The sequence below is a fragment of the Carassius auratus genome, chromosome 40 (assembly GCF_003368295.1).
Source record: "Carassius auratus strain Wakin chromosome 40, ASM336829v1, whole genome shotgun sequence".
Taxonomy (NCBI): Eukaryota; Metazoa; Chordata; class Actinopteri; order Cypriniformes; family Cyprinidae; genus Carassius; species Carassius auratus.
In genome coordinates this window covers 88,970-143,851 of record NC_039282.1, presented here as the reverse complement: position 1 = coordinate 143,851, position 54,882 = coordinate 88,970, and the positions used below count along the sequence as shown (strand labels likewise).

The window sequence follows — 54,882 nt, the reverse complement described above, 5'->3', positions numbered from 1 at the left end:
TGATGTCACTCAACGATCAGTCTGATGGTGATGATCCGCTTCAAGTCGATCAAACCTAATGAATCGATGAACCATTTACTTCACTCCTGAATGAATCAGCCATTTGAACAAATCAAACGAATGAATAAATGACTCGATGAAATAATGATTAAGCCATTTACCACCACCTACTGGTAGTTTTCGTTTATTAGAGTATAATTTTATTAAATAAATAATTTAATATTTTCATAGTAATAATAATACAATTAAGAAAATAAATTACTAAAGTTATAGTTCACCCAAACAAAAATTACAATTCTGTCATCATGTACTCACATGGTCCAAAAGAGTATATGTAATAAAAATGAATAATTAAACTGCATTGTAATTTAATTTTTCATGTGTGGCATGAGGTCTAGACAACACTAAAAATCTGACTAAACACCGTAAAGAAGCTCAGATAAATACAATTATTATTACGTAATACTGTAACGAGGAGCCAGAGACGTTCAGATCCATGTGCAGAACTTTATTCAGAGAATGGTCGGACAGGCAGAAATCAGGAATGGCGTCAGGTATGTTAGGGGTACCAGAATCGAAAACAGAACCAAGCAGAGATCGGGGCAGGCAGCAGAGAAAAAGAGTCTAAATACACAATCCAAGATGGGACATGGGACGATCAAACACAAACAAAAATGCTCAGAGATGCTAGACAGGCTAAACAAGACTTTGCAGTGAGTGAAAGTGATTGTGTCGCTTATATGTGTGTGTAAATGAGGTGCAGGTGTGGCAAGGAAATTGGCTTATGAATGAGGTGCAGGTGTGGCAAGGTGATTGTGATGCAGTGACTCAAGGGAGATGTAGTTCGGGTGTGGTGCAACAGTATGAGAGGTGCTAGTGTCCAAATGATATGGTGACATCTGGTGGTTGAAGGGTGGAATGGTCCTGAGTGGAGTGCCCTCTACTGAATTTCATGGGCACTCCAGCTAATGATAGTGACAAATACATTGTTAGTTATTAAATGAAACTTTTTCATGGTAAAGATTATAATACACCAGTGACCTCTAAACAGTTCAGGAACAAATCTCACACATTTGGATCTAATTTCAACTATATACAAAAAAACAACATACTGTTCCGTTTTAGTACCTTTTGAAATTGTACTGTACCACCCAGTGATAGTAAGGCTTTTTTTTTAAATGTTTTTGAGAGTTCACTTTTTCCTTTATTTCCTTAATCAAACCGAACATGTTTCAGCAGTAACAAAGTGAATGTTTTGAAAATAAAGCAAGTTGAAATGTTGTTTTTATAATATATATCCTTTATTTCATGTTCATTGACAGCTCTCTAAATTGACTGTTGTTCTACACGCTGGGCAGAGCATTTTCCCATCAACTAATATTTCAGGGAATGTCTCATAAAAAAAGAAAAAAAAAGAAAAAGAAAATGAAAAGAAAAACACAACTCTAAGACCTCTCAAACATCAATGCCAGCAGTACAAAAGAGAGATGACAACATACTACAGTCGATTAAATGGTGACCGTACACTATAAAATAAATAAGGCAACATTTTCATAATGATGACAGACTATTTCAGTATTTAACAGTGAGAGGGTGGACAATATCACCCTGTACAGCCCCATATTAATGAATGGAATGTGTTGTGTGGCACATTAAACGACATTATGGTTAAATTATGATTCATATCTACCATTTCTTTAAGTCAAACTTCTTCGAAACACTGAAAGAGCAGTGTGAATGTCAGATTATGATAGATACCTCCATTCCATTCAAGCCAAACCTCAATAAATGGCTTTCATCCAGCAAAAACATGAAGATATCGGAATCATAGAATCATAATAAATCAGGTATCAGTATTAATCAGAGTCAAAACTATCTTTCAGGGATCATAAGGAAATTCTAAATTGACAAATTGCTATTTGAGACTGAAGTTGGAAAGCAGATATATAACACACTTAAATGGTATTCACTGGCTATTTAAAGGCTTTAAAACATTTCAAGTTTACATTAGTTCTTTTAACTTGAAATGTGTTTAATATATATGTACATCTTATTATGTACATCTTATTCCATAAGTCTACAGTTAATAATTAAGGCCAAAACCAAATGCCTTTTCATGGCATGGTCAGACTGGCATCTGCCCCATAATCCTCATGGTAACGCCAGCGAAAAGTATTCATGGTGTTTGATAAATACACAAAAGAGAAGCCAAGAGGCGTTCAGTCCGATGTGAATCATTCAAGCAAACAAACATTAAACACCACACGGAGTAAAACTTGTGATGATGGACAACACGAAGAAAAACTAAGGAGTTAAAGCAATATTTCACCCAAAAATTTAATTTACCTCATCTCAGTCCCAACTTATACCACAAAATAGAAATATAACTTGACTGTGACTTCTCCCAAAATATAGATGTAAACTCATAATTCAGAGAAGAATATCCTCAGTTGTGATTTTTTTATTTTGTGGCCGAAATAAGCTTTCATACAAACCCGTATGACTTTCTTAAAAAACAAAAACGAAAGATATTTCAAGAAATATTCATGCTGCTCTTTTCCATTCAACTACAGCACATAAAATGTTAAAATTTCTTTGAAAACCTTTACCAAATGTGTATGTCCCAATATATACAGTGATTGTTAATCGTTAGAATTTTTAGGGGCATTACATTTAGCAGTTCACCTCAACCTCAGATGATTAGCGGTCTCAGCCTCGAGCCATGCAGAAATGTGGATGTTTAAATGCCAGCTGAGGGAATAAGATGCCAAACACTTACAGATTGAGCTTTTAAAATGGTGCAATTCAACTCTGGTTTAAAAAAAACAAAAGCAATAAACCAACAAAATGTGAATTTAGCAGCATTCAAAAAACATCAAATGACAAAACCGGCCTGCTTTATGGAAGCAGAAACCTGATTCAGAAGAAAAACTGGCCAACAGCATAAACATTCAGATTCATAACACATACTTGCAACTGAAAACAACGGAGAAGGAATCACACACGACAACTATCCAACCTGAAACAGGTGATTTAAATGATCGAGCATACAATGATGTCTGACGCAACTCCCTGAAACACAGAAGGCATGCTGGGAAGTTTAGCAGACGATAACAAAATGCTTTTGGGTGAATCTCAAGATATTCCAAGAATGTGACACATTTCAGTCCAACATCAGAGCCTGTTTTAATGATTTTTTAAAACGTCAAGAAACATTTCTGATTATTATGAAAGATCGAAATAGTTGTGCTGCTTAATATTTTTGTGGCAATTGTGAAATTGGATAATTGACAAAAATTATATATATATATATATATATATATATATATATATATATATATACTGTATATATTCATTTCATTTAATATATTTTTTCATTATTATTTTAGATTTTTGATCTCATTACAATCTAATGAAATGTAATGAATCTGGTGGAATAATGTGCTATTTTTTCATGGAAATCGAGTGGGAAAATTCTTTATAGTTCTACAAACTGACATTTTTATGCAAATAATAATAATCTATTAACTTTGGAGTGAAATATGACTCAAACATAGGTGAGATTCACCTTTTTAGTGGTTTTCAGAACGTAACATGACAGCACTTCAGCAAAACTGACAAAGATCAGCACGACATGGAGACGGAAAAATACATCCTTCACACACTCAACTCAACGTCGCAAAACACAGTGGAATTATGGAGTAACTGAAGACGAAGCGTTCACTTACACAAGGAACAAACCTACAATTGTTCTTTGGCAAAAAGCAGTTTAAAATGAACATCTCATTTCAACTTTGTCAAGACCAAATCATGACACACAGGACGGATGAACAAACAGTGGCTCTCCCTGTCATTTGATAGTGTTTCTTTGAAATCACAATTGGGAAATAGGCTCTCATCCTTGAAAGGTCTTCCTTCCTGTGGGGGTCACAGATGTAGTTCAGCACTTCCTGTGAGGTCACTGGGAGAACATGAAGTTTCCTGTGAAGTCATCACAGATGGATCCAAACATTTCCTGTGGGGTTCCACGGAGAGGGGTTCCAGCGGCATCACAGTGCTCACATCTTCCCGATCAGAAGACGAGATCAGAATCAGGCCTGTTTTAAATCAAGGTATGAAGCACACAAACACACATGTAAGCGTGGGACCCTTAATGTCTCCCAAGGTCAGTGAACAAATAAATAAAGAGAGTCTGATGTGGCGTTGGAGAAGAGCGGTGGCAGGTGCTCGCTTCATCCTCCTGCTTTAAGCCTGACTTCTCAAATAACTCTGAGCACATAAATAAAATCAGTGCTTGAGAAAGAGCCAGAAAGGCTGGTCTGTGCACGCGGGCTGGTGTCTGGGGGGCGGGAGACGGTCCTACCACACCTCGCAGCGGTGGCCTGAGTTCATGGGGGTGCCCAGAGGACACTGGAAGTGCTCCGTGAATTCGGGTGAGTTGGATAGAGTGCCGATTACACGGTATTTGGGAGGGCTGTGAGGGTCCGTCATCAGGCCCTCGTGAGCGCTTTCTGGAGTTCGGACTGAACACCACACCTACGAAGAAGAGCCATAGGAATGCATGTTTGAGGGTTTCATATGCTTTCACAGACATAGCTCTGATTAGCATTGCGTCTATAAAAAACTTATATATATATTAAGTCTGTAAACTTTTTTTTTAGAAATATTGGTAACATCACAAAATGTACAATTAGCAGACACCGTTTTTTTTTTTACCAGTATGTGGTTTCCCTGGGAATTTAACCCACAACCTTTTGCACCGCAAATGCAATGCTGTACCCCTGAGCCACAGGAACATATGATTTTAAATTAGTGATATGACTTAAAATAATTGTATATTAGTGTACACAAATATAAGATTACATTAATAAAATGAAATTATATTTAAAACAATTCAATGTAAATGCATTTAAATTTAATAAAATGTTATACTAATATATTAAATTAAATAACCCCATTTGAACATTAAACTAAATGTATTTTCTTGATTAAAATTAACCAAGACAATTGTTTATCATTAAGTACTAATACTTAGTATAAATTATAATATCTTAATATATTAACATATTTTATATGTTATATAACATTAATATATTAACACAACTCTTATAAGTTATAGACATTATTTATAATATACTCCACAATTACTGTATATTAACTATTTTTTTATGATTTATCTATCTCTTTTGCTCACTTTATTTGATAAAGAATACAGTAAAAAGGCCAATATTGTGAAATATTATTGCAATTAAAGCAGAAACTTTTTCCATTTTAAATATGGAACTTAAATTTGGAATTTAAATAATTAATTTCTGTAATGCTAAGCAGAAATAATTTTAATATGCTCATTTTCTGCTTAACAATGTTACTGTTTTTACTTTATTTTTCATAAGAAAATGTTCAGCCCTGGTGCAAAAAAAAAGATAATTATTTCAAAAACAGTCCAAAAAAATCTGAATTATCCCAAGCTTTTTAACTGTAGTGTACACACACACACACACACACACACACACACACACACACACACACACACACACACACATACACAAACTATACTTATTTTATAATTTAATACATATTTATATGACATAGTAAAAACATGTCCTCAGTTCATAATACCTACAACCATTTTAATCTATGTTGCTGTATCAAACCGTGTTGTAGAAAGTGTTATTTTATTATTTAAAAAATGATATTTTTTATTTTTAAGTAAATGCATTTCTGATTCTGTTACCATATCACACAGTGACTGACAGGTTAATACTTGGTCTCACAGCATCTTTTTTATTTTTATTTATTTTTACAGTCGATGTTTCATGTCATACATGTAACTACTAAGCAAACATGTTTCTTTATTGTGTGTGTCTTTTCATACCTGAGCAAAACCTACGAAGAAGAGCTGGTCGTTTGTCAGATTGACAGCTGGGAGCCTCTTCTCTTCACCGTTCTTCTGCACCCATGAGCGATACGCCTGCAAAACAAACAGAAATCTCCAAATCAGTCTGTATTAAAAAGAATTTAAAAAAATAATGATTTATATGAATGACCACTAGAGGGAGGTTCTTCTAAGAATATTCAAGAAGAAATTTCCAGTGGGATGCTTTTATGAAATGTAACGTGCTTCTCTAATGGCTTTGAATACACATCCACTCTGAAGGTGGACATCCACTCTCAGGCCTGTCATTTCAATTATTGAATATGAGTGCCCGTACAAACCTCTAAAAAGATTTTTTTAAAGCTGGCATACAGTCAAGTGTAGGAAATGTTTGGGGGCTTAATGTCTGCATCATTTCCACACCTTTCGTTGCATATGAACAAAAACAGCTAAAACCCAAAAGCTGAAATGCAACCTACATGATAGGCAGCTTTCAAGCCGCCGTTATCTGCGATGTTTTCTCCCAGGGTCTGTTTGCCGTTGATGTGCTCTCCGTTGATGGTGTACTGAGTGTACTGATCGATCATGCACTCGGTGCGGTTCTTAAACGCGTCCACCGAGGAGTTCTGCCACCACGGCCGAAGGTTTCCATCTTTGTCATACTCTCTGCCTGTGAAACAGAATTAAAGGGGTTATATAATGAAATACTGAATTCTTCTCAACCGGTCACAATACAACAGCCTATAAACTTTCAGGACTCAAAAAAGACTGAACTGAAATCAAGCAACTAGTGTACTATCAAGTATAACTGGACATCATGGGAGGACTTCTAACCTTGGTCATCGAAGGCATGTGTTAACTCATGTCCCATCACCACTCCAATGCCACCAAAGTTTAAAGCTCTGTGAGACAAACCAAAACATCTCAGTTATGGAAGAAAAACGATTTTCTTTATAACTCTTTTAGCCGTGTCTGCTCACTTGGGGTGATTCTGGGCGTAGAAGGGGGCCTGTAAGATGCCGGCGGGGAAGACGATTCCGTTCTTGGTGGGCATGTAGTATGCGTTCACCGTGGGTGGAGTCATGCTCCATCTACAGCACACAGAAATCAGCCGTCAGCTCACAGTACGTCTCACATGCTTCTCTCTTAACACACACTCTTACACTCACTGGTCTCTGTTGGGCGGCTTGCGCAGCTGGTCTGCCATCACTCGTGCTGAGAAGTTATAGAAGTTGATCATATTCTGGAAGAAGTTGTCTTCTGTTACCTCGTACTACAAGAAAATCACATCACATTGTCTGTTAGCTGGGATATTTTGAATTATTAATCAAGTAAATAAAAGTATTTAACAAATCAATCAATCGATTTGCTAATTCGTTCCCTCGATTCGTTCCCTCTATTCGCGAATTTGTTCCCTCGATTCGCTAATTCGTTCCCTCGATTCGCTAATCCGTTTAATCCGTTCCCTCGATTCGCTAATCCATTTAATCCGGTCCCTCGATTCGCTAATTCGTTCCCTCGATTCGCTAATCCGTTTAATCCGTTCCCTCGATTCGCTAATCCATTTAATCCGGTCCCTCGATTCGCTAATTCGTTCCCTCGACTTGTTAATCCGTTCCCTCGATTCGCTAATCCATTTAATCCATTCCCTCGATTCGCAAATCCGTTCCCTCGATTCGCTAATTCATTCCCTCGATTTGCTAATCCGTTCCCTTGATACACTAATCCGTTTCCTCGATTCGCCAATCTCTTCCCTCGATTTGCTAATTCGTTCCCTCGATTTGATAATCCGTTCCCTTGATACGCTAATCCGTTCCCTCGATTCGTTCCCTCGATTCGTTCCCTTGATACGCTAATCCGTTCCCTCGATTCGTTCCCTCGATCCGTTCCCTCGATTCACTCATTTGTTCCTTCAATTCGTAAATTGATTCCCTCGATTTGTTAATTTGTTCCTTCGATTTGCTAATTCATTCCCTTGATTTCCCTAAAACAATACTTATTGACTCAGAACTTTTAGATGGTCCTGTAAATATATATATATATATATATATATATATATATATATATATATATATATATATATATATATATATATAAATTACTAATTTACTGCAGAATTCTTATTATTTTAAATATTTAGATAGTTTGAACTTCATTCAGTCACACTGAAAATCATTTAAGCCTGGAGATAAAGTTTTAGGAATCTAACATGTAAAACAAAAGATATTTCCAAACTCACCCCATCATATACATCATCAAGCTCTTTGGGGTCCAGAATGAAGTCTGGAAATCCGATCATGTCATAGATGGCATCCGCCTAGAGCCAGAAAAGACACATTATCCAGATTCTTTTTTTTCGGCAAGCTCTGCAAAGTGTTTACAGTTAAGCTGTTTTTGCAGTCTTGAATCCAAGACAAATCCACAATTGTGGGTTATCCAGTCATGCTGCTTTCTCTGTCATTCTCCCTCTCCCTCACCTTGTCCTTGGCAGCTTGTCGGGTCTGTTCATCCATCCATTTCAAATCATCCAGCGCGTCTTTGAAAGCTGTGCGGATTTCATTGATCATCCCCTCCGCCTGCGTTATGACAGAAAGATGGATTGAGAACTGTGTCATTGACTCTGCTGCCACATGGGGGCAAACACACGCCAGCAACGAGAGTATGAAGAAAACACTAGGACATGAGCTTGTTTACTTTAAACATGACATTTGGCTTTACGTGACTCACTATTTCTTTGCTCTGTTTGTCGAAAGTGGCTTTGACGAAAAGAGCACCCAATGCAAAACCGAGAGTGTCATCTGTGTTCCCAATGCACGTCTGCCAGCGTGGAGTGCAGGACTGAATATGAAACAGACATATTGACAAATTACATGCAGATGAACTTAGTTGGCAACCTGAAACAAGCATAAAAACACAGAATGGGTGCCAGATTTTTTATGTGATTATGTCAATTAAAAACATGTTCAACACATCACTAATTGTTCTGCATGTACTCTGATTGAATACACAAATTGTGCAAAACAAAAAGCAGTCTGGACTCTCTCTTTAATGGAAATAATCACATCATTTTGAACATCTGAATCTTTTTTTTTATTCTATCAAAATGTACTCACACTCATGTCCCTTATTAAAATGCCTAATTTTCCACTTGTAGTGTACTTGAAATCTTAAAAGTACATTTTAAACGCTGTACTTTCAGATTATATAATATTGATGAAAAAGGGCCACTTTAAGTGCACTTAGAGACAGACACTTTCATGACCATGTTTTTTTTTTACATTTAAAGTACAGTTTAGCTGACTAAGATACTAAAGCACATGTAAAGTATTTGATTGTAATTTAACTCTACCGTGTTATTTGATATTACATTTACATTTAATATGCAGTGTAAAATGTACTAAATTGCAACAACCATATTTAAATAGATCACTACGGAAATTCATCTAAAAGATCTTTCTTAAGTGGGTCATCAATTTGAATATGCATTAACGCAAATGAGAATTGGAGAGGTGAGGAAAAAAAGATTTTTAGGTGAATAATTAATGACTGAAATGTCTGTTCATCACACAAAGCATGTGATGTAATATTGTGTGTGGAACTGTTTTTGGTGATGTAAGGAGCTTTTTCAGTCCCCATTCACCATTATATTTCCATTACATTATATTGTTCCATTAAACAGTCAATAGGGTTTGGAACAACATGAAGGGGAGTAAATAAATGACAACAGAATTATCACTTTGGTGTGAACCATTTCTTCAACACACACCTTCTTGGTGCCGTAGAGGCTCTCCAGCAGTTTGTCCTGAGCGTTCTCAAAGCGCTGGTCCAGACTGGACGCTCCTTTCTGAACCAGATTCCAGATCATGTAATTATTCAAAAGACTGGGGAAGAAAGAGAGAGAATGCATTCACATATCTAAATAAAGGTCCCATGTCTTCATTTCTATTCATTTATTTCTACAGGTAAAGAGAGAGACAGTAACAATATTCAGAGACAGATTCGTTTAGATTCGTAAACAGACACTCTCAGAGGGGACGTCCTCTTCCTGAACTCTGGTTCGCTGTAACCCCTGAGACAGTCGTACCTGTGGTCCGTCTTGTTGATGAGATCCGACACCTGTTGCAGGTATTCTTTAGCGTAGACCACCACAGGCTCCGTGTCGTTCAGCTCCAGCGGTGACAGGACGAAGTTCAGATAATCCAACCATTCAACTGCTGGAGACAACGTCTATGACCAAAAACAAATGGCATACTGAATATTTCCATCTTAATGTACTGATTAATTGTAAAACATTGGGCTGTTAAGTGAGAACCGCCCCCAACAACTACTGACACCTACTGGTGTGGATGCAGCATTACACAATGGCGAACATTTTCGGTTACAATAATGAGCCAAAATACATACATATCTAATTAAAACTTTACATCTTACAATTAAAACTTTATATGTCGCAATGCTACTTTATTTCTCAAAATATGACTATGACTAAAATATATCTTAATGTGCAATTGTGACTATATTTTGTCTTTTTTTTGTCACTTTATATCTCGCAATGTGACTTTATTTCTTGTAAATGTGGCTTTATAAAAGACAGTGTAACTTTGTAGCTCACAATATGACTTTAAATCTCATAACTGGGACTTTATTTCTCACAGTGTGAGTTTATTTCTTGCAGTGTCGCTTTAAATATCACAATTTTGACTTTATATACGGTAAAGTGACTATTTCTTCACTGAAAAAAAATGTATGTAGAAACAAATTTCACAAATAATTACAAACAAATGGCAAATAACTTTGAATTAAACATGACATTTTTGAAGTAGAAAGACTTAAACAGTATTTTCTTGTAAAACATACTACAGTAAAAAACTTTGTCACTTTATATCTCACAATTGTATAGTTTTTTATTTTGCAATGTGTGATAGTTCGCAGTATGACCTTATTTTTGTTTATAACTCACAATGTGACTATCTTCTATCACAAGGTGAGTTTATATCTTGCAGTGTAGCAAATTATCACAGAATGAGTTCACATTTTTTGCTACACTTTGTGACTTGCATTTTATATTTTATCTTACAATTGAAACTTTATATCTCAAAAGATGCTTTTAAATCAATCATTTTTATTTGACTCTACAGTAAAACCTTCTATGACTGGGGTCCGATAATCAAGTGAATAGCATTAGTAAAGGGGCGATGCACTTTGATAAATCTTTTAGTAGGGAGTGTTCCTTTTTAATTCTAATCAATTTAGATTTTTCCATAACCTTGGCTGTGAGAGCTCAGCCTGTCTCGATACTTTCCCTTAATGATTTCTCTTTCAGCCTTGAAAAGGACACAGAGTGCGCGTTCAGATTCGCTCTCACATAAAATGCTCAACTAATCAGCAGACTAAAGCCAAGAAGTTGCATGTTTTCATTCCTGAATCCTGGATGCAGTTCTAGCCGCTCTGCCCTTGGGTGTAATAGAGCACAGACCTCCATCATACACAGCTGAACGCCTCTCAGCACACAGCCCTCATCTCCTCTGTGGATTTCTAGTTGATGGAAACAGATTAGCTGACTGAACTGGACTGTTTTCTCTCTCTTATGGATATGAGAAGCTGTGTTGTTTTTTAATAAACCTGAACCCCTGCATGAAGATGGGCAAAATAAGAAATGACTGATGCAGGTTAAAAAAAAAATCAATAATAATTAAATTCAGGCAGACAAACACCCTTAAAGCTAATGTATGTATTTTTTTTTCTGTTAAGTTAAGGGCAGTCAGACTCAATAGCAGTCACTGTATAATGAAGGATATCGCAGATATATGTACATAATCAGTTGCATGACTGTGCCAAAGCAATCTCCACTTGTTCAAAAGAATGAGAAACTGCTTTTATGATGTGTATAAATGGCTAGATGATGTGCAGGTTGCACATAGTTTTGAGAATTTCATTTCTGATTTGAGAAATGCACCAAAGCGACTGTGAAAAGCTGTAAATGTTTCGTGCAGCTAAATTAACATCATCAATCATTCTGCAAGTTTACCACAAGCTGTTTCGGATCTTACTGGAACTGATCGCAGACACATCTTAGGACAATCTAGTTTGTTGAAAAGCAACCATTTATCAGTAAATGATGGAAACAATTTCACATGAATCTTTGTGTGAAGGGATCTTTTCACATATGAGATAAAGTGTGGGGAAAGTTGTTTATTACAGAATGTGTGTTCCAGCACACTGTGTTGCAGTTAAAGAACTGAAATCTGTGTTTTTTGTGTGAGCGAGGGGAGTAAAGAGCCCTGTTATAAATGCATGTTACCCACATAGATCATAGAACCTAAAAATGACACGTGATATTTTGTTTTCTTTTAATAAAAAAGAACTCAGCGTGTTAAGTCAAGTGTAAGAATTGTCACGGGAGTCACCACACATCTGAGCTGCACGGCTGCCAGAGAAACACAAGTATAGTCATATGAATGTATAATGTGTTGTGATTCAGCATCAAGGCACTGGAACCTCCACCTTAACAACTCACTGTACAGTTGCTCAGCAACTGTTGCCATGGAAATCACAGGAGCCTTCACAAAACAATCGTTTCCTGAACACTGGTGCGCATAGAAATTAAATGATGGAAAAATGGCAGGAGACAGAAGAATGAATACCAATCTGGAGAGAAAGATGAAAGAGAAAAAGAGAATTGGATGTGTCTGAGCCAAGATGAGGAGGAGACAAACACAGATGGATGGATGGATGGATATATTAATGCAAGGACCAAAATACACAGAATTGATTTATTTATTTATTTATTGATGTCTGATTGGTTGATTGATTGATGTCTGATTGATTGATTGATTGATTGGTTGATTAATTTGTTGATTCGTTGATTGGTTGATTGATGTCTGTTTGGTTGGTTGGTTGGTTGGTTGGTTGATTGATTGAGTGAGTGAGTGATTGATTGATTGGTGTCTGTTTGGTTGGTTGGTTGGTTGGTTGGTTGATTGATTGAGTGAGTGAGTGATTGATTGATTGGTGTCTGTTTGGTTGGTTGGTTGGTTGGTTGATTGATTGATTGATTGATTGAGTGAGTGAGTGAGTGAGTGATTGATTGGTTGATTGATTGGTGTCTGTTTGGTTGGTTGGTTGGTTGGTTGATTGATTGATTGAGTGAGTGAGTGAGTGAGTGAGTGAGTGAGTGATTGAGTGAGTGAGTGAGTGAGTGAGTGAGTGAGTGAGTGATTGAGTGATTGAGTGATTGATTGGTTGATTGATTGATTGGTTGATTGATTGATTGGTTGATTGGTTGATTGATGTGTTGTCCTCGTCTTATTTCATAAAGTGTGAACACAGACTCAAAGCACTGTATATTCTTCATCAACTCTCTCTTCTCGTACCTCGTACAAACACCTTTAATAAGCAATCTGTGTGAAACACGCTCATTATAATGATAGAATATTCAAACTAATGATTCCAAATGTTCAGTTCAGAACTTCTGAGCCTAATCAACACACTTTCAAGTGTTTACTGCAGCATTTCTCTAAACTCAATGAACCCCTCACGAGGCCGCGCACACACACACACACACACACCTGCAGATCAGCTATGGTTATCTTGTGGTAGATCTTCTCCTCGTCCCGCCGCTCGTCCTGAGGCACTGTGATGTTAGCCAGCGCCGTCTCGAAGTCCAAAATCTGCTGCATCTGAACTCGAGTGGAATTCTTGTCTCCTCCCAACAACAATCCCAACTCGACCATGTAATCCAGGTAAGCCTTCAATACCTAAACACACACACACACACACACACACCAGCACAGACAGCATTAGACACGCACTGCAAGCTGGGAAAGACTCAAAGCTCTTGACATTCCGATGTAAACTGAGACTTTAAGTTCTGCTTCATCCTACCTTCTCATTGGTCTTATTGAGGTAATAATCTCGGGATGGGAGGAAGAGTCCTGATTGGTCAACCTAAGGAAACAGGAAGTTTGCACAGGTGAGCAAACACCAGAGACGAGGTAAATACGACAAATACAATCAAACAAACACTTCCAGCTGAGTTTAGTAAACTCAATACAGTGAGTAAATGTACCTGAATGACATTACTGTTGGAGTTTTTGGGATCGACGCTGACACCGACAGTGAAGAAGGGCTGAGCTCTGTAAGGTCCTGAAACTATCTTTAAAACGTCCAGAAAGTTGTCTTTGTCCCAGGACTCTGTGATATTCCAGCCTCCTATCTACACACACAACAACAAACATCAGTTTTAGCAAAATGTCCAAGGCAGTACTTACTGTAAGTATCTACTGTACCGATTCACTTGTTGTAGACTTATCATGAAACCAAAACTGACACTATTTACATTATTTGTGTCCATTTCTTGTTATTCTTTCCACCAAATGTGTAAATGTTAAACCAAGGCCCGGAGATATTTAAAATGTGGGGGCAACAACTGCCCACATAAAATGAATCATCTGTTTTATCTATTTATTATCTAACATACTGTATTCCACTTATGTTTCATATTATCAATGTGCAGAATGTGAAGAAGCAGATCTCCAGTATTACAGGATGGTATTTTTGAGTGTTTATTTGACAGTTCATAACCAATGTCCCTCTAAGCGCAGAAGAATAAAATGCAGCGCACAGGACACACGCAAAAAAAACTGTCCCCTAAAGAGTTGGGAAAGCCATTTGATTGAATTCTAGTAAATGGAAACAATTGCAATGCTCATGCAAACCACTATATAGTTGGTGCTAAAAATGCTAAAAGCATTTACTTATGGAAGTGTGAAAAAGGCGAAAGATTAAAGAAGCAGACACCTCATGAAAGCCAATTAAATCTGTCTCACCTCTGAGAATAAACCTATTCTTGCTCTCTTCAACACTACTCGCTCTGTCACTGTGATCCCGATGACACGAGATGACAGAAAGAGTGATAGAATGACAAAGACAGAAGAGAAGAGTAGCGTTCGTGTTCAAAAGGCAGCTCATCAGAGGCACTATAGATTTTAGTTTCTCCATCTTCCCCACCATACCTCTTTTAAACCTCGCAGGAGGCAGCTGTGTGTGGGGAGGCAGTAAATTAGGAAGATGAAGTGCTGTTTGACATCACTGCTTTGTGTCTGTAACACGGATTAATCTTTCAGGTCTGTGCCGAGGGTTAGTTTCAGAGCTTTCTTCTTCAAAATGGCTGATTCAGAGAGACAGAAGTGCATGAAAATCTCTCTGAAGGATGTCTACATCATTTCAAGGCTCGTCGATTTCAAAACGAGAGGAATTGACGGTATCGGAGCAATTTGAGACAAGTTGTCTTGCTCAGCTCAAATAAAAGGGTTAATTTTTTTGGAGACGCACAGTAAAGCAATCAAAAAATTAATCAGGCATCAGATTAAATCAAATGGTCATTCGATAAAATTGGTGTTTTTGCAAATCAATAGGAAACACTGAATGTTTAAAATTTTACAGAAATTTACCGAGTTTGCACTGTTTATCCTCCACACTACAGGGGGCGACGCAGAAACACTTACCTTTGCAATCAAGTCGATGAGTGGTTGGGCTCCAAGCTCTTCTATTCGCTGTTCATTAAGACAGGAGAGGTAGTAGGACTGCGTCTTCCTCTCTGCTTCACTGCTTGAGTTAAAAGTGCCGTTTTCTACAGGAACACATAGGAAAGTTGCATCACAAAATGGTTTGCATAAGTACATTTCATAAGTAAAAGTTTTAAAGAGGTCATATTATGCCCTTTTTACAAAATATAATAAAAGTCTCAGGTGTCCCCAGAATGTGTCTGTAACATTTCAGCTCAAAATACACCACAGAACATAAATTACTCAATGCCGTAAATACACCTATCTTGGGTGGAAGCAAAATCATGCTGTGTCTCTTTAAATGCAAATGAACTGCTGCTGCTGAGTATTTACAGCTCAACAACAAACAAAACATATCTTCTCTATTGTGAAAATCTGAATTGTGAGACAAACTCAGAATTGCAAGATAAAGGACTCACTATATTTTTATACACAAAACTATTTTTCCTGCCACAAAAAAAGGGTAATTGGAACTTTTTAATCACACAGTTTAGACTTTTCATCTCAGATCTCTGCGTTTACATCTACCAGTTCTGTTTATATCTCACAATTTTGACTTTGTCTCACAATACTGACTCCAATTCTGAAAAACTTTCAGAGGTGGAAACAAGCTTCCATACAATGCTCCTTTGATCACTGTGTGCTTTCATCAAAATGTTCGGTCACACTTTATTTTAGGGTCCAATTCTCACTATTAACTAACCATTAACTATGACTTTTGCCTCAATTAACCTCTTATTTGCTGTTTATTAATAGTTTATAAGGTAGTTGTTAAGTTTAGGGTATTGGGTAGGATTATGTCATGCATTACATGTACTTTATAAGCACTAATAAACTGCCATTATGTTAATAATAGACATGCTAATAAGCAACTAGTTATTAGTGTGAATTGGACCCTATACTAAAGTGTTACCAAATGTTCTTCAAAATTTTGCGTCTGAAACAAAATTAGGGTGAGTAAAAATTACGATTTTCATATTCTTTTGATGCTTGGATGCTAAAGCAAAACTGCCCCTCACAGAAATAAAAGACAGGACATGAAGCATGAGAGACAGGAAACAAAATCATCACCTAGACAAAGAGGCAGCTTAGAGCGCCATCATTAGGGTAAAACAAACACGACAGCCGAAGAACAACTTAAAAAGGGTCATTACACAGGGTCATGAAACAGCCAACAGAGTTTCTCCAGCTGTCTGTCAAGCTGACACAATGGTGCTCTCTGATTGGCTCCCATCATGAAGCATGGAATTATGGTACGTAAACATTGGCAATTCAGTGCAGGTAAACAGAGTCCAAACTGGAAAAACTGCAACAAAGGGCCCTGCCGTCCATCTTTCTTAATGTCACGTCGATGACAGCTGCCCTCGTGCAACAAAACGTGACGAAACGCAGATGCCGTTGGCGAGCCAAACAAGCAGGGTGGTTTTCATTCTCAATAACCTCTGCCATCAGTCGCAGTCAAAACACTGTGTGCCACAGCTGACAGGCAGAGGGGAAAATCACTGCCACTGCCATGCTAACTTCATTCACATGAGAAATGGCTAAATTAAGTGGAAGGTGCCAGAACAAGTGATTGACAGCACTGGGTGCAAATTGGAATCAACAGAGAAACAACCAGTGAGGGCAAACCTGTAAGTACACCATGCAGGCTGACTTCCTGAGGAGTGCAAAGACTCTTTGGTTTACATGACATACTGTGGACACTATGTTTACTTACATTTTTTGTAAAACTCCAAAAGCGCTGCTATACATACTATTCAATGCAGTTTTCACACTAGTGGCGCCAACAACTTTTCACACAAATTGCTTACAGGCGTAGACTTGATGTTTTGTGCAATTCCTTGTACAATACTATGTTATGACCTTAAAACACTTTTACCATTTTACCACACTTAACTAACCATCTGCATATGTCTGGCTTTTCTGACGCTGTAAACTTGCTCTGTAGCGCACCCGGTCCAGCATTTCATTTGTGATGTGGAGCACTCGGGTACGAGAGTCATTAAAAGAGCTCAAAGACTTGTAGACGCAAGCTAAAATGGCACAGTTGCTCCAGCAAATGCATTTTTCTTCACTGTTTTGTAGAAATTTCGTCTTTATCTTTGAAAAGATTTAGAATATGATTTTCAAAGTGACTGTTTAATGTAATTCAATGTTTTGGGGGAGTTACACCATGTGACATGAATGATCTCTCATGACTTTGCTGACAACCATTTTCGAAATCTTAAAATCTTGACAAAATTACTTTTTCATCACAGAATTTGAATTCAATTTGCAATAGTACATGTAAATGCTGCAATTTAATTTTGTGTGTTTATGGTGGAACAGAAAAGATACACTTTAACTTCACACATCTCAACCAAGAAAAGAGGAACACACAGGGGTTTGAACAAACAGATAAAGGCACACAAATGATGAGTCACAAATACCCACACACCTACACACTCTTGAACACAATTATGCTTGTCATTATGACCTTTGATTTGTGCTTTTAGTTGTTGTCATGGCAATATACCTCGCACATCTTTGGAGAAGGAATAATTCACTCTTCTGCTTGTGTTTTACACACATCTGTGTTGTGCAAAAGAGAGATAATGAATCTACAATATGACCATTCAAGCAAACAATCTGCAAATCCCTAAACCAGCTCTTAGTTTCACATTCCCCTCTGTTCATGCTCATTTGTCTTTTCCGCTGTATTCTCTCCTCCTAACAGTGCAATTACATTAAGAAACAAGAGGCAGAAATATTCAAGTAATAAATTCTCAGAGGAACAGTGGCAGTCCAATTACTGATCAGCGGGTCTAGTCTAGAGAGAGGACACACGGTGAGAGAGAAATGGGCTTTGGCACGACTCACTGCTCATCTATCAGAATTCAGAGCTGATCTCATTCCATTTTCCAGAATTTTCTTGTGTTTGTTTCTGTTTGATGCATGTGCAAAGGGTGAAAGTCAGCCCAAAATGGCTCTGTGTGAGAGAAAAAAAACAACACTGCACTGCTTTGCAAATGCACACACTTAAAATCTGACTTCATGAATCTAAAACTTTTGTTTTTGTTTAAAGAGTAATGTACGCTCAATTTGGTATATCATATATCCTTTACTTCTTTTTATATTAGTCACTGAACTATTCATGTCTTTTGGGCTGTTTAAAAAAGTAGCAAAACCTCTATTGGTTGACACATTTCGCCCATTGCACTGTACACAATGGAGTCCATATTTGTACATGCAGATATTATTTCACCAAAATTCACAGTGGATCCAAAATAATTTCAAAAGCTTACAATCTAGTGCGTTCATATTTCATCCCTTCACTCCTCCTCAACATTTTCTTCCTTTCTGTTTTTCTATCCTCTCTCTCTCTCTCTGAAAGAGGTCATTAGGGAACATTCTTCATTTACAGTTCACTAGAGCGTTACTTTCACCTGCTGCACACACACTCAACCAATCACTCCAAGAAGCCCAATCCACAAAAGATGGATGATTTATCTGAGAGTAATATGAGATCAGAAATGTCCATGTACAGCACGTGTTATTAAATGTGCAGAAGGGTGAGAGAACAGTGTGGTGTGATTGGATGAAGACGGCTGTGGGGGTGATGCAACACACAGAGAGTCAATGTGATGGAGTGTCATTAGGGCAAAACGGCCGCAGGGACCCCAGTGTGAGAGCGCATTCATTAGACAGAGAGAGATTGATCAAAGCCAGCACATTACAACAGCTTATTAAATAAAACAGACCGAGTCAAACAGACCAACAATTAGAGAGAGGAATGAAGCAATGCGTTCGAAGGCAAAAGAGACTACATTAGCATTTTTGTAGGGAATGCTAGAACCTGCAAGGCAGCAAATAAATAAACAGAGAGTTCAATAAATAATAAACATTGGCAGGGTTTTTTTTTTTTTTTTTTTTTTTGAAAAATGAAAATCTGCATCCTAATATACAGCGAGGGAAGGAGAAGGATAGTGAAATTGATGAGATTCCTATGCTTGACTTTCCATTAATTAGCATTGCTTGCTAAGGCAAGCATCGTTATATTTATTTATTATACTTTAGCAATGTAATGACTGATGAGCCTACGTGAAATCATGTGGCTTGTTAAGAAGAGGTGCTATTCTATACCTACAGGATGTAGATTGCTTGGTGGATTACAAATGGGTAAAAATCGCAAACCTCCTAGTAATAGCTAACCTTGAAAACTACTTTTAGCAACCATTTACCAATAACCATAAAGAACAGCACATCACACATTTAACCACATCCTTGCAATCATCGAAAACTGCATAGCATCAAACTAACAATGCCAATACAACTGCCCAAGACTCTATAGCAGCCTTTTAGAAACCATCCAGAACAACCTAGAAAACAACATGTAATGCCCTAGACAACTACTCAGAGTGTCCTAGCATTTAGCAGCACCCTGAAAACTCAAGAAAGCAGCAACCACTAGAGAATATCCCGACAATCATCAAGAATTATGTAGCAACTACCTAGCATCACCTTGGCCATCCCATAAATACCCTAGCAAATTACCTAGTAGCACCCTGGCAACCACTTAAAACAACACACTTGCAGCTTGCAACACCCTGACAACTACCCAGAATATCCTAGCAACCATTTAGCAATATCCTGGCAACCATTAAGAACACCATAGCAACAACAGAACAACCCATGGCAACCACCTAGCATCACTCTACAAGTGTCAAAGTCAGTGGCATCATCACTTCAAGTTTGAATGTTAGTGACACTGGGAGTTTTAGAAATTTCCTTTAAAAATATATATCTGCTAAAAAACAAGACTTGCAAGCACAATACTGTAAATCCATGAGAGGCTGACTAATGGAGGCTTTTATGGTCAAAGAAAGTCATTGTCCCTTATCGAACAAAGAGACAGGGATAGATGCTCTCCGAGAAAACAAGTAATCAGCTCACACAGAGCAGAATCAATGAAGTTTCTGAGCGGATCTACAAAAACAACCCTAGTACAGAGGACTGAAGTGTAAGACTCTTCAAAATGCATGAAGGCAGCAGTTTTTTATTGGAAAATCAAATAAATCATTTAGAAGTCTTTCTAAATATATACTGTTTTGTGAACACTGAATGAGATTTACTGAGCAAATCCCATCCTACAAAAAGGACAAGCATGTGCGTGTGTGTGTGTGTGTGTGTGTGTGCGTGTGTGTGTGTGTGTGTGTGTTTTCCAGGCACTTACCCAGCAGGTGTTTGAGCACAGCCTGGTTCTGGTCCCAGATGCTGTTAAATGTGCTCCAGCGAGACCGGCCATCTGGCAGGGGGTTTTTGCGGACCCATCCTCCACAGGCGTACTGGTAAAAATCCTGACATGGGTCGACGGAGCGGTCCAGAGCTTCCACGATCTTACTGGCCACAGTTACGCATGCTTCTGTTAGACAGATACTACGGACGGGATCTGGGGATTTAAGACAACAGGACATAGTGTTTTCAATGCATTAAACCACACAACCATGGTCAGCAAACCACACAGTACTTCTTTACTGACACACTCGGACGTATTACTTGTTAAAGTGAATCATGATGATGAATGGCCATTTGTATTGAATTCACCCAGTTAGATATTTGTTAGATAAACTCTCTGTGGTCTAAGAAGAAAGAAGTTCATTAAATAATTGTTATTGTTGGGTCCCTATTTCTTTCAGTGTCTACAAACTAATCACAATAACAATTCTATAGTAAAATGATGTCTTAAAAGCATGCCTACTTAATCAGTGTTACTAAGCACCTTATTTATCAGTAAATTATTGTGTTACACTTATTGTGTGTTACACTTACACTGTACTATGTGTGTTACCTCTGTTATAGCGGACTCCCAGTGTGATCGCACAGCCAAACAGAGCAAGAAGTGAAGCGAGAAGCAGTCCGGCCAACACTACTTCCAGTTGAGTCCTCCTGCCCAGTGGACCAAACAGCTGAATACCACCCTTACGGAAACCCACCTAAAACAAGTCAAGTATTGTTTGAAAAGTCTTTTTAAGTTGTTACTATTTTATGGTATTCATTCCAAACTAGGTAAACAAAAGTTATTAAAAGGTTTTGCATGTTTTTACTTATTTATTTGAGGGCTCTAATAAAGATTGTCTCAAAAACGAACAATGTCTTCTTGAGTAGAAACACTGGGAACATCAAGTGAGTTTTTCTGTGTCAAAATAAACTGCACATTTCAACATCAGTCAGATCTCAGAGAACAAAGAACAAGATGCCTGGGGGATACTGTATTAGATACATGCGTCATATCATTGCCTTCACGGCAAACCTACAGAACAGGTGTCACATTTCCTGTTTGACATAAAAGTGAGCAGCAAATGAAAGGGGCCACATTAATCGATATGAATTAATATCAGATGTCAATCATAATTCATTGTAGGAAATTCCCTGGAAATCTGACCTGCTATTTTCTTCGGTAACAAGGTATAACCATGTGTCTACATCAGAAGAAAATACTGGAAGAATGGTTGAAGAATATTTCTGATGCTGTTATGCCTGCTCTCTGTCCAATTACCATACAGTATATCCACCATTTAATAGTTTTTAAAGGTGGTGATATGGGTTTTCTGTGATTTGAGAACATTACTCATATGTGGATAATTTCTCAGATCTATTCTTCAATTCTATAACTTAAAAAAATTAATTATGTAATAAACACAGAACCATGTTTTCTTCTGTACATTTATGACTTACTGAATTACGGATATATAAATGTGTGTGGTAATACATTAATGGTGTAAGGTAGTGACATTTGTGACCCTGGACCACAAAACCGACAAAAAAGACTTTTTTATGGGTCAAAATTATCAATTTTATGTTCCATAAAGATATTTTGTAAATTTCCTAACGAATATATATAAAAAACTTAATTTATGATTAGTAATATGCATTGCTAAGAATTAATTTGGAAAACTTCAAAGGAGATTCTCTCAGTATTTTGATTTTTTGTACCCTCAGATTCCAGATGTTCAAATAATTGTATCTCGGCCAAATATTGTCAGATCCTAATAAACCATTCATCAATGGAAAGCTTATTGATTCAGTATGAATCTAATAAAAAATACATTTACACTTAAGACTTAAGGTTTCTTGGTCCAGGGTCACACTTTATCTTCGACAACTTCCACCTTCCTGGCTTTAACAGCTTTGGATGGAATAATTTGGTCTGCTCCACTGGAGAGGAATCTTTGTGAAATACCTCAACACATTTTTGAAACTGGATATGAGATTCTGTATGCTGACATTGAGAGAAGCAGTCAGTATCTACGTAATATCAGTCAACCAGGCTCAGTCCTTGGCCCATTCCTCTTCTCCAAATATTTACAAACCATGAGACCTACACACTTAAAATCAAAGGTTATTATTTTGGCACTGATGGTTCCATGAAGAACCTTTAATATCCTTGAAAGCATTCCAATGTACAGAAAATGTTGACTCACTGAAAGCTTATTTGGGGAACCTAAGATGATTCTTATATGTCAATGCTTCGAAAGCCTCCTTATGTAACCTGAAGAGTGTATACTGTATATCTTATACTGAAGAGTGATTGTCAGAATTTCCAACTACTGCTATGTTATAACCTTTCATCTGATGTCTGTGTGTATCTCAAATTGCCTGGATATCTCAGCCTGAAAGAAAGAACATCACCAACTCAATACAGATTTTCTTTCCGACTAACCTAGCAATTCAACACAACATAACTGTCAGCTATATTTCCAGAGGTAAGAGCATCCAACCAGGCAGAAAACAGCTGAAATTCACAGCGCACATCACGAATACCCAGCAATTGTTGTTTTTCTGTGTATTTTTGGGGGGAATTGTCCAACAGTAATAACTTCTCACTGTCTCTGTAGAACTAACAGTTTAAATTTTTGCTTTCCTCATTTGTATTTGGAGTTGGATAAAAAAAAAAATCTAAATGTAAACACAAAATGTACCCATCCACACTGAGCCACGACCCACACTCACCTCCACACTGTCAGGAGAGATGGCTCCATCTGCATGGATGTCTGTCCCGTCCTCCTCCTCAAAGGTAGCACGCTTGTAATTAGACATCTGAAAGGGGCAGAGAGGAGCATTGTTAGCCTTAAAGGTCGATGTACATCAAACCTGAATGTGAACAACAGCAGATGGGAAAATAATACTGTTCACTATTTTAAGTGACATTCCAAAACAATCTGGCACTGGTAGAACATTTACTAAATAATTATGGTTGATTTATATGTTGCTTGCGGAAAAAAAATATGTCACAAAGCCACTTTAAAGTAGCTTTCAATTGAGACAGATGCACCATGAAATCAAAATCGACCCTGTTTACTCTCTTTATATTTCTTCATATTAAGTTCCCACAGAATCAACAGAAAACATTTTGAAAGGCCTTGAGGCGAGAGTCTGAGGACAAGAGATACTGCAAGAGAGTGTGAAATGGAGATGAATGTTGGGTGGGGGGGATTCCTTGTTTTCTCACCCCCATCTTGGATGTCAGAGAGGGGTTTATTTACACATCTGCACACACACATACACGACTCTCACTGTGGCTAATCTTCACCCGAGGGCAGCACTTTGCTGTGTAAGTCTCACTGTTATAAGCATTACCCCACAGAGATCAGCCACTCTTAGTTAAATCGAACCTTATTTACGCCGTCTTTTGTAATCTCCCTGCCTGCACTGATAGCAGACGCACAGGCCTAAGGCAAAACCTCCCACCCTGGTTACTAAACAAGATACACACACAATGACTTAATGATTCTAAATTAGAGCAATCATAGACTTTCGTATATTAATATATAAAAGTATAAAATTGAAATAAGCATAAAGAGTACTGACTATCCCACTTGGCATTTCTAAAATAAAAAAAAACATGTTTGCTTTATCAGTTGTTTTTCCAACTGAAAATGTCCCTGGAGGTTTTGTTTAACTTCTGAAGGCAAGTTTGTCCAGAAAGTCTAGCTAAGTAAACATACAACAGACATAAGACACAGAGATCTACCCAGAGGAGAACTGTGCAGCTCCGTGTTTGCTTTTTTAAATCTTTGGAGGCTTAATGCAGTTCTCAATTCTTTTACTTAAGAGTCGACTTGAAATGAAACAATGTTGAGACTAGTGTATTTTTCTCAGGAAGAAAATGTTTCCACTGGCTTTTTGTTCATCCCTTCTGTCTCAAGAGATCCTGTTTGTAACTTTCTGTTCCTGTATCTTTCAGTTGTAAGTGACCAAAGGCAATGCAGAGATATCTAAAGAGCTGGATGATGCATACACAGAATGAACACATCTAATGCAATATTCACTCAAAAAGTTGGATGAATAGGATGAATAGAATCTACAAGAAAAAAATCTTGCTAATGCCAACAATTGATGTTGGATTTCAATACACACATTTTACATACAGTACTTTCATCTGCTAAAAGCCTTAGTCTAAAGAAAGATGACTCTATTAAAGGTTTTACACACACACACACACACACGAATATTGTTTAGAGCAAGACCCAAGAAAGCTACAGGAGCCTTTGCAACATGTTTTAAAGTTCAGCCGGAACGCCACACTCAATCATCTTGGCTGTTAGTGTCTCGGTTGAATAAATATTGTATCTTTGCAGCCAGATTTGGAGTTTCAGTAAGCTATTCCTCAATGGGCTTTTACAGGAAACCATAAATGAGATTACAAAGACAAAAACTCTGACTCACGGTGATGTGAAACAAATGCACATGCTAAGCCCACACAAACATGCAGTTTAACAACTGCTAATCAATGCCTTGACATTTTCCTGTAGTTGACTCGTTTCCTCATAAGCAGTAAATTAAAACTTTAGCTGTTTGTCATAGCTTCCCATAACACTCTGCAATGCAATGAGCGTGACTGAGAATGGGGTGCTGTTATAGCCGCAAGAATTCCCTCCAGAGGTCTGGACAAGATTCACCAGATTCCTGGGTGGCAGGTCACAGACGCTTCTCAGGCGAAGGAAAAACAATGTAGGACAACTTGGCCTGAAAACCACCCATGTGTTCTAGTTCTGAAGTTCCTCTTTCAACAGACACATTCATGACATGCTATCATGTGAAATTCATTTATAGTCTCAAAGTTTGTGTTGGGAATAACATACAGTACATACTACACACAAGCCCCTTTCACACTGCACGTCGAACCCGCAATATTACCGGAAACATTGCCGGGTCGCCTTCTGTGTGAAAGCAACCACGTCCCGGGATTGATTCCCGCATTGAACCCGGGTCGGGGACCTAGTAACATTGCAGGGTTCGACCCGGGACGAGTGCTGTGTGAACAAAAGCCAGATCTAATTCCGTGTCGAAGTGATGACGCGCATTATCGCGCGATTCTTTTATTGTCTGTTTTGAAGGAAGATCAACGTTCGCGACAAAAACATATGTGCAAACTGTAATGAAGCAGAGATCAGTTAGTTCCTCACTTTCTGCGCTGACGCCGGGATCGTTTGCTTGCTTCAGTGAACGCATAACGTGCCTAGCGTTGCCGACTCATACATTACACGTCACGCGCTGATGTCACGTATTGTTACGGGATCTTTACGGGTTGTGTGTGAAAGCATGCGCATATCCCGGGTACTCACTGCAAAATCTAGCGACCCGGGAACAATTGCAGGAACACTTTACCTGTGTATTTGCCGGAATGGCAGTGTGAAAGGAGCTTTACTGTACCCTCTCTTGTGCTTTATGAAATTCTGATTCATTTATTTAATTTTCATTAGAATTATTCTGGATTCCTGGATTATTATTATTATTATTATTATTATTATTATTATGGATGCCAAAGTTTAATACAATTTTAGTGATCAAAAAAGTATACCTAAATAATTGATATCATGAAACTTAAACAATTTAACAACAATTTAATAAATATTATAAAAGCATTTTTAGGTTCCTATATGTTAGGTTCCTAAAAAGACATCCTTGTTTCCCCTTTTTCGTGGATTCCATTGAAACGGGTTAATACAATTTAATAATCAAAAGAATGTCTAATTAATTGAAACATGATACTTCAGTTTATTAAAATCAGTTTTTAAAAGTTTAACCGAAATACATTTTAGGGCCCTCTTATTTAATTTTTGTTGTTGTTGTTGTTGTTGTTTGTTTGTTTTCTAATTTTTCCATTGAATATTTTTCAGGATTCTGTTTCAGTTGTTTAAATCGGTTTTAATAATAAATGAATAATTTGAATTTACACCTTAAAATTGTTTCCAAATTCTGTCACATTCCACAGTAAATTGAATTTCTATGACCAGATTCCATGATTGTGTACATATTTTCCATTGTGATGCCATAAGGGCCAACGTTACTTCACAATATATTTCTACCGTCCATAGTATGCAAACCGTCTGTATGCTTAAGATGATCTACTGCAATTGTCATAATGTACTATGTAAAAGACATTTTACACAAAACTGGATTCAAATGATGTTAAAACAGCCATTATCCCTGCTGAAAAGAAGAATCTTAAACCAGTCAATTTGCTAGTCTTAGATGGTCTGAGATGGTTTTAGCTGGTTTAAGATGGTCTACATTTAAAAACGGCCAACAGACCAGACTACTTCCGTTTTTTGTTTTTTTTCAGCAGTGGTAGAATCATCAGCCATGACTTAAACATCCTTAAATTATTTGACGGGACTGGTAAAACTTAAAATTAGAGTCAAAATGAAAAATAAATCACAAGATGATGGCTGGAAAAGGCAATAAACAGATGGTCACAGACCAGAGAAAGCCATTGACGGATGACTGAGACTCACCGTTCAGCAGCGCAGTAACACACCAACAAGCCAAAAGCAGAAGTGAACTGCCTTGGAACGACTGGAATCAATCATTGACTGAAGAATGGGCGGAGGAAAGCCAATGTTTTGTTAACACGACCCAGAAAGGGCAGGTCGCTACTGTGGGAGAGGGAAAGTTGCTGGGAGTGAGGAACAGATAAACCTCACTTCCGAAAAGGAGACTCCTACCTCAGTAACGTGGTGAACAGAGAAACACATGCATGTGGGGAAGTTGTAAAAAAGTCACTGAAGTTACGATAAACAGTCGTTGGGGCTTGAACCAGTGATGAATGTCTGGGGATGTGGGAAAATGTGGGATGCTAACCATGTGAAACATGCAGTTAAAAAAAACAGTTAAAAAGATGGAAAGAAATCAGAAAGTGCTCATTTGATTACAATCATCAAAATGACTGGAATGTGCATCACATCACAATTAAGAAGGTGGCATTATGCACATTCATCAACAGAATATATGTTTTGACAATGAAATGCTCAAATCTTGCCAAATATTTGTCTTCATCTGTTGCATCTCTCTCTTGATGGACTTCCTTTCTACATTTTCTGTTCATTTATCACCCTTCATCTTCTATAAACGTCCTCACTCCAGCCTCTCCAGAAACAGCCTGCATGACTCAATAATCTGCTTCGGTTTAGTAAATATTTCTTAAATATTTGTACTAAATATTTCATAGCTCTCATAGCTCATGGACGACCTCACATTGGTTATAAAAGCACTGAATTGTGCACTGCAAGCTTACCAGAGCTTACCAGAAAAGGCAGTTTTGCAATCATCAAGGATTATTTTGCTTATACACTGAAAACATCTAAGATTATACATCTTAGTATTTTCATCATAAATTATTCCTTCTTTATATGTTTTCTTTATACGCTTGATGAAAAGTTGCAGCACATAATTTTACAAGTAAGATCAACTGATCAGATATTTTAACAGACCTGGATGATATTGAAATTACACATTTATTGGTCACACTACATGTTTTGCTTTTCAAGAAGAACAGTTGTCCACCCTGACATCCCCCAAAAAATATCAAAGTGAATTTTAATTAACTGTCACCCCGTCCCGTATACGGGACGCCTACGGTTACTTCACTATATTACAATGAAATCTAATCTAATCTTGACAAACCATATATCGTATATATAACTATATATCAAATATATATTTTACCAATGTTTTTTGTTTAAAATTATGTAGGAAAAGCAACAGATTAATTTATGACGTGCACATTCAAAAATCTACTTTATAACAGGAGTTCTGACCTTTGTTTTAAAAAAAAGACTTCCTCATTGCCTTTTTCTCTATCACATTTTAGAAATCATCAGAAATTATTTATCTCAAAATCCATACTTTGAAACCCATTTTAAAATTAGACATTGCGTTACCATGTAAATGGTACATCAATATCATGTTACAAAATGTTTTCATTCATGAATTATAAAAATTGTAAGTTTGGGTTGTGCACTGTAAAGTCTATGTTAACAAATGTGAGTGACAGTTAAGGGGTTAATTAATTATTACTGTAAAAAATGACTGTGAATTTAACAGTAAAAGACTGTAAAACTAATATATATGGTGAAAAACATTAGTATGCAGGTTTTTTTTTTTTTTTAGTTAAAAAGACGGTATACATTTCAAATTTGATAAAAAAAAATATAACTATGTTTCTATGTTTTTTCTCATCAGTTTTGTATATTAGGGTTCTATGTCACACATTATGTTGTTAAATTAATGTTTATTGCATTATATCATTTTCATGTGTCACCAGGAAGGTTTTTTTTTTATTATTGTCTGTATAAATGACTCTGTTCACCTTCTAGAAATGTTATTATTTAAAAGCTGCTTGTAAACGGATTTGGTGCATTTGGTGGTTACCAGAGTATTACAGAAGTGCAAAACAGATTTTAGTACTTCAATAGGATGGTATATTAACATTATATTAGTTGATGAAATAAAGGTATTTAACTGTAAATTTAAGTTAAAACTGTAAAACCTAAAATGTTGTTAGCATATTTTTTATGATAAAATTCCGGTAACCACAGCTGCCGTTTTTTTAACTGTAAATTGTTTTTTTTTACAGTGTATATCAGTGTTCTGTTAGTATTATTTATATACTATTATAGTAGTTATTCATAATATTTTAAATTATTCTTTTTATATGTATGTTTTCACTTTGTTTTAAATATGTAAGTTTTAGTTTAATAAATATTTCTATTTAGCTTTCATTTATGTATTTTTTTTTAGTCTAGGTTTTCAATTTGTAGTACTTTAGTTTAAGCTTATTTTATTTCACTATTTTATACATTTTTGACATATTTAGTGAAAACAACAGTCCCTTCAGAGGGACCCAAGTCCTGCCTCCATTGATCAGACCCGTGTGTGTTATGTGTGTGAGATACAGCGATGGTTAAAGGTCAGGCTTTCATGCACTCTCTGCTGCTGCTAATTGCCAGAGCAACAAGCTGCCATCAAACAATCGAACAATCACTAATTAAATCAATATGCTCTGTATCCTTTCCCGGGCTGTTTGATTGGATAGAGGAGCAGCCAATCAGAAGCCTTCAGCAGGAACAGCTGTGAGGTGGTGTGGGGTCACAAGCACTGAAGGAGTGAGCAACCTTTAGTGCTCCACGACTCGATGACGCACAAACAATAAACAGCAATACGGAGATAATAATAGAGAGAGAGAGAGAACATGCCCATGGAGGTTATGAAACCAGCTATAATTGTTATTTATGAAGGGCTTTTTAAAGCCTTGACGCAATGGAGAAAAACTGAAGGTCTCTCTACATCGGCTGTGATCCTTTTAAAGGTGAACATGATATATTATCTAAACATACTCTAAACAAAGATTACGATTCCAGTCGTAGGAAAGAGGATGAAGTTTATTTTCAAGGTCTTTGAATATTTCAATCTGACATAAAAGCTGCACATAAAATATCTCCATATACGCTCAGATATCAAATAGATATAAAAATCATAATTATCAATTATTCCCTTGGAATTGGAATTGTGATTATTAACTATGATGATCACAATTTACACTGAATGAAGTTTATACAGTTGTTTGAAGCATTGAGCCTCAAACGTCATCTATACACTGGATTGGTTTTGGATTGCTGGACCATTATAAATGTATGGTATGAAAAATTATTGATTTAGAAATTTGAAAGGATAATATAAATAAAAAAGCATCATAATATTCAAATATTGGTAATATATTATTACTATTATTATTATTATGTTTATTTATTTATTTTCACATAAGCAGGAATGTCTTTTTTTTTACATCCATGCTGCTTTGCTTTTTATTATATCTAAGTTAAAAAATAAGAATATATACAGAAAATACAGGCACAGATAAATACAATATAAAGTAAATTAAATAAAAAACAATAGTTCTAACAATAGTATTTAAGCACATACATGCAAATAATTGATAAAATTAAGTTAAAATAACAGCATAGTGTTCACTGTATCAATTAAATGTAGATGAGTCTTTGTTAAAGCTGTTTTTTGTTGTTTGATTAACATTAATGACAGACAGCAGCAGGTATTTATAGGCTGCTGTCCCTTTAAGACCTGATTCATGATCTAATATCGAGATATTAGCTGTTTCCATTCACATAATAAACTGTGTTTAAGAGGATATTGGGGTATTTTGTAAATGATTGTATGTGTCTGTGTCTGTTCAAGTGCAAGGAGATGCGAAAGACGAATCAACTCTGTGTTTGCCAAATTGAGTTCTCTTTAAAAAATGCTTGAATGTGTAAACTGGCAAGACAAAACACATACAAATGACAAACTTTCCCTCTATGAAGGTTAAATTCTGCAGTTAATCCAATCACAGATGAAGTATGAAGTCTTAAAGGGATTCTCAACTCCAAAATGCAAAGTTTGTCACTAACCGCTTACCCCCACGTCGTTCCAAACTTGTAACAGCTTCGTTTGTTTTCGAAACACAATTAAAGATATTTAGGATGAAAACCGGGAGGCTTGTGACTGTCCCATTGACTGCCAATGGGACAGTCCAGAAAAGTATGAAAGACTTTGTGAGAATAGTTCATCTGCCATCAGTGATTCAACCATAACTTTATGAAGAGACAAGCATACTTTTTGTAAAAAAAAAAAAAAAAAAAACTTTATTCAACAGTTTTCTCCTCTGTGTTCAGCTCATATTCTCCAAAATGGCCCTACAGTGATGCGGAGAGACACAGAGAAGACAAATTGTCAAATAAAGTTATTTTTGTTTTCCTTCGTGTACCAAAAGTTTTGGATGGCAGATGGACTATTCTGACGATGCTTTTCACACTTTTCTGGACATTGACAGTGTAACTTACTTGGCAGTCTATGGGACAGTCACAAGCCTCCCGGTTTTCATCCAAAATATCTCAAATTGTGTTCCGAAGACAAACAAAGCTTTTACGAGTAACCCTTTAAGTAAGGGCTGACGTAATTCTAAGAGCAAACAGTCAAACGTGTGTATAATTTAGAGGCCGACGAGAAACATGCGGCGAGACGGAGAAAAAGAGCAGCCTTGCGAGGGGAAGGGAGAGGTTTTCCCAAGTTCCAGGAGTGGTGCGACACTTTCTCTGCGCGGAATGTGATTGTTTGAAGTGGTTTCCTGAGGAGTGTTTTCGAAAGGAAAAAGGGCATAGTCCAACCTCTGCCCCTGAGAGCTAGAAATACCCTTATTCTCCTGCCCCGAGAAACCCACCCAAGCCAAAGCCACCTTGAAGAGGGAGAGAGAGAGCCAGCTGTGCAACACACACACACACACACACTAGCGCTGCCCCACACATCCCTGCCGGCCCTCAGAGACCATCTGAGGGAAAGATGAGGTAACACAGCCAGCATGGGCATTACTCCATCCACAAGAGAGGAATACTGAATAGAGAGGGTGGGAAACAGCACAAGTCATCCGTCTGCAGTCCCCCAAAACAAGGTGCTCAGACAGTCTGTCGCCAGCAGACGTGGGTGAGGTCCAAGAACAAATAATCACACACTCGTACATAATTGCATACACTATCTACATTGTCTGACATGCTAAAATATGAATGCATTTTCAGATAAGTGATTACTACAAATATTCTTCACGCAGGGCGGTTTAATTATGGGGAAAAAAGTTCAGATTTGCTGTGCTTGTTTGTAGGGCTGCACAATTTGGTGTATTTCTATATATCAATATGGCTATAAAATAATATTAATAAACATAATAATTATTATGTTGAATGAAAATATAAAAATTGCTAATAATCTATAGAAAATATATATATATATATACACAAAATAAGAAATACTACTATTGCACTGCAAAAAAAAAAAAAAAAAAAACTTTCCGCATGAATCTAACAAAGTTTAGTGAGTGTTATGCTTAAAATGTGCAAAAGCTACTTGGCAGTTGGTTTTCTATGAAAAAGAAAATAAAAAAATCTCCCATTAACTTCACTGTTGTTTTTCAGAAGAACAGTGAGGAGTGACACAATCTGTAAAATCTTAACAGCAAATGTCAGGGCCTAAGTGACCTAGCCTAATCATTTGAGGAAGTGGAATTCCTCGCAGGGTGTGGATTACACAAACAAAACACACTTACGCACGGAAAAACATTGCCTCGCTGAAAGGGGATATTGAGCAGCTGGGAAAGCTCTGATAAATTGGATGACACCAGATCTGTAATTAGGCCAGCACTCACCGAAATCATCAACCCAAAGCCTTTCTGCTCAAGTCTTCACTTCATGCTGTCTTTTTATGGCTCTTCAACAACTCCATGAACTTTAAATTCACAGAAGAATGAAATCTCTCTTATCATTTCTCCTTCGTGTGCTTCCAAATCCATTTGACTTTCGTTCATCTTTGAAACATATATTTGAATCATGTTCAAATCAGAGAGATTTCTGTCCTTCCACTGAAAGTTCAATCCAAAAAAACTTTCAAGCTGCAAGGAGTTCATAAATACACCGTAAAAGGAATATACGTAAAAAAAAAATAATAATAATGAATTTCATATGTAAATATATTATTATTTTCTAATAATATATGTTTGGCCATTTTTGCATATTTTTTTTATCTACAAAAGTAATTCTTTTAAAAATGTTTTTCCTTCAATATATTTTGACAATACACTGGCATGTCAAACATGAAGAAAAACTTTATTTGTTGTTAAAAAACATTTAACACATTTTTATAAAAAAACTGTAAGAAACATACTTTACAATATCCCAAAAAAAAATCACAGTATTACAACATATTACATAAAATGAAACATTAATGAATCATTATAAATCTAGTTTTGATCTCTTAACAGGTTATTCCATTCACATGTGCATTTAGTCTAAATGTAGGCTATTGTAAGATTGAAAATGTATTTTGGTATAAAGGTTGCAATTAAATATATTGTTATTTTCAAAAAGAAATTGCAATGCGCTTGTTTTTTTTTTTTTTTGCATGCCTGAATTCTATGCCACTAATGATACTAAGTACAATCACTAAAGAAAATATATTTTCAGATACAAACATATGGTGCCTGCCTGTGCAAAACGCAACCGTGTGTCATGGGTGAATGCAAATATGTTGTGTAAGCTTTACTTGTGCATATATTCTCACCGTCTCTGTAATAAAAGTCCAAATGTAGCCCTGAGTGTTTTCACAAGATTCTAAATGAAGTGAAGTTAAACACGTTTATTTTCAGCTACTCTTTTAATATAGCCAAAAATTGACTGGTGTTGGGCGAATGGAGAAGAACTGTGCTTCAAGAAGGTTCTCACTAATACAGTGTGTGTGCTGCTCTTTCTGCTTCATCTTTTGATGAATGGCTTTAAGATGTGGTGATTCAGATGTTATTCTGTTAAATAAAACAGTTGTTTATGCATTAAATGATATTTAAGTTCTTAAGAAATGCTAAAAACAAACCCTTTGGTCAATCAACAGATGATCCCACCACAAACTCAGAGCGCTCAACAAACAGAGATTTGTTTTGGAAGCAGCACAGACACAGTCTTGTTCAGGAAGTCAAGCTACCGATCGCTTTCAGTCGCTACATGTTACACTAGAATTAAAGAAAAATTTTAACAAAAGCTAGTTCCTTTTTGTAAAGTAACTGTAAATGTGCAGACAGAGAGGGTGAATGTGAAAGGGTGAGCGGGCGAACAAGGGTGTGAGAGAATGAGAGAGAGAGTGAGAGAAACTGCTGGCCCGAGCTCTCAGTGGTGACACGAAACGGAAGTCAGGGTTCAGCAATCTCCCTTTCCTCTTTTCTTCAATTCATGACCTCTCTCCACACTCCGACAGAGAGACCCGCTCAATAACTCACATGCACACATAAACACTCACGCACACTCACACCTGTTATGCAGACAGAGCTAACCACTAATTATCTCTCAGACATATCCTCAGACACTCTCCTGCATCCAAACACTGACTGATTCTGCTTAGTGGGACTAATAAACATCTTTTGGAGGTCTTGGAACAACAAGTCTCAAACATAAGCATTGCCTACAACTACAATCTGAGGGAAATGTTAAGCTGAAAAGAAAGCGGTTTGAGCCATACCTTTACTTATGAAAGTACAAATGATAACTAATTTTAATATTCTAATTGTTTCTCTAAAAGGGAATTTAAATTGAGAGCAAACTGAGACTCCTAAAGGACGACAGATGGGTGACATTTCTGGAGCTATTAACCTAAAATATGAAATAAGAAATGCACTTCATATAGAAAATGACTTGAACACAGCAATTTGTTTTAAACTTTTTAAATAAAAGTATTTTTTTAATGTGGTTTAAAGGGAAAATGTATAGACTGTGATAAAGAAAAAAAAACACTCTTACTATGATACTGAAATTCATTAAAAAAATTATAGAGTAATAGGTTAGGGATGCACCGATATAAAAATGTTGGACAATACCGATAACCGATAATTATTAACGAAAGCCGATAACCTATACATCTATATCTAAATCCACATTTTTATGTATTTTTTTTTATAATTACAAAAAAGGCTCACTATTATAAGCCATGCCCCAAACACTTGAACATTAAATCAAACATTATCAGTACAGCAGCCTATCTTGAACCATACATTTCTATGAACTTACACATTTTTTATCTATATTTTCTCATAAACTAGATTTTCTTTTGTGGCCTCATTGACCCAAATGCTATTAAGACTAGACACAAGAGGATGTAAGTGCTGATATTATTTGCACTAAATGTAAACATCTACAAATAGCATTTTGTTTACATTAACTGCAAATAGTGATAAATGCTACCCACACAAAGTGAAAGCAATGTGCTATTTGTACTAAAGCTAAACTGTCTGAGAAATAATGGCAGAAACATCACCATAAACATATTGAAACAGCCCATGGAAAACAGAATGTTGTGCATATATTCTCACCTTTTCCGTTAAGTCAGCAATGTTATTTGCACCCGAACAGCAGGAAAATGAAACAATAAATCAATCCCTCATTCAACACGCCGTAAAACACCGAACCAAGAACAAGAACCGTATGTTTCTCACATGCCACAAAGACAAGAAAGACACTGCCTTCTCATTTCCTTTTCTCTTCTCTCTGTGGTGGTGGCCTCCGTCACAGAGAGACCATAAACAACGAGCAGAACGCTTTCAGACAGATGGGAGGGAAGAAGGAGAGCAGATGAATGCACAGAAAAACAACACAAGCAGAGGAGTTTGAAAACCACAGTGACGAGTTCCTGTGAGAATAGGAGGAAGATTGAGACACGAAGAAAAGGTTTTTTGAGGGACAATCAACTGGGGTGTTTAGTGAAGGGATGATGGTAACAGGAAAAGTAAACAGTTTACCCTATGAAAAATGCCTGGGGTGGCTGCTTGATTTGTGCAACATCGTGATAAAGTAGAGGAGAGTATTAAAGTAACAAAGTAAAGTAACAGCCAGAAAAAGAGAGAAGTTGCTTCTTCCATGTTATCGTTTTAATACATACGGAGTTCATTATAAACCTTTAACTTTTTGCCCTGGCCACTGTGGTGTTTGTTGCCTTTTAGAATGGCTTTCTTATCTAAACAGGGTCGTAACACCTTTTTTTTTCGTATTTTAGACATGCATCAATTAGTGATGAAAAAATTTCAATTGCTGAGCTAGTTGGAAACACCACAAGACTGAGCTGCTCGACAGTGTTTATTTTCACATCGTGCTTGTTTTCTTTATTTTATAAAAGCACAACTTTTTGTTGATATTGTGAGCACACACAAATATAAGTGCAATTTTTTGCAATTGCAATTACAAATGATTACTCTTACCATTATGAGCAAAAATGGCAGCCAATCCACTGAAAAAATATCTCACTGGCACCTCTATGTCATGCAAAGCGTCTGACAAACTATTGGATATAACGCACATTTATCTAGGTTTAACGTTTAACGTAGGCAAGTTTTGATGATTTGAGAAGGCTAGACTGATCAAACATAGGCTATTTTAATATCTAATACAGTAGTATAAGCTGTTTAGGGAGGAGGGGGAAAAAAGATGGGCTTGGGTCCAAAAGACACGGGCCAGGCTAGGGCCTGAGCGTCTCGGGCCAGGGCCAGACTAGGGTCTAAATTTGAGGCCCGTGCAGAGCTCTACTATTGCTTACAGTAGCAGTTGAGGCTTGCTTCAGAAACCCTCCCCCAGCTCCACCTGTATACAGTAGATCTGCTAAGAGGTAATTCATGTATGCTATATGGGTTTATTTCATGTATGCTATATTTGCAACAGCATCTTGTGGATGTATTGGCAGCAGCAAGTCTCGGTACTTGCTCTGCCGCATCAGCAGCATAGCAGATCTATTCTGCCAAGAACAAATACATTAACATTGTCATGAGAGTCGTCATGACAGAAATAATGTTAGGGATTTGTTCAAACTGCCCAAGTTTGATAATGTAATAATGACGCTTGGCCTCCAAAATGCCCCCAAATAGAGACAGTTTAGGCAAAAAAGTTAAGTCTGTAATTATTTATTTACACATTAAGCCATGGTGCTCATGTGGGTGACACAAATTCGAATCTTAGATACAAAAATGGTCATTTCCAGGTCCAGCTTCGTAGAAATGCAGCAGCAAAACTCTTCTGTACAAGCCACATGATTTACAGTATCATTCATGGCTGTATCATTTCAAATACTTTTTAAAGTTACCCAAAATAAAATGTTTAGCAGAATTGTCATGCTTCCCCTTTCCAAATAAATGTGTAATGACTTGTGGCTATCGAGCTCCAAAAGGTATAAATAACACCATAAAGCACCCGAAAATTTGTCTAAAATACTCATATAGTCTAAATCTAAATTTAAACTGTATTTCTGAATCATTATTTTCAACATCTTCATCAGTGTTCCACAGAAGAACGATAGTCATATGGGATTTATAAGAGTAAAAAAAAAAGTTAAGATAGCATGGGCTCAACCATCTCACAGTTTATAAGATACATTTGCATCAAGCTGTTTAGAGTATCCACCGGGACATACCACATAAAAACAAATCGCAACCCTTCCTTTCCTAGGTACATATTAGCTTCACAGAAACCCCCATTCAAAATAACTCCACCAGCCACTATTCCCACAGTCCTTTGGCCGCTCATTCAGAGGGACTTCATTCAGGCTGCCGGCTCAGAGTGCTCTAACACTTCTGCACCATTAGAGGGGGCTTCCATTGTGGCCGGTTAAAGGGTACAGGGACAGAGAGCCGTACTGTTGTGGTACAAAAGGCCATTCTGTTCTGTGCCTGCAGCCCATCATGGCTTGATGTAGTTAGACACTTGAGTGCACTTCACACAAGCCCCCCCATCTCTGGAAACCAATAAGCAGAACGTAAGAAGACCTGCTGATAGCTGCCCATTGTGAAATTATGTTTTTGACAATAAGGTAAATGGGAAATGCCATCTGCAACCCATTTTATTTTCATAATTTTAACGTAACCTGATTGTCAATGATGAAGAATGGAGGGAAGAACTCAATTTTGTCTGCAGGGGATTGATTAGAATGTTAAATGTGTGTTTTATAGTAGAATGGAGACTTTAAAGGGAGGGGATTGGGATTTAATTGGGATTTAAAACAGACTGATGACATTAGTCAGAAAGGAGAGTTGTTACACATGCAGAACAAGGTACTGCATTTTGATTATGTATGAAATCATTTTGCAATAACATGCACTGGTGAATCATTCACTCAGAACAAGTCCTGGATTATGTATTAAGGAAATAAATAGGGTAGTTATTAAATAAAGGTGTAAAAAAAAAAATACCTACATACATAATCTGTGTTGCCTAATTCTTAATGTTCACATTTCCGCCATACTGCAAAAAAAAAAAAAAAAAAAAAAAAAAAATTACAAAAATAATAATAAGATAAATTCTAAAACCATACTGAAATTTTATTTCAAACTATGCAAAGGAATGTTGATTACAAAAATGCCCCCATAGCTAAAACAGACCAAGGTCATTGGATTGATATTTAGGGAAAGCATGAACTGATAAACTATACACCTTAAACGCAGTTTTAGATAAAAACATCTACAAAATGCATAATGTAATATTTATTATTTTTAAGCACATTTGTGACACTGATCATGTGAACACTTTTCTTCAAACTTTATCTTCAGGATTCACACAAACGTATGAAGTTCATGCAGCTCAGGTGCTGCTAGTGAAATTGTGAAAAACCAAATACTAAGACATTTGGAGGGAAATAACTATGAGGAATTTCATTCAGGATTTAGACCATATCATAGCACTGAAGCTGCACTCATCAGAGGGCTCTTTCACGATCATGGTTGCATGACTCTCTTAGTATTACTGGTGCTTAATGCTGATACTACTGACCACAACATTGTTTTGAAAATTATGTTGGCATTAGTGGAATGGCATTAGCATATAGTTTAAATCTTATTTATCTGACTGTTATCACTTTGTAGCAATTAATGTAAAGGTGTCATCAATTTCGATGGTGTGCCACAAGGCTTAATACTAGGACCACTTTTTAAATAATATAATCAGTTCTATATTTCCACAAGGTCAGAAAAAAACTACAAATTCTCGAAACGAATGGACTGCATTTTAAAAGATGAACTACAGAGGTCTTACACTGAACCAAAAACCTCCAAACATAATAACCTAGAATACAATGTGTTTCTTCATGGATGTTCTGGCAAGGCCTTGGTCTTCAGTTAAGGACCTGGGTGTACTATTTGACAGTATTCCAGGCCACATTTCTTACATTTGCAAAACAGCATTTTCTCCTTATTAGAATTATCTCTAAATTACATCAATGTCAAAGGACAAATTCATGCATTCATGACCTCAAGACTAGATTATTGTAATTACTGGGTGGATGTCATGCAAGCTCAACTGATCCGAAATGCAGAAGCTAGAATGCTTACTAGAATTAATCAAAACATTCTGTAGTTAATGTAAATTGTTCAGTTTATACCTTCAGTCTGAATGTTTTATTTAAATATGATGTAAAACTCAACAGAAGCATTTCTGAATATGCTAAAAGCTCTAGCATATTAAAATGATTCCCACATATGAAATCAGATTCAGTGTGATTTTTGCTGTTCACACTAGAAAATATATCATTTGAGCCACGATCAATAGCAGTGTTAATGTAGCCATTCAGGGTAAAACGGTACAAAATGCATCTTCTTAGAAAATGTACGTTCTCTTTTCCCATTCGCTATGCCACTCTTGGTTTGAGTGTGTCATTGATTAAACAGAACAACACTGTGTGTGTATGTGTATATGTGTGTGTGTGTGTGTGTGTGTCTGTCTTTGTGTGATTCTGAAAGAGAGAGAGAGAGAGAGAGAATATTCCCCAGTGAGCCTGAATGACGTCACCGATCTGGGCATCAAGGTTACCTCACTCCCCGCACGCAGACCATGAGAGGAAGAAGGGAGGAACGGAGGAAAAACAGAAGGAAGGAAGGAAGAGAAAAGACAGTGGGGACAGTGCAAAGAGTTTTGATGGGTTTGCTGTGATGTTGTACTCTTTTTCTTTGAAACAGGATGAAAAAATCTGATTACTTACTGATTCAATCTCATATACACTTTAACTTGGGCGCCAGACCATTATTCTTTCTCTTAAAACACAAACTGTTGACCAACAAACATTTGAAAGGAAAATTTAGGACTTAACAAGCAAATTATGCAAATACATACAGCTTTTCTCAGAGCTACAGTGGAAATGCACCACAGGAATCATGGCAGGGAGCCGTCCTAACATCACCCTCCACTGAAGAGTTGTTCTTTACAGCATATCGTCATTTATTAACCACTTACTTCCTGTCTTCCTGTGAATTTCTGCCTGTGCAACCATGACAAATAGCTTCAAATAGCTTCCCTCCTGTTGTCTAAGCTTTCACACAGGTGTGTACACAGAAACCTTACACTGCAAAAAAGCTAAAAAAAAAAAAAAAAAAAGTTGTCCAGTACAAATATATTTACACAATAAAAAAACAAGATGGATTTACTTAAGAAATAATGCATAAGATAATATCACTTCCATTCAAATAATAATAAAATTGCGTGAAATTGTAAATAATAAAAATATGTTTATTCATATAGCACCTTGCATGCATTAAATGCAGCTTCAAGTGCTACACAATTATGTTTTTTATTCCAAAGTATTGTATTTTCTTAATGATGATGTTTGACTTGTTCCAACATAAAAATATATTTCGTAAAGGAACAACAAAAATAATAAAGTTTAATATTCTAAATAAAATAAAGATATATTTTCTGGAAACAACATATATACAATTTCTCTTCTCAGGAGCATTTATCTTGTTTGAGAGCTTAAGGCTCCGAAAAAAAAAAAAAAAAAAGTTAATTAATAGCCTGAATTAACATAGACTGCAAACAAAACAAAATCGAGTCTGTGAGTAAAGGAATGAGAAGATATAATGAGCAATCTGTAAGTGATCAAAACTGTAATCTCTAAATTTACGACAGGAGGATGTGATTGAGAGGAAGAGGATTTGAGTTCTTCACAGTCGACACGCTGCTAACAAAAAGAAGGAGAGATTGTAGCAGGCAAAGCCAAACCTCGTCCTCTCTCTCTCTCTCTCTCTCTCTCTCTCTCTCCCTCTCTCTCTCTCTCTCTCTCTCTCTCTCTCTCTTCTGTCATTTTCATGCCAGGTCTCAGGTACTGCAGTGCAGAGCTGGCAGAATGTTAAACAACCAAATGATGGGAACATGGAGGAATAATGGGAACACAGAGAAATAAGACAGAAAGAGAAGGCATGAAATTGTACACGGAGGGTGAAGACAACAGGGTACAATTCTGAGGGACAGATGCGGATGGATAAAGTGTAGCTGGTTTGAAAGAAGGACAGACCAGTCCCTAGAAATCAACACTGACCCTACTTACTCTGTTACACTCTTCCTGGGTTGTTTCAGCTCAACTTCGGCTTAAATAAGGACTAACCCAACATTTGGGTTACATTTTTAAATTAAAATTTTAACCCAAAAGTTGTGTTAGTCCAAATTTGACCCAAAGTTGGGTTGAAGCCATCCAGCATTTTTTAGAGTGTCACCTTCATATTCTGTTTAAATCAACTTTAATAGCTCAAAAACATAATTAACATTAAAGAATCACAGTTAATACTTTATGAGTTTTTACAATCTTATGAGATCTGTTTGTAAACAAAATTTCAACTTGATAACACACTTCAAACGACTTCTGTGAAAAATATTACATTACTAATGTTTGGAGGCTCGGAGCCTGCAGATGAGCATGAATAAATGCAATGAATTCTCCCACACCAGGACTGATCTATACACTGAAGAGACACTCCTGACGGTTTATTTTGATTAATTTTTCTACAGAAGCAGACATGACTTCACTATATTATATAATAGTTGCGTTTCAAACTACTTTGTGAAGCAACACAAGATTAAAGCTTCAGTAATGTCTCTCTCTAGAGGGCTTTGATTAGGTCAGACGAACAAATTATAAGAATCCGAAGAGAAAATAAGGGGTTAATTACAAAATGACTATCATTATTTTCATACATCCATCACTAGGAGAATCTGGGAGGCAAAACAACAGGAAAGTCCATCTTAAAAGAACATGAAGGATATAATACACACTTTAGGTCATATTTCACCATTCATCTGTTTTCATAAGAAAACAATTTATAATATTTCAGCAAAATAAGTGATCTGCTTCTGAAACTACTCTCCGTTTTTGATTGACATCACCTACTGTAAAGTCTTAAAAATATTCTTAAATTTCTTCATGTAATATCTTTAAAGATACATTTGAAGTTAATGCTGGTTAATGAATTGTGTTAACCAGTCCAATTATGGGTTACTCACATAACTGCAAATAACAACAGATTTTTAAAACAAGTGTTCTTCCATGTTAAGTGAAATGTGAAAAGTTCAGTGAGTGGTGCTAAAAAGCTCATTCTCTATCACAGTTTGAAAATACCACCCACTCTGAACTCTACTCTACACCTAACTGATAGTGTTAACAAAAAAAAAACTTTTCTGAAGCAACCGTGCCAGTTTAGCTTGCTTCTTCAAGTCTTTGAGCTCTTTTATTGAGTGTATTATGACTCGTGTTGCACCGTAACACAAGTGAATGCTGTACCAGGTGCGCTACCAAGCAAGTTTAGCTTGTCGGAAAAGCCATACATATGCAGCTAGTAAAGTGATTCAAATGTAAAATCACGGTCAAAGATTTTTGATTTCGTAACATTGTATTGCACAAGGAACTGCACACAAACATGTTTCATTTTTATTATAAGAATCTGCTCCTGTAACCATAACTTGTGTGAAAAGGAATACATTTGAATAGGAATAAATGTGAGTTCCTGTGGCCCAGTGGTAGAGCATCGCATTAGCAGCACAAAAGGACATGGGTTTGTTTGCCAAGGAACACACTTACTGGTGAAAAAATAATGCACTGCAAGTCTCTTTGGATAAAAGTGTCTCAAAAGTGATAAAAGTGTTCATCCCAGCTGGAAACTGCCGTGAATTGGATGCAAAGGTACATCTTTTGGAGTTTTGCAGAAATGTATAGTGACCCAAAACGCTCTGGTCCAGTGAAACATTATTCAGAAAGACACATTGGATTGTGACTGAGAAGGTGATTGCTGACCTTAATTTGGACCCTGAACACACACACACACAAACACACACACACACACCGGCACAGATGGAGTCTTGGCGTAGACAGGAAAGTGTGGCCATCTCCCTGCTCTCACACACCCAGCGGCAGGATGTACCAGCGCTCCTGAGCCCTGAGCAGTGCTTCAGGGGTCACACAGGGGATGACTCGAGAGTGCACTCCAGCCTTTCCCACAGCAAACCACACCCTGGAGTCTCCCTGTCTTTCTGATCTGGAGCCAGTGCCTCTCTCCATCAATGCTCACGCTTTGGATCAGGATTTGAAAAGCTGCTCCTATAGATTAGAGCCGAAGGCCAACTGCTACTCCAAAAATCCATTTATTACTACTACCATAGCACAGTATGCACTGCTAAGCCTAAAAAGCTGGGCTAAAGACAACACTATTCCAGAAAATGGTGGGTTAATTTTCAGCAAGCGTTGATGGAGATAGTAGACATGAAGGATAAATATGCAAACAGGATGATGCTGGTTACATAACATCTTTATCATGATGACCACGTAATCCAATAACTGTCGACACAGGCCAGTGTGTCTTCTGGCCAAATCAAACGTCAGCAGAGCCAAGCCGATTGTTTAGAGGAACACTATAAACAGCTGCATTGCTGCTAAACCACTACACATTTGCATGAAGCAAAACGTGCAGGAGCAAAGAGGAAGTACAGTAGAAGATGCGATAAAGGACTAAGCTCTCAATGGCCTTACACACTAGAGTTCATGTTGAATCAGAGAAACAAATGTGGAGAAAAGTTTAATGCAAAGCACTTTAATGCAGCAGCATCCAATATGGACGTCAGGTCAGTGCTTGTGGACATTATCGAGTCTGATATTTACTTTGAAAAAACAAACAAAAACACATCTTGAGATTTCATAGCATCCACTGCATGATTAAGATGATTAGATGCCCCTATAATTCAAATTATGAGGGCAAAAAAATCCCTGTATGGATTTTTTATTTAACTATATCATATAAGATTTTTTTCAAGTACCATTTAAAAAAAAAAAAAAAATTGTGCAAAAACTGTTTTAAAAACAAGAAGTTAATATGAGCAAGTCACATTTTAGGCACAACATTGTCTGTTGTTTTTTTTTTTTTTTTCACCAATGAATATAGTTCCATGCAACGCCAGAGAAGAACATTTACTCCTTATAAATCTCAAATCTGTTTTGGAACGAATCATTTGGGTCAATGATTCAATCATTTATTCATAAAAGACAGGGACTTGCTGCCACCTGGTGGTTTTCCTGTCATATTTGATTTCTCCATCACAGGCCTAAACCACCCAAGGCACCACTTAGAAAAATACTGCTCAATTAGCATTATTGGAAAAAATATATATATTTAGTCATAATTTACTTATTTGCTTATTTTTTCCGTGGAACATGAATGAAGATATTTTGAAAAATGTGTTTGTTTTATTGTTCATACAATGAAAGTCGAAGAGGTTTAATACAATTGGACCCCACTAACTTTGACTGTTTGGGCAAAAACAGTGGATGCATGCTTTAAAATAATTTATTTTTGGTTCCGCGGAAGAAATAAAGTCATATGAGTTTGAAATGACTTGAAGGTGGGTGAGTAAATGATGACAGAATTTCTTATTTTTGGATGAAACATACAACATGATTTAATAAGAAAACGTGGTAACACTTTAGAATAAGGTTCCATTAGTTAATATTAGTTAACTACTTTCGTTAACATGAACTAAGCAAGAACAATCCTTCTACAGCATTTATAAGTCTTAGTTCATGTTAATTTCAACATTTGCTAATGCATTATTTAAATCAAAAGTTGTGCTTGTTAACATTAGTTAATGCACTGTGAATTACCATGAACTAACAATGAATAACTGTATTTTCATTAACTAACATTAACGAAGATGTATTCATACAGTAATAAATGTATTATTCATTGTTTGTTCATGTTAATTAATACATTAACTAACATTAACTAATGGAACCTTATTCTAAAGTGTTACCGAAAACGTAAATACTTTTATTTTGCCAAAAGATTGCCTTTCATATAAATCTGTACAATTTGAGTTATCCAAAAACATAAAATTTTTAGAAGAAAAATGTCCACCCTTAAACCCAACCCTCCATGGGGCATAAGCAGATCATGCAAAAAATAATGATAATAATAATAATGTATGATGTAATGTATAAATTCAAACAAATTAACTACCAAATCGTCAAAATATTTAGGAATCTCTATGAGAACACTTTACTGCATCAGTTTCAACTTGTTTGCTAAATTTGCATACTTTGCTCTACCTCAGCATGTTGAAGAGTAATACTGAAGCAGGCGCTTCTCTTTACAGGAACTGTGGTGATCATATCATTTATCATCATAACATTACTACACAGACCTGGAGCACAGTGTACATGCGTCAGTCCACAAATAAATGATTTTGCTGATCCAGATAACGAAGTTGTGGAAATGGCTCTAATTGATTTGCAGCATATTGGACGAGCTAGTTAGAGCGGCTCCATCATGAGCACTCTTACCAAATGACTGAAACTGAGGGCGCTCGCTTACATGAGTACATACACATCTGCTCTGGCTACATAAGGTTTACAGAAATACATTTCAGCTGGTGATTGCTATGGCTGGGTGATGGGTCCTTCAAAACCCCTTATCCTATGTATCGAGCGAGTCCCACACAGTTTAATACAGAAATGAGTGATATCTGAGACTGTGTGGGCTGTTGAGGAGAGGAGTGCTGTTAGATAAACGTTTTTCCCCTGGCAGATACACTTAACAAAAAAATTATAATAAATAAAAAAATAAATCTGTAATAACAGGGTAAAATTTAGTTTTAGTTTTGCATGGACACGACTGACAATTTAATAATATCCCCTTCTAATGTTCTGGTCTATCTCATAACTAATAAACAAAACATTGAGGTCATGAAAATATATTGATATTTAAAAATAAATAAATAACACGTCACACAGCGTAGTTTTAAAGAAGATCTCGCGGGAGAATGGAATATACCTGTTACATCTGTTACATACCACGACCCCCCCCCCCCCTCCCTCCAGCGCTGTAGTTGCCATGGTGACGTACGCCTGTCCGTAAAGTGTTGTGCAACGCAAGATGCTCTCGTCGCCACTCCCTGTAAACAAACGAGAGGAACCTCGAACAAAGAGACAATGAATAAAAACCAGTCGGTCTTGTGTTTGAAACAGCTCGCGAACGGCTGCACGGAAAGGAATCTGTGCTATTCTAGAAACCGAACGGGTTCGGTGTGTCGCGTGCGTGTCGCTCAGGAGCAGTTTGATGGTTTCAGGGAATCTAACTTACACTAAATAGTTTGTTTGCGACAGAGAGTAGCACTACGACTCATATTCTTTCGAGCGCTTTTTGACTGTTTATTTTCCTGGAAAAAAAAGAGGAAGAAGATGCTAGTGTTTAATGAAACGAGGAAACAACTGTGGGAAACCCATATGTAAATACAGTTGCGTTGTACAAGAGTAGAACATGACTTGTTGTGAGTTTCGTTACATCAGTTCTTGCGCAATCGAGGAGTAAACATTAAAAGCAAACGCGCATCTCCAAATGTGCAGAATTCGCCCTTGTTACGTGCCAAGAATCAGTTTAAAGCAGCTTCGGTCAGTTCATCCCATGGTCTGCCCATGAGACGGCTTGCAGATGTTTCTGGTGTAATGAAAAGCATCAGTGCGACTCACGTTATTTCGTAAATCTTGCAGCGCTACACTCATCGTGCAGCATCGGCGCTCCGCACGCGACTAAGCCATCCCTCGCGCCTGAAACAAACATGATCAATGAGTGTTAAAACCAGCCTGCATCCATTCGCAGTCGCAGTTTTCCATCTGCAAAATACTGAAAACATGACAGATGCGATGCGTTTGCCTACCGCTGAAGGTTTTCAGAAGACGGCGCGCATGATGGGTTGCTGTGCCACTCACTGCCAACGACCAGCACGTCCTCTGCTCTGTGTATTGCAACATAGAAAGATGTCTGAGGGAGATAGATAGAGATCAGCCTGTGCTCGCTCACTCACCCTCTCTCTCTCATTCCCCCGCCCCTTTCGCTCTCATGCGCGCCGGCTCCGTGTCCGTGATTGAATGCGCGCTCCCGCGCCGCATCTGTATGGAGCGGGTTGCTGACGCTGTCGTAAGCATCAAGTGGGATGAGCGCTAATACCCTCTTTGTACTATAACAAAATTTCCCACTTCTTGAGCTGCCATGTGGCTCTTTGGAGATTAAAACGTCTTGACGTTATTCTTCAGATCAGTGGTTTATGAAGCATCACTACATAGATTGCTTTGTAGGCTACATGTATCATTTAAAAGTGTATATCCCACCATTTGTAAAATATACATGGGCTATAAAAAATAAATGTAGCCTCTACACCCAAATCTGTTTTGCTAGAAATCCAGATGATGGTTTAAAGACATATAAGAAATATAATCAATAAATGCAACATTGCTGGAACATAAGAATTGTATCTTATAAAGCCTGCTGTATCATATTTGATATTTAGTGCTGGGTAAACTGATTTCATATAATCTGATTCCAAAAAATGTAGTACTTGCAATCAGGGGTGTACGGAAGTGCTAAAAGGCCATGGATTATTAATATTTTAAACGTAATTATCTTGTGATCTCGACATAACGAAAGTTTTCTTGTGATCTTGACATAAAAAAAGTTGTTCCCTTTCGCGGGAACTTCAAACTGCGTCCTCAAGGGGGCACTTTGGGGAACACCTTGTCGTGACCCGTGTCTGAAGCATACATTGAAAAAACACCAACTTGTTGGCCGGCGACAGCCTCCGACGTCACTACCGGTGCGACTATAAATCAGCACTGGGAGAGCACGTCATTATCCTCTTCATCTTCACTGACTGTTTTGTTTGAAGCGTGCATCTGAAAGAATCGGTAAGGGCGATCTTTCTCTGTTTATCATGGCGACAACTAGCAAGCATTTAGACGATGTGTGCATCCGTGTCTGCGTTATTTGACACCCGATGACACACGCGATCTTTGCGTCAGTTGTTTGGGTGAAGAGCACGCACGCAATGTCTTTGAGGAGGCAATCTGCATGCATTGTGAGCTTTTTTGAAAATGGAAAAACTCCGCTCTCGTTCGTCTCTCTTCTGAAAAAAAAAAAAAAAAAGGCAAGCCATCTGCTTCCCGCAGTTCAGGATCTGTCCACGCTGAGGCGGGGAAGAAAATGAGCTCGTGAGAATACAGGTGGATCTGTCTGAATGGTTTAAAGAGGGACCTTTCCCTTTCGCGATCGTAAAAAAAAAAAAAAAAAGGGTGGCGGACGAGAGAGAGCCTTGGGACTTTCTCATACTGAGATTAGTGCTCTGCTGGGTTTTTACCCAGTAAAAGTAGGAGATATTTGAGGATGGTGAAAAAGCTGAGGCTGAGCCTTCTCAATTTTCCTACCCTGCGTATGTAGAGCTGTTGGAGGTTATTGAGCAAAAATTACTTTTGACCAAAGCCCTCCAGCTCAGGTAAACCTTTCATTTGTGCATGATCTCCATACAGAGATTAAAAAGAAATGAAAGATGCCGTTTTCTTCTCGCATCCATCGGTTTCGGCATGAAAGTAATCTGCCAACATCGAGGTGATGCGCGATAGCAGCTAGGTGGGAATGCCCCCTGTAGAAAGAGCTAAAAAAATTATACATTTTTATTTGTGAAATTTTTTTCTTTCTGCAGGGGAAACATCCTCTCTTAATCTCACTCCTTGCCATCTAAGCCCCTTCAGAAAATAATTTTGCTTAAATGGCAAGGCATACGCAGTAGCAGGTCAGGCTGTGGCTTTATTACACACAATGCTGGTGCTTCAGGCATATCAGACTGATCTGCTAAGAGACCTGGATAGAGGCAGGGGCCTTTTCATGATCAGGTAGCTGAGCTGCGCCGCACCACCGATCTCTCTCTATGGTGGCCATGGTGGCAGCGGAGAGACATCTGTGGATGAACAGACATTGGGAGGAAAGAAAATGCTCAGGTTTCGCCTTCTGAACTTTTCGGTATTTCCGTTGAGATGGCGATTTGAGAAGAACAGGGAGACGAAGGCGTGCTCTGCTGCTTTCAGATCCTTCGTTCCACGAAGGTCCAGGTCTGAGCCCAAACAACATAGGGGTCCTGGTCTGTCTCGATCTGAGGATCAAAGATGGGCACAGAAGGCTAGTGTCGCAACTCGCGCTCCTCCCCCACCTGCGGGCAAGGGTTAGAGGAATCACAAGGTGGGTCACAAGGAGGTAAGCAGAACCTAAGGGGTTTGATCTAGGTGAGGCAGCGTTCTCGTCCAAATCGGATTGATACCAAGGTATCTACTCGTTCCCTTTGGGGATTTTTAACTTGTGCTATTATCTTCCCCTTCCTAATTCCCCTGTAACCACCAGCTCGCCACCTGATCGAGGTTAACATAACATAACTCGCATAACAGTCTCCTACGCTGGACCTATAATATTTTTATGGTTCTATGTCCATAGCAACTACCTGACTGATGGTCCAGACTAAAAGGAGGAGCCCCTTGAGCGGGGCTCCGGCGTAGGAGGGTGGGTGAGTAAATGTAACTCTCTCTGTATGTACTTATGTGTATTTGATTGCTGGTGGTTTCATGTCTACTAATAAACTCTGTGAGTTTCCTTTGCAGTGCTCAGTTACAGTGTTTACTAAACATTCGCCAGCAGCAGCCATCCGGCTTCATGTTCCGGTATTAGGCAGCTGAGATCACAGGTTTCTGAGGGAGCCTCCTTGATCATCAGGCCTGGCACAGCACTGCAGGGAATTTCATGGATGTCTGGCCAGGTCACCCCGAGGGGTCTCCTGGCTGCTAAGGGGTGCTGTCGCATCTACCGGGAAGTGGAGGTGGCAGTTACAGAAGTCTTCTTGTATATGCCGCCTCAGGTGATGCTCCCCTCGCCCAAGGTTTGTAAAATTGAGCTTGCCTCTCCCGTGAGATTCATTACCTCTGCGATGCTTAGGAACCTTTAAGTACACACGCTAAGCTTTGTGTACTTTCTCAAAACCACATTGTGGTCAGTGTGCACGTGAACACTTTGTGCACCTTCTAAAAATTCAAAGTGCTAAGTTAGCATGCAAGAATCTGCAAACTTTCTGAAATCTTGTACTATAAGGGTTACGCGCTCTGCTTCGTTCCCTTTCTTGAGATGATTAGACCTTGGTTCCTTGGGTTCCATTCAAACAGTGTGTATTTGTTTATACACCTCAAGCATCGCTTCCCTCAACATGAGGGGCTACTTGGGTGATTCTCGTGGTAATTTAGCAGCGCTCCCCTTTTTCCAAAAAATTTTCATGCAAACGAAGAGGGCTACACCGGGGATTTATTAGACCTGCTGCTTTTGCCGGACCCGCGATCATTCCTACCCAGCCAACCACGGCCGTTGAGCAGCATTAAGCGTCATCGCGACAGCTGCTATCCTCGCCAAGCCACACATCGTGGCCAATAGACCGTGCAAACTCCGAGCTCGCTTTGCTCGATACAACGATCGCGCCGCCTGAGACCGAGCTCTCGTCAAGCGCTGGATTGCAGCAGAAAGAATCCAACCAGCCTGGGCTGAACGGTTTTCCCCAGCGCTCAGTCTTTCACCACGGCGTTCCGGCTGAGCGGCAGTTTGAGGCTGCTTCCTCTAGCTGCGCAGACCAATACATTTCCAGGCGAAGACGCTAAAAACAGGTTCTTCTTTTTCTTCATCGGATTTTTACGCCAGTTGGCATCCAAGCGTTGCATTTAAAAGCAGTTTCGCTGCTAAAGTTTTGTTAAACGACGGCACGACGTAGTTCCGTCTTCTTCTACTAGTGTTTATGGTGGTTTTGGCAAACCAGCGTAAAGGTGCATTACCGCCACCCGCTGATCCGGGGTGTGGATCGCGCATAGATTCGGACTACAGATTCAACGTTCTGTCTGTCTTTATTGAATTTGTTGTATTGCTTTTGGTGTTTGTTCTTACAAATAAAATGCATTATTATTATTATTATTGTTACATTCTCCTTACCGCACACGTTTAAACCTCACCTAAATGATACAGACATAAGTTCAAAAAAAACAAAACAAAAACTGTAAGTCTCTGGATTAAAGCGTCTGCTAAATGCTTAAAATGCTTTGAATTTTAATTTCCATGCAAGTCTTCTGGTAGGACCAAATCATTTAGGGACCTATTTCACCATTCACTGGCCTGATCACTCAAAATTAATCTAAAACGCATCTGCCCTCGCGTTTCGATGCAGGATAGCAAGTGTGAGTAAAATTACCGTCGCCTTTTAAGGACCGTAATACGGAAAAACCGGAAAGTAAACATCTTTAGAAACCACTTGGAAGCGAATAGCACATAACTGCTGTTAACCCATTTGCTGCAAGCATCACCAACGGCCCCAGTCTACTATCGTTCCATTTTCACAGCACGTTAAACATCACTCTCTTACTTGATCTGGATAAACCGTGCATCAATTGAAGTCTAAAGACTTTGGCTTTTACGTTTGACCAATATTTCGATAAAACATCATTCCAGTGATAATTATCCATCATGTCAGGAAAACTATTCCTACTCCTGAACGGTAAACGTCAAAGTGTTAGCTCGTGGACAAATGTTGATCATGGATCTAGTCAGAAAGAATCATGAACAGAAACATCTTTATTTTGGGTATATAATTCTGCCTCCATGCCAAAAATGGGGGGTGTCTGGTAAGGGGTTAACGTTACTGCTACAATCATGTTTTTCGGTACAAACGTCCTACAAGACCAAACATCCTCAATCGTTTCCAAAAGCCTCTGTTTCCACAGTCCATAATACAACGTGAAAACAGTATTCCAAACGCATCCGCTTGGGAGACCTTCTAAAGAACCCAGAGGCCAAATGAGAGAAAATATGCTTTTCCAACATGAACATAATAAGGTGGACAAGGCTTGAGGAATTGTCAAATCAGGCAACAAATTGCTAAGCTGGTAACACAGTAGGCTACCCATTCATTTTTAGCTTGTCCCATCAAATGTTACTAACCCTTTTTTACTCTTCCCACAGCCAACATCTACAGCAGCCGAAGCAAGTAGCCTTTCATGTACCTCCTCACTGCCACAGCATGTCTGCCCCTGCAGGAGCTTTTCCCATTCTCCCCACTGCCGCAGCAGCGTCTGCTCCCGCAGGAGCCTTGCCTATACCTCCTCACTGCCGCGCAGTGTCTGCTCCCGCAGGAGCCTTTTCTGTTCTCCTCACTGCCACGCAGTGTCTGCTCCCGCAGGAGCCTTCCTATACCTCCTCACTGCCGCAGCAGTGTCTGATCCCGCAGGAGCCTTTCCCGTTCTCCCCACTGCCGCAGCAGCGTCTGCTCCTGCAGGAGCCTTCCTATACCTCCTCACTATCGCGCAGTGTCTGCTCCCGCAGGAGCCTTCCTATACCTCCTCACTGCCGCGCATTGTCTGCTCCCGCAGGAGCCTTTCCCGTTCTCCCCACTGCAAGAGGGCTCCCGGTTGAACCAACCTTTGCCTTCTCCATTCAACTATCAGCAAGCTTACTCGTATGACATCGCAAGTATTAAAATCTTGCCAGATGCTTTCCCATTTAATCAATCTTGGACTTTCCATCCGACCACCAGCGAAGCTTACCCGATTAAAAAAGGCAGATTAACCCAAAAAAAAAAAAGAAAAAAATGCCGACATTTACCTATCGAACACCAATGAGTACATTGCAGCCCAAACAAATTTTCCCTCCGATGGCAAGATGTACCCATCCAATACCACAAGTTACGCTTTCGCCGAACACTAACGGGCTCTTCGCAGATAAAACGATCTCAATTTTCCTTCCGATGGCTGGAGAGACTACCCATCTGGTGTCGCAAATTTTAATAAATATAATAAATAAAAATAAATATAAATAAATAAATAATAAAAAAGACACTGGATGCTGGCCATAGCCTCCCGGCCAGATAACCTTACCTTTTTCAATCCTATGGCCGGCAAGGCTTCTCTCTTCGATGCCAAGAGCTTGAGCTCCCATCGGATGCTGACGAGAGCCTCCCGGCCAGACAACCTCACCTTTTCCATTCTGCGGCCAGCAAGGCTTACCCGTTCGTTGCCAGGAGCTCACACTCCCTTCGGACGTAGGTGAAAGCCCCCGGCTACCTGCTTTGCCATTCTGTCTTACGTACGGAGAGGTTTACCCATCCAATGCACGGAGTCAGGGCTCCCATTGAATTTAGGAGAGAGCTTCCCGGCTAGACAACCTTACCTTTTCCGTCCTTTGGCCAGCGAGGCTTAACCGTTCATATCTGGGAGCTAAGCTCCTGTCGGACGAAGGTAAGAGCCTCCCGGCCGGACAACCTTTTCCGTTCTTCAGCCAGAGAGGTTTACCCGTTCGATTCCTGGAGCTAAGCTCCTATCGGACGTCGGTCCGAGCCTCCCGGCTAGACAACCTGACCTTTTCCACCCTTGGCCAGCGAGGCTTACCCGTCCGATGTGAGTGCTCCCATCGGACGCTGGCGACAGCCTCCTGGCAAGCCAACCACGACCTTACCACGTGGTTTAGGTTACAAACCTACAAGCAAGCTGTTCAAATGCTGCATGTACCAAACACACAAATAAACCCTCCTTCCTTCCTATGGTCGCCAAGGCTAACCCGTCTCTTGCCGGGAGTAGCAAACTCCCTTAAAACGCTGACGACAGCCTAATGACCACACAAACTTACCTTTTCCATCCTACGGCCTGCGAGGCTCACCCAGTGTGTCCCCGCCGGACGCTGGCAAGAGCCTCCTGGCCACCTATTGTTACCTTTTCTGTCCGCCATCCGGAGAGGCTTACCCGTTCGATGCATGTGCTTCGGACGCCGGCGAGAGCCTCCCAGTTAGACAACCTTACCTTTTTCTTTTCTATGGTCAGCGAGACTTACCCGTTCGATGCGTGTGCTCCCTTCAGACGCTGGCGAGAGCCTCCTGGACAGACTTGCTTTACGTTTCCACTCTACGGTCGGCGAGGATTACCCGTTTGATGCGTGTGCTCCCTTCAGACGTCGGTAACAGTCTCTCGGCCACGCAACTTACCTTTCCATTTGACGGTAGGCGAGGCTTAACCGTCCGACGCTACGAGTCCAGTCCTCTCACCAAATCCTGCAAAAAAAAAAAAAAAAAAAAGCTTCCCTCAGCTACTCTCACATCTTTTAACCCCATCTGGCGAGGCTTACCCATTCGATGTTCTGAGTTAGAGGCCCCATCGGATGCTGCGAGAGTCCTCCCAGTCGGGTTTTCCTTTCCAACCCTCCCCGTCTGCCGAGGCTTACCCGTCTGTCGCGTGTGCTCCCTTCAGACGTCTGGCGAGAGTCCTCCTTGTCGGCTAGCCCAAAAGCTTTTTATCTGCCAAACCGAGAGGACCCAGACGTCCGTCATCCTGAGTCTCAATCTCCTGTTGGAGGCTTCATGGGCCCTCTCGGTCAGCGTTAGGCCCTTCACCCACTGAATAGCAGGGGCTATCAGCCAGTAGGGCCCGTAC

General features: G+C 38.4%; 1 protein-coding gene across 3 annotated transcripts; it reads right to left on the bottom strand.

Annotated features, from left to right (window-relative positions):
• Positions 1–3,514: 3,514 nt before the first annotated feature.
• LOC113058177 (endothelin-converting enzyme 2-like) lies at positions 3,515–47,437 on the bottom strand. Of its 3 annotated transcripts, XM_026225845.1 has the most exons (20): positions 47,280–47,437; positions 47,092–47,169; positions 23,431–23,517; positions 21,269–21,413; positions 20,654–20,869; positions 15,382–15,506; positions 13,944–14,090; positions 13,760–13,822; positions 13,444–13,632; positions 9,960–10,102; positions 9,642–9,756; positions 8,603–8,713; positions 8,353–8,451; positions 8,115–8,192; positions 7,045–7,148; positions 6,856–6,966; positions 6,710–6,777; positions 6,355–6,545; positions 5,876–5,971; positions 3,515–4,536 (listed from the first exon to the last, which is right to left on the bottom strand). In XM_026225845.1, exons 2-20 carry the CDS (start codon positions 47,122–47,124, stop codon positions 4,360–4,362), a joined length of 2,298 nt encoding a protein of 765 aa, XP_026081630.1. In that variant the 5' UTR covers positions 47,125–47,169; positions 47,280–47,437; the 3' UTR covers positions 3,515–4,359. The 3 variants fall into 3 exon arrangements, with proteins under 3 accessions (XP_026081630.1, XP_026081632.1, XP_026081631.1); XM_026225847.1 differs by lacking the exons at positions 47,092–47,169; positions 47,280–47,437 and adding an exon at positions 35,654–35,849; XM_026225846.1 differs by lacking the exons at positions 47,092–47,169; positions 47,280–47,437 and adding an exon at positions 27,219–27,375.
• Positions 47,438–54,882: the final 7,445 nt, after the last annotated feature.

Coding starts and splice junctions, on each gene's coding strand:
- LOC113058177 (XM_026225845.1), bottom strand. CDS start 47,124: ATGAGTGTAGCGCTGCAAGATTTACGAAATAAC. Junction 14,091..15,381: donor TCATCGACTTGATTGCAAAG/GTAAGTGTTTCT, acceptor TTGTGTGTGTAG/ATAGGAGGCTGGAATATCAC. Junction 5,972..6,354: donor GCTTGAAAGCTGCCTATCAT/GTAGGTTGCATT, acceptor TTTGTTTTGCAG/GCGTATCGCTCATGGGTGCA.